The 72,089-nt window shown below is 39.8% G+C and overlaps 1 protein-coding gene and 1 pseudogene across 1 annotated transcript; one reads left to right on the top strand and one right to left on the bottom strand.

Annotated features, from left to right (window-relative positions):
* Positions 1-7,557: 7,557 nt before the first annotated feature.
* On the bottom strand, positions 7,558-9,419 carry LOC131910462 (probable G-protein coupled receptor 141). The gene has a single exon (XM_059262393.1). The coding sequence runs from the start codon at positions 9,411-9,413 to the stop codon at positions 8,496-8,498; it is 918 nt and encodes a 305-aa protein (XP_059118376.1). The 5' UTR covers positions 9,414-9,419; the 3' UTR covers positions 7,558-8,495.
* A 22,400-nt stretch (positions 9,420-31,819) lies between these two features.
* On the top strand, positions 31,820-61,695 carry LOC131911030 (26S proteasome non-ATPase regulatory subunit 14-like; annotated as a pseudogene).
* The last annotated feature ends 10,394 nt before the right edge of the window (positions 61,696-72,089 follow it).

Genomic DNA, 72,089 nt, shown 5'->3' with positions numbered 1-72,089 from the left:
GGACACTTACAAGGTTTGATTTATACTTTTAAATAATAAATGATCCTTTAAAGGAATTACAATGGTCAAAATAGACAGAAGGAGGCTGTCCTGTTAGCCCAATAGGCAGTAGCAGTGGACTTGGGGAGAATGATGACCTAAGGGTCATGCTTCAAAGGCAGAGTCAGTGTTGGCAAGTAGAATACCTGCAGGGGTAAAACAGAAGGGTTGTTGCCTCTTAGCTGCAGCTCCACTCCTGTTCTGTGGTAAGGCTACAACATTTCTCCCCTGCCAATAGGCATGGTACTAAACTCAGCGTCTCCACCGTAAGATGCTAATGAGACATGGGAGGAACAGTCTGCCTCACTACTGAAAAAGTCTCCTGTAATCATAAACACCACATCTGTGGGCATCTTCCCCTTCACCTCAGTGCATGGCTCCCTAGGATATCCAAAGCCTTGGGTAGATTTCTAGCATGGTCTCAGACCCACTTTATCCTGTGGAACATGCTGCCATGACACCTTTCCTTAGGGTTTTCTACAGAACTCCATCAACACATCAGCACTGAGGAAGAACACTTTTCCTTATCCAGTGGGTGTTGCAGAGACCTTCTGCTACATTCTTTCAATCAAGGTCTGAATTTTAATCCATGGTGGTGATGGTGGTGGTGGTGGTGGTGGTGGTGGTGGTGGTGGTGGTGGTGGTGCAGGTGGAAGTGGTGGTGGAGGTGGTGATGGCAGTGGTGGGAGTGGTAGGTCTTAGACAGATTGGTTTCCTTTTACATTCTCTGGCATACACTTGAAAACATGGCCATATTTTCTATGTACTGTATTCTTTAGTATTCTACTTCTCAGTAGCTAAGTTCTTTAGTACTCTAGTCTTCTACAATTCCTAATGACATTATATTCAGTTTTCCCTTGTGAAGTACATGTAGTCTCCATTTCCTGATTGGACCTTGATGAATACAAAGAACATTAAGAATAGTTTCTTGACATTTGGTCTGAGCAAATCAGTAAAATGTAGTGCCAATTTCTGCGATGAGCAAGGCCAGAGGAGGGGAGAAATCAAGTTTTCTACTCTGGTTACTAGACTGAAACTTCCTATGATTATAAGTGATGGTTTCAAGTTGGCTGTTCTGTGTGGCTAGAATTCAGGATAGAGGACAAGGCGAGAAGTATAACTTGGAGAAATCAGTATATGGTTAACATTTATAGCCATTAGTTGTGCGATGTCTCTTCTGGAAATGGCAGGAAAATCACTGAGGACTGAGCCCTGTGTCACTCTAAACTTTAAAGACAGAGTAGAAATTAAAATTAAATGCCTCAGTTGGGAGGAGAAAAAGGGACTTAAGAACAAGAGCTTCTAAGAACTAAAGGAAGTAGTTGAGTGAAAGAGACCATTCATTTTATCATCGCTTTATTTGAAGATGAAGACTCCTAGTTAACTACCAAATTAGTAAACTGATGTCATCAAAAACATTGACAATTTGGCCGGGCAGTGGTGGCGCATGCCTTTAATCCCAGCACTTGAGAGGAAGAGGCAGGCAGATCTCTGTGAGTTCGAGGCCAGTCTGGACTGCACAGTGAGTTCCAGGAAAGGGGCAAAGCTATACAGAGAAACCCTGTCTCGAAAAACCAAAAAAAAAAAAAACAACAACAAAACATTGACAAATCCTATCGTGGAGTAGGGTGTCCAAATAACTGTGGTACTGGACTAAAGAACTGATGGGTGGTGAGGAGCTGGACACAGGAGGCACACAGCATTTTTGAAACTTTTGTTACACAATGCTTATGGAGGAAGCAAAGCAGTGAGCCAACACTAAGTGTAGGGAGTAGCTGCATGCCACGAATTACTCCAGCATCTTTTATGTGCATGTTGAAGTTCAAAAATGCGGGGTGGTGGTGGTAAAATACTACTCCAGGAAACTGAGAAGATGCACTGGGAATGATAAAAAAACAATGGAGCTGCTACTATAACATTTGTAATTGGGTGGTTTCATATTTTAAAGCATTTTTACTTTAAAAGAATGAATGATCTACATTGATCTTTTGGAGCTGTGTCTTACATTTAAGAATACAAAAAGATTATATTCCTTAAAAGAATCATAGTAGAGCGATCCAACTGCATCATACACCATGCCTGTTTGATGATTTTCATTTAACTTAATTAATCTGAAACAAATGTGTGAAAGCTGCATTTCCAGCTTTCTTGCTCCTTGCCAAGCTGGAAGTTATTCAGGCCAGGCCCTTCTGTGACCCCACCCACAGCACAGTTCAAGTCAAGCACATTTTCACCCTGTCAGGCCTTTTAAAGAACATTCAAACATTGCGTGCCAGCTGGAACAAGCCACGCTTTGACGGGCATCATATTTTTAATCTTTTAATATTGACAAGAGGCAGGCTTTATTTTTAAAAATGAAACACATCGCAAGTCAATTATTCCAAAGCAGTTCAGCATATGCTCTATTTTTTAATGTTTACAATGATATTCAATCTCAAATACCATTGGCAGGTTTTCTGAAGCCATATGACAGCTGGGATAATGTTGCCAACAGCAACAGCAGACACAGGCTCTTTTTATCTCCACTGAATCCTAAGATTGGGTAAAGGGTATCAGGCCAAAGACTTCTTTTCTAACTAACTGACTGATGTTGTCAACACAATTATCTGTCTATGGTTCTTTCCACAACCACCATCTCACAGGTCACATAAATATAATCTCATAATTATTATTTATTATATTTCTACAATGCTGTGATAGAAATACAGTGAATTATACAAATATATTATACAAAATGACATTCAATGTATTTCACCTTAAGAAAGAGTCACTTCATGGTTATTCTATTTCTCAGTTTCCTCAATAGATAAACGAAACTCTCACTATGGACAAGCACCTCTCATCTGCAGATCCATATGCTACTTAAAAGTTCATTATCATTGGGTAGGGGAAGCTTGTATACAAGGACCAAACAGCTTCCCAACCCCAGAGTTATACTAGATGCACAGAGCTGTCCACTGAACACAACACTATTAATAACCTTAAACAAGAGGCCACAGGCCTGGGAGACTTTTCTACAGTCCTGGCTGCTGACACCGATGATTGTCAGTCCAGCTTCCTGCCTTGATAAGAATTTGCTAAGAAGGCATGGCGAAGCATGCCAATGGGGACAGAAAGCAGTTAGTATTGAATCATGGGAACTACCCGAATGGTAAAGGAAAGCACTGTGAAAAGAGTTCTCTATGACAGAAGGAAGTAGTGGACAAGATCAGTAAGTTTTGAACTACTCATAAAGTTCCAGTTACATGTGTCTTGTAGAATAGGAGGTTAAAGTCAAAGTTATGTCAGTAGTTTATGATAAAATTTGAGATGGTGAGAGTGGCAATGTTATGAAACTAAACATGTAATAAAAATTCCTGAAAGGTAAGATTTGGTGATGGTTCCAAAAGGGAGGGGAAGATAATTCAGAAGATGTATCCGGCTCTTTTCTCGTTCTTACTGATACAGACAAGGAAACACCAGCGTGGTTAGGAGTGGGAAGGTGCAGAAGACAAGCATGAAAGGTGGAATACTAAGGATATGGCCCTCCTGCTGCAGGCATTGTGGAAGAACTGTCGCCCAGATTTGGTGCTTAGTGTGTCGGACTTTAAAAGAAATGGTGGGTTTGTTAGCACTTGGCCTCCGGCAAAGTTGGCTGCTGAGGAAGTAGAGTTGGCCTTATGCTGAAGAAGACCCTGGTGTTGAAGAAGCAGTGTTTCCGAGGTGATTTCTGCTGAGGTCGAGAGAAAAGTGTCCCAAAAATATCTTCATTAGCATATGAACATACACAACAATTTACCTGTTTGCAGAGCTTATAACTATTTTTCATCAAAATCCGACAGGTATTGATTTCCCCACCTTCCACTCCAACCCTTCATTTTCTGGCCCATACACTATGAAAGAACATAGTTAATATTCCTTTGTCGTGTCTATACTCTGTCTCCATGTGTTCAGTTCTCGCATGTGAAAGTTCCTGTTATGTATATCAAAATTCCTAATTATTAACAATTAAGCCTGAAAACCATATAACTTCTAATTGACTTGCACCTGTTTTCAATGGAAGGCCCATTGCCAAGAAGAATGCTCTTTGTGATTTTGGGAAAGAGATGGACAGATCAGGGGATATGGTAGACAATCAGATTGTCATTAAACATGTGTTTTATGTACAGACATCATATTTGGACATCATTCAAGGCTTTCTGGACTTTCCTGAACTTGAGACTCTGTAGGCCTGCAAAAGATGGGCAGACCTGAAGAAGCGCTTCTAGGAGGCAGATATAGACTTTGGTGTTTATTTTTGACATTTGAAACAATGTTCTTCTGAGAATAAAAGAGACAATCTTGACTACTCTAGAATTTAAGCAACTCTTTTCTTCATCCAGGGATGAGATTATTCTTCTCTAAAATGACTGTCAAATGGGCAATGGTCACATCTTTGTACCAACACCATGCCTTCTGTAAGAACTATGGTTCAGATTAAAAGAGAGGAAGAGCAAGTGAGGGATAGAAGGAAGGAGGTAGGGAGGAAGGGAGGGAAGAGAAGTCATTCATTGCTAATAACATGAAATACTAAGATATACTTAAAAAACATCATTCCCCAACACCATCTAGCTGTGTTTGAAGCATCTTCCATGTGTGTTCCTCTGGCTACCCTCCCCATCAGCATTTCCCATGAAGCTTCATGTTTTCCAAAAACCACTGAACAAGGTTCCTCTAAACCCTTATGCCCTTAGTTTGGGGTTCTCCAAACAGCGTCTCATTTTCTCTACTCAGATTCCCCTGCTGTCTGATACATGTAATCCCCTTGCAGGGTGAGCTTTCTTGGCATTATCAAAACCATCACTGTGGCCTTTTACCATGAAACTCCCCTCACCAGCTATTTCCAGGATGTCCAATGAGCCTTTATCACAAGGAGGGGTTCTTTGTTCAATAGTGCCAGGGGGTGGGACAGGCTTGTTCTAGGCCTTGTCCCGCATCTTGTTAGAGGTAAATAAGCAAAAAATTTTCCAATCTAAGATGACAGCACCACAAATGTTCCTCTCACTAACTTAGACCCCAAAGCTGATGAGGGTTTCCTGACACTTACCTTCAGAAAAATGGACATCATGGCACAGGATACAGATTTAATGGCAGTTTCTTGGAGGGGAATCCTGGAAGGCAAATGTATTTTCTAAACCTCTTGATTCACTCTGCACAGAACTCATTCCATTTCAAATAAACAGAGTGGCTTTCTCTCTAATTCAATGACCCTTTTACAAGAAAGTTAAGTAAAGAACAACTGTTGACCAGGATGCCAGAAGCAATCTTTCTATGTCTACCTGTATCTCAACCACTGTCTTATCTTTGGGTCTAGAATCTATTGGACATTGCTACTAAGCCAATCTGAAAGTGATGATAGAGAAATGCCTTTTATTTAGCAACAAAGGAAACACAAACATGTCCTTGTCATTTTCCTAAAAATCACGTTTGACAGACAGAAGAAAGGATCAAGGATTTTATCAACTCAGGGGAGTATTCCCAAGACATCAGCATATTTTTCCATGATCCTAATGTCCACACAGACAGAACCACCTTTACAACTGATCCTGTGCATCATAGATCACATGGATCTTAGAGAACAACCTTGCTTTGTATCACAATATTAAATAACACTTTCCCATTCTCAAATGGAGTTTGAAGATAATGAATTTCATAACTTTCCTGTACTATATATAATAAATATAAGAAAAACTACATTTTTAGTTGTGTACTAACAAGAGAGACAAAATGAGGCAATATGATATTGACATCTCTATATTATTCCCACCTTAATACAACTGCTAAAATGATCATTTATGGCAATATTGTGTTGTATTTTAACATCATAAATGGTCTTGCTTGTTAATCATGTGACTTTTTAAAAAATAATAAACAACTCTTAGTAAGGTTCTGAGGGAACCAGAATAAAATCTTTCCTTAATGTCCATGAAAATTGTGTTTTCAAAAAAATTGGGTCAAAATATTATATGCTATGAAAACTGAATAAAACCCATTGGCTCCAATAATTACTTACATATATTCCACTTCCTACATGTCTGGGAGATTATTCAAATACACAGCAAGACAATATGACTCTTTTTAATGCAAGGCCAAATGTCTAGTTCCTGATCTCATCACCAGATCCTACTAGTATTCCTTATAATGGTGACATCCAAGGTGGCCTTTGAGACTAATGTCAGTTCCCATTTACTTGTAGCATCCATTTTTATACCAACTAAATTAAAAGACCAGGCAACTTGAAAACTTTCCATTTATTCTGTGAAACCTTATCAATAAGGTATTATAAATTACAGAATGCTGCATTTCTATATTCTAGATAACACTTCCATATATAGACCCATAGAAATATATGGGCCACTTATTATAATATTGAAAAATGCATAACTGCTTTGCATCAGTATATCTAAAGTCTGGAAGATATAATCCAGTCTATAAAAGTATGATGCGGAGTCTACACTTATAGTAGCCATAAGAAGAAAGCCCTCCTGAAACTTTCTCAAGTAAAGCTTATTTTAAATATTTCATCTATCTTTATTTTCTTATACATTTTGTGGGTATTACAAATTTTCTTAAAATGTTTATGAATCTAGCCCGGCGGTGGTGGCGCACGCCTTTAATCCCAGCACTCGGGAGGCAGAGCCAGGCGGATCTCTGTGAGTTCGAGGCCAGCCTGGACTACCAAGTGAGTCCCAGGAAAGGCGCACAGCTACACAGAGAAACCCTGTCTCGAAAAACAAAACAACAACAACAAAAAAAGTTTATGAATCTTAGCAATGGTCATACAAACTTTATGAGTCAAAGTGAGGAAAAAACTTAGAAAATAAATGGGAACAGAAAACAAGTGGTAAATGAAAGAAATGTTTTTTTAAAAAAGAGATGGGAATGGAGAGCTGAAATTTTAAAGAGGAAAAGTTAGAAAGAGTCAAATTTTCAGTGTGTTGCTACATGTTTTTCTCCAGAATTAGTTGCTATGCCTTGGTAATTCCACTGAAACTTGAGTCTCACAGGGCACATCTTGTCCCTCAGAGGAACTTGGGATCCTCGCAACAGCAGCAACTAACAAAAGCCTTTTAGCTGTAAGGATGTCCCTTCCGGGAAGAAAAGCCCTGGTGACTCACCTGTCCTTCTACTCACACCACTAATGACTTCAGGTTGTCTGGAGGCTTAAATATGGATATGGCTCAGTTCCCTGAAAACTGTCAAGATCATGAAACTAAGAGAGACAGAATAAGAGGAAAAGGCAAAAAGAAAACAAAGCCAATTAAGTACAAACCATAAACCCGTAAGTGAACTCAATCATGAATTCTTGAAATAAAAGTTTAATGCAGTTTAATATGCCATATGTCACAAGTTATGAACCAAATTGCAAAATGTTACTAAGAATTTGGCAAAGATATCCATATGGTTTAATATTTTAAAGGATGGAATGGTATTACCTTCCAGCATATTTATTCATTCATTTTCAAACATTTTCTAAGATTCTCTTAATGCAACCTAATCTCATGTATTCTAAATTAAGGACTATTCCATATTTTCCCCAGAAGTTCTTTTTGCTCAAAAATACAGGTTTTGTTTTAAAAACATATGATTTTTAAGAATGGAGTGCAACTTAATTACTACAGTATAACTTCTTATCTTCAAATGGGGAAAATGCATTAATTGTGGACCAAGACATAAAAATTCTTTCAAAAACAGGAAAGGAAAAAAGGTTAATTATCCTGTATTGCCATTCATTTCTCTGTGAGCAGGACACTGTCCAGGAGAATTCTATAAGTTAGACTTTCACCATTACTTCGGCGTCTTAATAAGGTTACGGAGAATTTCCAGAGAGTGATTGATGAGAGTTCATTACTCACGTCCTTAAACACAACCTTCAGAAGGGCAAGGCTAGAAAGCTTGTTAAAGCAGAAGTCCCGCTGCTCCCTCCAAAGTTAGGATGATACAGAAAAGTTTCTTACTCCTCCACTTGCCTGGCTCTTTTGCCAGGCTGCTTATGTTGGTTGTGGCAATTTGTCTGGTACAACAAGTGGACTCGATCTCTTTGGAGCTGTTTGATAACCAGGATTAGCCTTTGGAAGGAGAAGTGGACTGAAAATAACTCTTCACCTAACTGCAACCCAAAGCCTGGCAGGGAAAAGCGTGTCTCAAACCCAGGAAGTCACCATGCCCTGATAGAACTTCAGCATCCAGCAGACCTGTGTTTTCCAGATGGAGCAAGCAACCACTATGTTCGAAAATAACGCAATTGCAATTCCACGTAGGTTCACTACAACTGGTCTTTGCATGGACATTTTTTACAGGAAGCACTTGGATACTTTTTATTCCTTTTCTTTGTCTGGGCCAAGGCAAGGTTTTGATCAAGCAATGCAAAGCCATTCTTTCCTCCCTTGCTTATTCCCATTCCCAACAGGAAGAAATGATTGCTGTAGTAGTCTTGGCTAATAGCATAAAAGGCAATTCCATAGGTCAATAATCTTTTGCTTAACCCAATGGCTTCCTCCAAGGACGAAGAGCAACAAGTCATAGCAGCTGATGGCTGTTGTGCTTAAGAAGATTTCATTGTAAAATGCAACTTTGTTTTTACAGTTCTTGGAGTGTGCCACTACGTACAAGTAATAAATCCTGAAGAACTGGTAGGGAAGAAAACAAATAAGGATTATGCCTATAAAGAACAGATTTTTCAGCTGAGCCCAGAACTCCTGGTGGGACAGTAAGGAGTGTCGAAGCTTCCGAACCATGGACAATGTAATGAAGACTTGGAAACCCAAGAGAATCATCGCAATGGTTATGACAATAATGACTATCATATAGTTGACAACTTGTACATAATCACGGGCAAGTTCTTTATGGAATCTGAAGCAGTGTTGGTCATTGTATTCTTCATTATTTCCATACTGAGAAACCACCAGGGGCACCACAATGACAATCACCAAAAGCCACATAGCAGTACTGGCAGCAACTGCATGCAGTTTTCTATAGAATTCTACTTTGTCTCTGCGCTTGAAGAAGATGAGGTACCTGATGACCAGTATCACCACGTAGAAGAAGAAGGTGAGGTACATGTGTATATGCAGCATGGCACTCACAAATTTGCAGAAGGGTAATCCAAATGTCCAAGTCCCCTTGATGAGGTATGCCAAGCGGAAAGGCACAGTCAGCAGGAATAACCCATGGACCACCACCAGGTTAATGACTGCCATGGTGGTCACTGAACGTGAGTTCATTTTCACCAGCAAGAACAGGATGGAGATGAGCCCTGCCAGCCCTCCAATGAGCACTATGAAGTAAAGTGAGGTTAAATGGTGTGCCAGTATAGGATCACAAGAGGAATTCTCAGAGGTATTAAATTTGTCCATTCTTCAAACATTGCCTGCAAAAGCAAAAAAACAAAAAAACAAAAACCACTAATGTATCTGGACAAAATTCCAGACCTTTATTCACAACTCCTCCAAAACCCTGAGAAGGTGGCTCTGTAGTTTATCTGTCTTCATAGCATTACACTTTATATGCTTTAAGAATGAAGATAATACTGTCTGCATATTTGTAGTCTCTATGCCTAAAAATCCAAGCCATTTAATTAGTCTGTTTGATAATTATTATAACACAGTACCACAGACTGAGTTTAGAAAAGAGGTTCATTTTGGCACACAGTTCTGACAGCTCAAGGTTAGGGGGCCACATTTGATGATGTCCTTCTTTCTGGCAGAGTTGTAGGGAGGTAACAGAACCCAGGGACTGTGAATGTGTCTTTTCTAATCTCTCTCCTCTTGTCACAAAGACATCAGGATTTAGTCATGAGGATTCTACTCCCAGAGACACAATTGGAATGCTGAGTGGCTAGTGAAGCAATGCAAAATATTTTTAACATGGTTCCATTTCTCTAAGTCCTTTCAAGTAATCAGTCAATGACCCAAGGATATTCATACTTAACTCTTTGAGAATGCTGACTAATTTAACTGAAGCTCAGGGAAGTCAAAGCAATAGAGAGCTGTACAAACACCTATCTGCTTTTCTCACGATAGTTTTAACATCATTCTCTATGAGAGCTTGGATAAGTTCTTCCCCTGAAATATGACATGCCTCCCAAGTCTCTCATCTTGTATCTTCAAATGCCTTGCAAATTTAAAAAGACCCACTCTTACTACTTGTTTGGACTCCTGAAAAACCCTCTTTATGAGTACCTAGTCCTCTCTAATCAATTCTCCAAATTCTTATTTTTATCATTTATGTTGTGTTATGTGTATGAGAGTTTTGCCTGCATCTATGTATGTGTACCACATGAGTGCTTGGAAGCCAGAAGAGGATGTCAGATCCCCAGCAACTGGAGTCCCAGATGGTGATGGGAATTGAACCCAGGTCCTATGGAAGTGCAGTCAGTGTTCTTTTTAACTGCTAAGCCCTTTCTCCAGCTCTCCATATTCTTCATTCATTATCAGTAAGAATTTGTAAATCTTTGGATTTTACTACACAAGTCATATCCAATTTCCTATTTAAATCTTTCAGTGGCTTCTCATCTAAAAAAATAAACAATATCCTTAAATCCAGCATGAAATTCTCAAAGAATCAATAAAAATATAATTTTAAAAATTCAGAATGTCGTGGATTACAGTGCTTGAATTTTGCTGGTTAAAAGGAAGAAAGAAGGGGCTGGAGAGATGGCTCAGCGGTTAAGAGCACTGGCTGTTCTTCCAGAGGTCCTGAGTTCAATTCCCAGCAACCACATGGTGGCTCACAACCATCTGTAATGAGATCTGGTGCCCTCTTCTGGCCTGCAAGCATGCATGTAGACAGAACACTGTATACATAATAAATAAATAAAATCTTTAAAAAAAAAAAAAAAAAGGAAGAAAGAAAAGATTACTCAAGCCTTGCCTTCTGACTTGAACAGTGGCATAATAATGATAACATCTAAGGTATTTGTTTACTGACATTAGGAAAACTAGAACTGAGCAGGAACAGTAATGAAATCATTCGCTGGGAACCTGACATTTATAACACATTTGCAATTATTCTTAATGCTTTCCTGAACACCTCTTCAAACAATGTATTCTCACCCAACTTATAAACCAATTATTAGACTAGATGATATACACAATGTTGATGAATCTCAAAAGATTTGTATAAATCATGTATATTCTCAGTAAGGTGACAGTGCTTCTAAAGGTACAAGAAAAGGTTAATGAAGTGTAAAAAATAGTATTCTATGTATCAAGCAGAGATATGTGTACCGTGACTAACCAGACACACAGATAAACTAAATTTTCAGAGGAACAGGGAAGAAAATTAGGGGGGAAAAAAACCTCTAAAAATATTTTCTAAAGAAATAATAATTTATAAAAAGTTGAGAAACCATAGCAATACAAGATGCCATAAAAGCTGTGTATTGTATGATTTCTTTTTCTAGAAAATTCAAAACTAATGTGAGAGAAAATCGATACATGTAGCCTAACTTGTAAGGGAAGAGGTGAAGTGGGCTTTAAAGAGGTATATAGAATGCTGGGGTGATAGATGAATCACTGAACTATACACCTCAAATGACCAATGCCCGTGTATTTCCTTCACCCCCATTAAAACATAATGACATTCTAACCCACAGAGACCCTCTGTTTTTGTGAGCACAGAAAACACCTTCAGTGAGCTATGGCCCATTTAACCATATTTTCCAGGAAGCTCTGAAAAGTGTACTGTTATATTATGTAATCTCAGGACTTGCCTTCACTTTTTCTCTGTAAAAGGATGGTTCTACAGAGTAGAAATGATTTTGTTTTCATCTGAGTCAAGCGTAGACGCGCTGCCAACACTTCTGTTCACCATTGCCTTCTGCTATTAGCCTACTAAGACTGGTCCTGAAAGAAAAGAGTAAAGTCAATATTGTGTCTCTTGAATCAATCTCTTTACATACTTCCATGATCTCTGCCTTTCAAATGTCAGAAGCATGTGTTAAACAATCCCTGTGTGCCAGGAATACATTACAACGAGTTATTTACTCTCACAGTAGGCTCACAGCTGCATAATATGTTGCTACATGGAATTTAAGGTGATAAAACAGCCTTTAGGCCCTCTCTGTCTCTCCATAAGTAGGAGGGGATGGCATAAACCAAGAGCCTATAGAGTGGTTTACTCTGGACACAATCATTCTTTCTTGCTTCCTTCACTGTTATAGCCATTCTGAAGCTATAGTTCCTGAATGTGACTGCTACTGGAGGCAAGAGTTGGCCAATGATGACTATCGGTGTGCAAAAGCATTAGTTCATCTGGTAATGTGGCAGGGGCATGCTCATGCCATTAAAGGCAAGATCAGCACCCTTGGAGGAATGGATCCAAGATACAAAAAATATTGAATCTCATGATCATGATGATGCTTGAATAGGAGAGGTGATTTCCAGAGGTTTGAAGAAAAATAGTACTGTCAAATGTTTCAATTTCAGCAAACAAAGTCACCTAAGAAGGGACTGTAAACAGAGTGTTTCTAGAAATAATGTTTTTTCAAGGAATAATCCCAACAGAATGTCTCTCCCTTCTGGATTATGCAGAAGGTGTGGTAAAGGCAGACATTAGACTAATGAATGTAGATCAACAAGGATCAGACAAGATAATCCCTAGCATTTGCTGTAGGGAAATGCCCACAGGGGCCTCTCACAGGCTTCCATGTCAAATTCCATTCAGTCTTTTCCTGTAATCATGGAGGAAACTCCTTCCCAGAGCAATTAAAAAACCTAATGCCTATTGTAAAAACCCATACTGTTCTCTGCTATACAAGAGAACAAAAAATTTGGGAGAAACCATAAATCAAAACTGATAAAGATTGGATTTGGAAACTCCCCAGAGTTAGAGCTGGGGAAGAGTTTTGGTTTTGTCTTTAGAATGAGGGCATCCAGCTAAGCAATCTGAAGAACCCTAGACAAATGAGACATCTGAAGAAAAAGGACAAATCATCCAGAAAAAAATGTTGCATGAAAAAGATTTTCTGCAGTGAACCATGACCATGCTTAACAGCAACTTTGAGGTCTCCAAAAAGATGATGAGACCCCACAACGATGATTTCATTAGGACAATGATAACGCCACCAAACTGACAAACACCACCCAAAGATCAGTTTTGGACTGCAAATTGCTCAGGACAATATTGAGATGGCTAGCTGAGATGATACAGCCTCACAGACTACTCCAGTTAGGACTTGACCATAATCCTAAATTTTCTTTGTGTCCCCATCAGACTACCAGTGCCTCCAACCAGCAGGAAGTAATGTAGAACACTATGCCTACATTCCCAAAAAATGGATTATGGATGTTTGTCTTTGTTTAGTGGTTGGTAAAAAATTGTTATTTCTCATAGTCAATCTCTTTCTAAAAGAAGAAAGGAGGATATGATACAGAAATGTATTATATAGAAATGATAGGATTAAAACGTAGATTATTGAATCTACTCTTAAAAAATGATAGGATAAAAAAGTAGATTATTAAATCTACTCTGAAAGGAAAAAAAGAGGATATAGAATCTACTCAGAAAAGAAAAAAGGAAAATATAGATATGATAAGATAAAAAGGTAGATTATTGAATCTACTTTTAAAAAGCAACTACTAGTTTTAAATATTTTACATTGGATTGGATTTTTGTATATTGTATACAAATTTTGTATATTGATACAAAGTTGCGATTAATTTTGTTAAAACATACTATATATACATTTCTATTCTTGTTCAAGGTATTGTACCTATATAGTCCATTTAACAATGTAATGCAAAATGCTAGTCCTTGAAAGTTATTATTACCAACTAATTAGGATATAAAGAAACGCAAGTTAGTGGTTAGTCATTACAATCACACTTGTAAGTCGTATTAGGTATGTTTGCAAGGTCAAACGGATATATTTTAGATAAACAGGTCATCTTCAAACACTTCAGAGATCTACAGAATGTGGCATTTAAGATGTTTTAATAACATAGATTTTTTTTTTTTATGACAATGAGACATGTCTGCTCCTGGTAGCACCAGTCTACTTCAGAAAAGATGATGGGCATAGAAGAAACTCCACATAGAGTTTACTTTCTTTGTGGCAAGTTGGCCACTGGGCAAGAAAGTACTCTTATATCAACTGCTGACAGCGTGCTGTCCAAATGGGACAAGCAGGGCACAAAATAAAGGATGGCCGAACTTTGCCAAGACAAAGTAGGACAGTCCTTCAGAAAATCCTGCTTCACAGATAAGTCTGTCAGATATGCTAGGGCTATAGGCCGAAGATGGATGCCCCCAATGTTACAGAGGAAACTTGGGTGACTGTATAGGAAGCCAGATGTTTCTGTCATTTCTCACATTTTTTGGAAGTCACTTGTTTGCACTTCCTGTTTACTCAGTAAATATTGTTTCCTTCTCAAGTCTCTGAGGGAGTTGAAGACTAGATAGTTACAGTTTTCCTTGTTAACAAATTCAGAAAAGAAACTTGCTAAAGAGGTGTAAAGTGTATAAGTTTAAAAGACATCAAAAGATAAGTTTTGGTTGGTAATACAAGTTAGGATAGAAAGTGAATTAGGTACACTTTGGACTCACCAAAATAGGATAAATAATGTCGTATTTTCTCTGAATTTGTCAAATGTTTATGGACTGGACATTGTTAATGTAATTCTTGACTATATATATTGTACATACTTATACTTATTGCATATAGTTTTTCTTATATTATTTATAACCTTCTTTTATTATTTTAGAAAAAAGAGGAAATGTGGGTGATATATTGTGTACCCTAATAAAATTTGCCTGAAGATCAGAAGACAGAACAAGCCACTAGATTAAACATAGATACCAGGTAATGGTGGCACATACCTTTAATCTCAATACTTGGGAGTCACATGCCTTTAATCCCAGTATTTGGGAAGCACACACGCCATTAATCCCAACACTAGGAAGGAGGTGATGGCGGGACGGAGAAAGGTCCATGAGGTGTGAGGGGACAGGAACCAGAGCTTTTTGGCTGAAGCTCTTTTGACTACAGGACTTTTCGGCTAGAGAGCTTTTTCAGCTGAGGACTCAGAGGCTTTCAAACAGAGGATTTGTGGAGTTGCTGAGGTGAGACATAGCTGTGGCTTGCTCCTCTGTCTCTTTGTCTTTCAGCATTTACCCCAATATCTGGTTCTAGGTTTTTTTTTTTTTTATTAAAAGACCATTTAGCAGTTTGTGCAACAGAAAAGCCATATGGAAACCTACTACTGGAGAAGCTTATCAATATGTGTTTATATATGAAAAAATTTAAAATGAGTCACCATATAATGGGGGAGACAATTACTCCAATTAGACATTTTATACCACCAAGTAAAACTTCCAGTGACAGGAGTGGATTATATCTTGTTGAGTTATTGGTCAAAAGGCTCCCATAGACTCACTCACCCACTCCCAAATATCACAGGACTATTGATTACTCTCCACAACCTGCTGGTAAGATACTATTGCTGAAGACACACTTACTTACATCATTGAACATAGAAAAAGCAAACTGGTTCCCAACTAAAAGATTCACCCCTACCGACTAGTGTTCACAGTGCTAGAAGGTACTTGGCACACACTGAAGGAGAGAAGTCATCATTAGCATTACCCAGCTTCCAACCTTGTGAGCTACAGCATTAACTGCCTGCAAAGATCTGCTAGCGCAATAGTGTCAGAAAAGTTATGGGAGTAACCTATCACTTTTTAAAATGGGATTTAGGACCCACTTCATGATAGGGAACCCATAATGGGCATTGCTAGTGTCCAAACACCTGAGACTAGATAGGTCATGGGCCCTAAGGAAAAACCTGCTACTGTTATTCTGTTGAAGGAACATAGCAATAAAATGATTTCTAATGGCATATTGCTATACCCATAGACCAGTGTGTATCACTCAACTCTCATCATAGAAACGTCTTCTTGGTGGTGCACGCCTTTAATCCCAGCACTCGGGAGGCAGAGCCAGGCGGATCTCTGTGAGTTCGAGGCCATCCTGGACTACCAAGTGAGTCCCAGGAAAGGCGCAAAGCTACACAGAGAAACCCTGTCTCGAAAAACCAAAAAAAAAAAAAGAAACGTCTTCTTGCAGTAGATAGTAATTAACACAGAGACCCACAACTGCCAAATGTGCAGAGAGTAAGAGACTTTGGAACACTCAATCCTAAGTGGCATGTCTTCATCAAATCCCTCCCCTCAAGGGTCCGGGATCTATGAAGAAGAGGAGGCAGAAAGACTATAAGAGCCATAGGTGGTGGATGATGCCAAGGGAACAGAACTTTCCAGACATAGCAGGGCTGATACATACGTGAACTTACAGAGATAGTGACAGCATGCATAAGATCTGCACAAATTCAAACAACACCAAAACCCCAGCACAGAGAAGGGGAAATGTGCACAAAGTCCCACCCCTAATCAAGAAGCTATTTGTCATTGAAACCTGCTGGAAGGGGGGAAGTCGGTTTTCTCCAGTGGAGTGACACTTGGTGTAACAATCACACTCCAGGGTAGGAAAGATGCTCAAGAGTAGTTGGCCAACAAAAAATGGACTCCATGTTTTCTGTATGATTTTGTTTTGTTTGGGTAGTTTTTACCTTTTTAGTGTTCTTGTTTGTTTTGATTTGGATTTTTTTAAAGAGAGAGAGATAGAGTGAGAAATAAAATAAAGTTAGGTAGATAAGGAGGTAAAAAAAGTTTAGGGAGTGAAAAGAACATGATGAAAATATATGAAAAACAATTTTTAGCTGGGCAGTGGTGGCACACACCTTTAATCCCAGCACTCGAGAGGCAGAGGCAGGTGGATCTCTGTGAGTTCGAGGCCAGCCTGGGCTACAGAGTGAGTTCCAGGAAAGGCACAAAGCTACACAGAGAAACCCTGTCTCAGAAAAAAAAGAAAAACAAAATTTAAAGCCAATAACCGCAAAAAAAATCAAAACCAATATAGCATTATCATACACTTAAAATTTATATTTTAAAACATTACATTAAACTATTAATAATTCTAACCATCAAAACAAAAACTAAATAAGTAAAAATATCCATACCACAGCTAATAACTTCCTTCATTTACAGAGCTTTGGAGTTAAATCATGATTAGTGGAATGGGTAAACAAAGAAAGCCAGTGCTTCCTAACATTTTGTAATAATCATGAGAATACTTCTAGCTTATGTTCGTGCATTCCAAACAGTCAAGAAAAACAGAGATCTGCCAATATGCATTTAGTCACCAAAGACTAAGGATGTCAGGATTTTATTCTGCTATGTATCTAAGATTGCATCCATTAAGTACAAACAATAAAAATAGGAAATCCTGACAGAACAGAAGTGATGTATGTTTAATGATGTGACCGGTTTAAACAGCACTCCCGGCTAGAGCCTAATCCGTGGAGTTCCCTGGTTTGGGGGACCTTGGTCTTTCACTTCCCTACTGTGTTGTCTGCTCATGAATCATCTAGGTTAAAAGCAATTGGCATAGTGTTTATGGATAGCACAGCCTGCAGATCTGCAGTAGTGGAGGATGCCCAGCTTTCAAATACCCAAGCATGGTCTTCCTAACTGTTATGTAATAGGATGATAAATTTTGGTCATGAAATAGGCTTCAGGTTCTATGATGATCTTTTCTAAAAGAAATAGCTCAAGTTTAAAATTTCCTCCTTCAAAGAGAGAATTCTGGGGACTATCAATAACCACATGACAGTAATAAGCCTCACTCTCTTCAGATTTTCTTTTGTGGCACGAGCTAGCTCACCAAAGGTAGTGAGGGAAAGGGCCCACAGCCAAAATTATTCATTGCTGACAGTCGTTACATGAAAATAGGTATTGGGCTCGTAGGGAACATTACAGTTAAAACAGTGAAGTCAAGAACAGTGGAGATGAGAGATGAAAGAGCTTGAAGCTGAAGATGAAACAATGGATATGAGCAGACAAAGGGAAGGATGTGGAGATAAGGGTCTGGAGACTGGACCAGTGTCAGCAGGCTGGCTGGCTCCTCAGAGTTCTCCTTCCTTAGAGAGCACTTGTTAAGGCCCCCCTGCCCTTCTACATACCCTTGCTTCTGTTGTAGCTAAGTGAAACAGACTCATCTGTAAAATTGGTTTCTAAACAGCCTCCACCTGTTTGAGGAAAAGAGCTTCCCAAACTACTCCACAGACTAGGAGTTAAAAATCAGGTCATGAAGAACAACTCCGGCTCCATCTTGGTAGCTTTGATAAGAGTCACTCCCATAGTGAAGCTGTAGGGTGATCACAGAAATGTGACAAACACAGCATAGGACAGTTTACAGCCAGCAAAACAGCTGCAAGTTTGATGACTCGTGGGGAACAACTAACTCATAGACAGTCAAGGTTACCAGTTAACAAACAGAGGCTTAGAAATTGATGAAGGGGGGCATCACGCACCCCTAGTTGGGTGAAAACTATGAATAGAGCATGATCACCAGCCACATGTGCCAAGGCTACATGCATAGAGTGTATGTGTCCTTCTCTGGCTCAGCCCATGATAGCTCAGAACACCAAACAGTCTCAACAGAAGACACATCTGCCTTTGTCCTGTTTCTACCAGAAAGCCTCTAGAGAGCCAGAGACCAACCAGCTCAACTGCTCTTCCTCTCTTGGGAGCTCCTCCTTCTCTCCAGAGTGTCTCTTCATTTTCCTTGCTTTCTCACTTGTCTTCGACTTCCCTTAATAAAGCTCACTTCCCCTTTGCTTACTTACTCCCATGGGAGCTGAATTTTTTCAGCTTTGTTGCAAAGAGACAAGAAGCCACTGCTGCAGCTTGAAATTGGGTGACTGTTGAGTTTCCGGCACCATAAGTGCCTGGGTCACGCAAACCTGTGCTGAGAATCATCCAAACTTCTGAAAAACTGCATCACTCTAATGCCAGGAACAGGGTTTCCTTATGGTCTTCTGGGCAGGGCAGCTCTCACATCAGTTTGGCCTCAGCCAAACTCTGGCTCCATTCATCTCATAGAAAGAACCAAATTCTCCATGCATATTATGTCCCCTGCAATACTACTGTAAGTGTTTCCTCCACAGCTTTATATCTATCTGCTCAGTTTCTTTATCCATTGCTTGTTACATCTTTATGTTTCTCCTGGTTTTCATCTAAGGTAAGTTTCCTTCTACTGGAAAACTCCATTTAGTATTGTTTTTAGTAAAAGACTCTGAATTCTTAGTTTTTGTGTGTGGGTGCATCTGAAGATGTCTTCATTTCATCTTCATTTAAAGATATGTTTTCATGACATAACAGATTAAATAATGCTTTCTTCCCGTGTTTTAAAGATGTTGTATCATCACATTCCAGCTTTCCCCATTGGTACTTTGACCATCGATGAGGCTTTTGCATCTGCTAATATTGTACATCTTTTTTCTTAAGCTTTATACAAAGTAGATGATTTTCTTTGTGTTGGGCATAGTCTTGTGTCTGTGGGTTTTTCTCTGATTATCCTGCTTGAGATTCCTCTTTGCTTTGTAAATGTGCTGGTTGACATCCTTGGTTACCTTCGGGAAATTCTTACCGCTGACCCTAGAGACACTGTTTTGTTTCAATTCATTCTCTCCCCCTCAGAGTTCAATTATACTTATGCTAGACACTTTCATTGTTTCTCTTATCTCTACTTTCTCCATCTCTTCTTGCATCTGGGTGTTCTCAGTTGTTCTTGTTCACTTCTCTTAGAATTAGCTGCGTCATCAATTAAAATAACTGAGTTCATAGTGAAATACTTTCAGTTCTAGACTATGCTTATTTTGATTTATAAATTTTACTTTGCTTATGATACTTTTTCATAAATTATTTTGTCTTTATATTTTCTAAATCTTAAATATTTTAATCATTTTATTTTAAAAGCCTTGGTACTGCCACTTATGACTTATTTATATGTAATTTTCATGTTTTTCTATTATGCGATCATAGCATTTCTCAGATCTAGTAATTTAATATTAACATCTGGAATTTAATTTTTCCTGTGTAAAATTTCCAGATGATGCTCTTTTTCTTACAAGTAGGAATTACCTTTAACTCTGAAACAGATTATTTTGAATTATGGCTTGTCCTATATACCAATTTCCTCCAAATTGAAATATTGCAACCTAGAGGAAGAAGTAAATATCTGCAAATCTAAGAAAGATCCTGAAACTTACAAAATTCACAAGGCTTCCCTCCAAGGTCATATAGACAGTAAAGAGGAGATGAGGCTCTCTTGAGTTGCCTGAAAGTCTTACAGAGAGCTCTAGCACAGGAGCTTTGTGAGTTATTGCCAATGCTGTAGATTGTCAGTGACACCACTGCCTTTGAGACAGTCACCATCATTCATAACTTTTCCCCCATAGTTCTGCAAGTAGCTTCCTTAAACTCATTAGTTTACTAACCTAGATCTGTCATTGGTTCCCTATCTAGGGTGAGCAAAAAGTCTCTTCCTATCTCTCCAGGGAAAGTCACACAACAGTTTAGTCAGTCTTCGAAAGGCTTAATCTACCACTTCACTCCTCATTCATTTTCAACAAGAATCAAAAGTATTATCCTAGGTATCACTAGCTGATGAGCTAGACCAAGGGTTCTCAACCTGTGGGTCTTGACCCATTTGAGACATCACATGTCAGATATCAACATTATGATTCATAACAGTAGCAAAATTATAGTTATGAAGTAGTAATAAAATTACTTTAAGGTTGGGGGTCACAATAACATAAGGAACTGTATTAAAGGGTCGCAGCATTAGGAAGGCCGAGAACCACTGCTCTAGACTCACCTCAAGCCTTTTCTTAGAAAGCCATTTATATCTCTGCCATACTTTATAGAAATTTTCTTTTTTAGGACTGTGGTCTCTCACCCCAAGATCCATCCCATTACAGAAGAATTTTAATTGGTAGCCCTGAGTTAGAAAATGTCAGTATGGAACAGAAGTTCCTTAGCTTCCTTCTTCTAGTTCTCTCCTCAGGAGGCCCACCTACTTTACTCATTGCCTTGGATGCACACTCAGGCAAATAAATTCTGCATTTTATTTAACTTCCTAAGTTTGGTGCTGGGAATCAAACCCAAGGCCTTGTGCATGCTAGGTAAATAATCATCATTGGGCTGTGTTGCCAGTCCTGTGTTTTCTTTTATTCGGCTTTTTAGATCACTCTTGGTGACACTTCTGATCATCTGACAGCCATTCTATCCCATGATGATTCAGATGCCAATGCAGTTTGGGCTGTTTTGGTAGCACAGTTAAAGACTGTTTTAGAATTGGTGAGTTCTACTCAAGAGAAAAGTCCCTCCTTTTAAACATGCAGAGATTTAGTTTCCTGACTTTGTAAAAGTTCTACTATGAATTCCATTATGAATTGTAAATTATGGATGGTGTCACGCATTGTAAATTTGGAAGTGCATTATCGAATGCCTGCATAAGCAAATATACTCCTTAATGTTCTCCAGTCGCCCTCTGTGTCCTGGCTACAGCGGCCTTGTGTATGCCCAAACTCTTTTTCCACCTGGCAATTCCATCTCAACCCAGCTTTTGGCCAGTTTATGATTCCATTGCTACTGTGCTTCACTCATGGGTAAACAGAATATTGTGGTAGACTCCCAGATGGTCTCACTCAAGCTACAGCTCCTCCATTCTGCCATGGGGCTCTCAGCTAAACTGACCCTTGCCCTAAGCTATTCCTGTTGTGTCTTAGTGTGCCTGCTGGGGGCGCACTCTCACTTACATCATGCCCAGCCCCCAGTCTTTGATGAACTATGTAAGGCTATGAGAAAACAGAAGCTAAAGCCGCTGTCTAGTGTGTGGTTTAAAAAAAAAGAAAGAAAAAGAAAACTTTCTTCCTCTTTACCTCTTTCTTTGAGGCACGTATTCTTTTACTGTTCTCTTAAAGACTGTTCTCTTAAAGACGACTCCATCCAATATAATGAGCACCTACCTCCAAATTGGCTACCAGCCCTTGAAAGCCAAGCAATTATCAGAGCAGGGCCTAGGGAAGATGATGAATTGATAAAGGCTTTTGAGAGCACGGGTATTAAGGGAGATCAGATAGACGTTAGAGCCCATTTTCTTCAGGGTGGAAATAAAAAAGAGCCCGTGTGTGTGTGTGTGTGTGTGTGTGTGTGTGTGTGTGTGTGTGTGAAGTCTTCCTATACACAGAATATAGAGTAACTATAACTGTAGGGATGCATGCTGTGACTTTTAAATTAAATGACCTAAAAGTTTTCTCTCTTTTTTTTTTCCTCAGAAAGGTGATTCATTAGCCCATGTGGAGGAGTACCTTACAACCATGGCTGTGTGTGTCCAGTGCCATATCGGCAGAGTCCAAGAGGGACAGAGTCACCTATGTGGGGGAAATGTCATTGTTATATATTCACAACAGACCATTTCCTGATCTACGAGAAATGACGGCATGTTGGACCAAACAACTTTTATCAACTATCACATTCAAGAATTGTACATTCCAGATTGAAGCAGAAACATTGAAATCTGTGACAATTTTTATCTGGAGTTTGATGGTAGCAGTGGGGAAAACCACCTTGCGGGCCTCATTACTTTACACAGTGGTTTCTCTAGATAAGAGATAATAGCATCAGCAGCTCCGCCACAGTGAATGCATCTGTTTGAATCTAGACTTACTAAACACTTACTCCTCTACTCCATTTGCCTGTTAGACGTGGGGACCCATGAAGAATGGGGGATGAGATCTAGGCCACAGATACTTTGAACAGGGAACAAAAACAAACAAACAAACAAACAAAAAACCAGCAGGCACCCAGGATAGAATGCTTGGAATATAGTAGTTAATGTTAGTTAAAAACATCACCTCACAGAAGCTATTTGCCAACATGGGAGCTGATCCCTGCTGATCTACAGGAAGGTAAGGGATGTCATTTCTACTTCTCTGGAGATAGGTCAGTAAAATAAAAGCAGCCGTGGAAACTGTCCAACAACATGAACAACAGCCATTGGAGTCCTTCTATCTCACCCATGTCTTTCCATCAGGCTTCCTCTTGCCCAGAACTCTACCCCACTGAAATGTTCTGGTGCATCCTTAGGGTCATTTCTTTGGAAGCCCTTGCTTGTAATGGTACATGTTCTCAGATGCTTCTCAGAATGATTTACATATGTCTGATAGTCAGTCCTTCCTTATTTCATTAATTCTTAACTTAACTCTACATTTTGGTTGTTTGTGTCCTTGTTTTTAACTTAAATTACTTTCAACATTGGCTTAATGTTCTAACAGTGGGCATGAGTTGTTCACTGAATGGGTAAAATAATGCTGAAGAATTTGGTGATCTTATTGAACCTTTCTTTAATGAACTCATGATTTACTCTAGACCAGTAACTGATGTTAGGATCACAGAAGCAATCTGTGGCCCCTGAGAAAGCTGTTCCAAGGAATAGTCTCCTCTCTGTCTGGGCAGTGACTTTGTGTCCTGACAAGGGACCCCTTCTCTGTCTCTGATTGACCCTGAAGGACCAGCATGAAGCCTTGTGTCAAACTCCAATCCCCTGCTCTCTCTTGCTTTCCTACTTGAAAACTCTTCTTTGATCTCTTTTAGTGGACAAAATGAAGTCAGAGTGCCCACCCTGTTCTGTCATTTATGTCCTGCGCAATCCAGTTTCAATTTAGTTTCAATCATATCAATTCCCATGGCCTACTTTGTGATGATATATTGAGTACCCTAATAAACTTTGCCTGAAGATCAGAGAACAGAACAAGCCACCAGATTAAACATAGATGTCAGGCAGTGGTGGCACACACCTTTAACCCTAGCACTCGGGAGGCAGAGATACATCTAGATCTCTGTTGAGTTCAAAGCCCATGACTACATGGTTACTACATGAGATTGACTCAGTCTAGGAGAGAATCAGAGCCAGACAGTGGTGGTACATGCTTTTAATCCCAGTACCTGGGAAGCACACATGCCTTTAATGGCTGGGCAGAGAAAGGTATATAAGGCACAAGGAGACAGGAACTAAAGGCTTTTTCAGGCTGAGGAGTCCTAGAGGTAAGATGTGGCTTGTTCCTTTGTCTCTCTGGTCTTTCAGCACTCACCCCAAATCAGTTCTCTGATTCCCAGGTAAGCTTTACTGGGGTACATAATATATCTCCACAATCAGGCTCTGGGTTTTTTATTAGTAAGACCTTTTAACATTCATATTGTATCACTTCTTTATCTACTCCCAGGCTTACCAATCCAAGAATATTCTCTTTCATTCCTCCAGGTTGTTTCTTCTACCTATGCACTCCAAGTGCACAGCTTGTCAACCAGACCAAAGTCCAAATTGCATCATAAATTATTCCAGTTCTCCCCTTACACACTTTCTCCAGCCTCCTGTTAGGAATGGAGGACGTATATACTTATTAGCGTGATATACTAGACCAGAACCCACTGGCTTTTGTAAGCCTAAGCCAGCCCCCCAACTCCCCAATCCAACCAGAGCATGGGAATTCTCCTGGGCTGCTTCCATGACTTCCTGAACTTCCGTCTATGTAGGTTTGCCTGAAGCTCAGCTGCTGGCAACTTCCCTGTATCTCGCCAGTTCCCTCCCCCATGCTTTGCCACAGCTTCTCTTGGACTGTGTGGTCATTGCCCATTTCACCAGACCACCTCAAAATAAGAAGTGAGATCTGGAAGTGGTTTCTATGACTGTCTTTTCAAGAATACATGATAGTGAGTAACCCACAGAATAGGAGCTCTAGAAAAGTTGTAGAATCTAACAAAGTAATGCTATTTGATCCCCCATTCTCATGGGTGTATAGCCTTTTTTCCAGGACATCTTTCCACGTACAGACGGATTAGGAACTATTGATCTACATTGATACTTCTCACCTTACTTGTTAAAGAATGTCATTTCAAGTGTTTACTGTGTATTAGGCAATACGGATTCTGTAATAAAGCACATCTCTACATACAAATTTTCTTCTTTGTGGTAGGAGAGGAAAGGAAAGATAGAATGCCTATGTATATGAAATGCCTATATGTATATGAAAATATGTTATAGTAATTTAAAAAGAAGATTTGTAAGTTGAAAATAAATGGTGAATGTATCAAGTGGAAGAGGAGGGCGTAGAAAGATTGTAAGAGCTAGAAGATCAAAGAGTTTTTGTCTCCTAGTAACTTCAGAAGCTACACCCATAAAGTCTCATCAACATGACTGCCCAAAAATGAGCTGAATAAGGATGACACCAGTGAACATGCCAGTGGACAGGGAAAGGCCTCAACCTTACACAAAGAATAGGCAACTGAGAAAAGATGGAAATGAGAGAGATGTATGCACTGAGCAGGTTATATTTATGAGTATATGTGAATATACATATATATACATATATGCATGAAATAACAATTAGTTGGGGGCATGAATCAAAGGAGAGCAGGGGGAGGTAGATGAGGACTTGAACAAAAAAGGGAGGGGCAAAATTATGTAATTATAATCCATATATTATATTAAAGGAATAAAAAAAATGCTTAACACAGATCTGTAATGGGTGCTGGATTTTGAAGGAAATTTTGAAGTTCCGGTTGTGCAGAGGTGGAAATAAAACCCTCCAGGTAATGAGGAGGCTCTGAGCAAAGTCTTGGATGCACCTGTGGGGGATTACCAGTCGCTTGATAAGCCTGGGACATCAGAAACTTGAAGAGAGCACAGGTGTCAGTTAAGGAGTCTTACCAAATGCTCAGTGTGAGGCTCTGTGATTATTTTCCTGGTTTAGCCTGAAATTATGACAGATGCAGAGAATTTTAGAATAACAAATGACTGTTTTCACCTTTAAAGCTTTTTTTTTTTTTTGTAACAGAATGAAAATTAGACAAAAGCCAGGCTACAAGTTCATATCACTGAATGAATATTCTGTTGGTCAAGTTTAAATAATGTAAGGTTTGGAGAGGTCAGCACCACCTGGGAGAATTTGCCCCAGTACTGAACAAAAGCAGAGAGTGGTTGGAGAGGAGGGTGTGTGCTTTGAGTACTTCCATTGCAAATAGCGACAATGCTGTGCCAAATACACACATATGCACTAATGTAAAAGTGAATGCGTACTCTTAGGGCAAAGGAAAGGACAGTCAGGAAGCAGGAGGGAATGAAAGGGATAAGTGGGAAGTACATTAGCAAGTACATACTATACAGGTAAGAACATGTTATAATGAAATCCATCATTTTACAATTATGCTAATAATTATAAATATGCTAACAATAAAAACTAAATCCCTCCAATTCATCTTCAAATTAATCCAAAAACTGTAGCATACGCATATTTATAAAATGTGGAAAACTGATCTAGTAATATACAATAGAAGAATCTGGGCAAAGCAAATATTGGAGTTCTTTATCTCATTTTCATATGATTTCTGTAAATGGTCAGTAAAGAATTACTTATAATTTTTTAACTAGGCAAGATCACTGTGGGGTAGGCACATTTCTCACCATTTACACTGTTATGACTGGCAAGCCACATCACCTTTCACCTGGGTTTTGCCAACAAACTCACGAGTTCTTTCTTCTCCGCTGCCTCTCCTGTAGTGTGTCTCAGCTCAGCAACCAGGGTAATATGCAAGGGGGAAGTCAGATCACTTCTCCAGTTCTTCAGCAGCCTCTCCCCTTACTCAGAATCACACCACAACTAAGACGTGTTCCACATAGCCGGGGGGGAGTCCTTCCAACTAGCTATGCCTTTAATCTCACCTACGCTTTCCTCCCTCATTAATATATGCCAACTGAACATGACTGCTGACATGCCCCTGCCTCAGGGCCCTTGTACATAAATAAAGACCTTTCTTCGGGACTGATCTCCCAATAGCTGCTGAGCCTGCTTGATTCTTTCATGCTCAGGTCCTTATGCAGAGATTTCTTTCCTACTTTCCTGTTTGAAATGGTGATGTCATCCACACTCTCTCCTTTTCACTATTAGTCTCCAGGGCATGTGTTAGTGCTATACATGCTTATTTGCCTGGTCATCCTACAGCTTTCTGTTTGTGTGGAGGTTGGTAATTTGCTTGTTTGCCTATTTGCCCTATTGCTCACTGCCCAGAAGACAAAAAGATCAGCTTTGTTCCCATTTTTAACCTCTAGAATTTACATGGGGGCTTTGTGAGTATTTATCTTCTTGATAAATAAATGCTTAATGAATAAAACTGGGCATCCTATACATTCTAGGGATGCACAAAACCACCACGGAATCAATAAAAGATGCTGCATATGTGGCTTACAAACCATGAGTAGGAAAAATAATCAAGGCAGAAAGGACAAAAGCAAACAGAAAACCAGCAAACAAACATCATTTAAAAAAAAGTAGCTAAGTATGGTGACATGCCCATAATCCCAGCACTTGGGAAACAGACCCTGTAGCTGTTTGGAATCATCCTGGCTACATCATGAGATTCTATTTCAAAACACAACCAAAAAATTAACAAGCTGAATATCCTAATCGGTATAAGTGCTATGTAATTTTTTTCTGTTTTTTTTTTTAAGAGAAATTATTCCTAGAACTGTGTAATATAGAAAAAAACCTGAACTTTAAAAGAGTAAATTGTATACTTGGTGAATCTTCTCATAAAGCCACTACAAAAAAGAAAAAAAATAGGGGTCCAGAACGCCAGGAGAACACAGCCCACACAATCAACAGTCAACTAGACAGGGCTCATAGGGGTTCCTAGAGACTGAAGTGGCAATCACAGAGCCCGCGTAAGTCTGATTAGGTCCTCTGCATATATGTTATGGTTGTTAGCTTAGTGTTCTTGTGGGACTCCCAGCAGTGGTAATGGGGTTGTCTCTGACCCTGTTGCCTGCTCTTGGGACCCTTTTCCTCCTACTGGATTGTCTCTCATAGTCCTTATAGGAGGGTTTGTCTTACTGTAACATGCCATGCTGTGTTCTGTAGATACCACTTAGAGGCCTGCTCTTTTCTGAAGGGAAATAAGGAGAAGTAGATCTGGAGGAGGGGAACTGAGAGGAGTGGAAGGAAAGGAAGCTGCGGTCGGGATATATTGTGTGAGAGAAGAATTTAAAAAAAAAAAAAAAAAAAGGGGGGAGATTGTGCCTAACTTGAGCCATGCTTAACATAGAAAGGCCTAGGGTCCACCTCCGCGTGGAGTCCCCAAAGCAGACTCACACAGAGATGCAGTGGAGCTGGTTGGTGACTGCTGGTGAGGCAGACCAGGGATGACTCATAGCTGCTCCCACTGAAGCTCTCAGTGGCTGTGATGTCAATATCAGAGAGCCCTGATTACTTATCCCAGTCCTTTTGGGTCTCATCTCTTACTTTCTTTGCTCCTGGTTCCTCACTGGTTCTCCTCTCCTGTTGTGTCTTTGCAACTCCAAGGATTCAGCCAGCCCCGCGCAGCTGTTTTCTGTGTAGTGCTTCTCATTCCATCTTCTCTTCTCCCCTGTCTTTCTCTACTCAGCCTTGCCCTACTGCAGCTCTGGGGCATGAGGAACACAGGTACTATAGACCAGGGGACAAAGAGCACAGAACCACGGTGTTTTGCGAAACTGGAGATGCTTGTGTTGAAAGAAACTATTAAACTGCGGAAGGCTCTGAGACCCACAAAGGACCCGCAGAAGAGAGCTGGCCACTCATGGGCTAATCTCAGATCTCTGTTCCAGAGGCAGAATCCCCACGGTGGTGGGAGTGGCCGGCCTTAAGCCCACTCAACCTCGAGTTACAAGCATGGGTGGTTCCGGAGCCACAGAAGGCACAGAAAGGGCTTCTGAGAAAGAGTCCTGCCCTTTTGTCCAGCCCAAGAATCACATCCAGATTCCAATATTTGTTGGAAAGAAATGAGACTGGTCACTTTAATCTCTCTTGAAAAATCAGCAGCCATCTATCGAAAATGTACCAAGGAAACGCTGGAATGACAGATAGCACATAAAGAAAACCTTAACCTACCTAAAAAACAAACAAAAACCCTAACGCTATTTAAAAATACCAGGAGCAGATGAACCACAGCAACAAGAGATCAAGCTAGAAAAATCCATTTGAGGAAATCACACACAGGAGTAGCATCTATAAAAACCCCATTTCCCACACACTGTTTTTATATTTTCATTCTCTGGTGGTCATTTTACTCTGCATCCTGAAGATAATCACCTGGCTCTTCAAAAATCAATGGCTATAAAAAAGAAATCTCCTCTTGAACAGCTTCCAGTGAAATGAGACCTGGAGCCTCCATAACCAAAAAAGAATCCAGTGCAAAAACACAAACAAACACGTACAACAACAACAACAGAAAGATGTGAAAAGGGAATGGACTTGGTGGAGGCTGGAAGGGCTGGACTGGATGGAAGAGGGATGTAAATGATGGTAGAGAGACAAAGGTAACCAGGATTGATGACATACATGTATGAAATTATCAAACAATGAATTAATTTAAAAATTTCCATTGCAGCTACAGAAAGCAATTCTGGTTCGAACTATTACCTCTGTCTCTTGAGGGGTTAAATGTGCTACTTTTTTTTTAACCAGTGTGAAGACACCTTCTGGCTACCTAGAAGGGAAGTGAAAGTGAGGCAAAGCTCCAGAGTTTGAAAGCCACGGGCTTTGTGTTTGCACAGGGCGGGAGCCACACTGGCGTCGCCTGCTTCTCCACAATAAGGAACAAGAGCCCACTTCTTCCCATTCCCTGGGAGAGCTCTGCACAGAGATTCAGGTCTCACGATTGAGATGCTTTGTGAATTCTGATCCTCACAGGTGCTCCCTTTCGCTTCAAAGAAATCTCCTATTGTGATTCCCTCTCAAAAAATCAGCCTGTGAAGTGGTGTGCCCAGAATCCCTGAGTGGACAGAGCTGCCTCGCCTTCTTGGCACCCTTACTGCTGAGTCTTTGAACCCTACAAACAGAGGAACAAAATGTCAGACAAACATGCCTATGTAAACAGTTAAGGGAGATGAGGCCAGACCCACATGACTTGACCCAGTCATCCTCCCTTCTCTATGCTTTTATTTTCCAAAGTTTCAATCTACAGTCTATTAAAGTTAAAAAAAATGATAAATGGAAAATTCAAAAAGGAAAAAAAAACCATGACTTTAATTGCCTGCCATTCTGTGTGGCGCAATCTCTTGTTACCTTCTCCTTCCCTCCTCAGACATGATTCATCCCTTTATTCAGTGTCCATGCCACGACACTACTCTCCCCGTACTCACTGAGAGGTCGCTAGTAATCAGATCCACTGTTGCAGTGTCTTGCTGTTTTTGTTCTCATAGCCTTTATTTTAACTTAGTAACAGCCACAAAGCACTAGCTGACAACCACAATAAGCCAAAGAGAAGATGTAATGTGTTCCCTTGATTAAAAAGATTACAATTATTGACCTAAAGATAGAAAAGATATTGTAGAAAGTTGCTAAAAAAGAAAAAAAAATCACTGGTGAGAAAACATTTTGCATCTAAAACTGTGAATAAGGAAAAAGTATGCTAATTTTGCTCCCATATTCCAAATGCAGAAGTTGTAGCCCCAGAGCATGATAAATGCCAGGCTTAGAAGAAGAGCTGTGAAGCCAGAGCATCTGGCACTGCCTGCAGATTCAGCCATGCAGTGGGGTCTTCAAGGATGAGATGGGCTGGTGCAGTCAGCAATGCTGGTAACTTGAAGCACCAAGACATCATAAAGCAAGAACCAGAAATCAGTAAAGAAGCCTGCTTCCCTGTGCTCATTGCATGTGCCTTGTTCTAAACCCGGTTTCCCTACAGCATCACAGTAGACTTTCTTCCATTCTCCACCACTGCATAATGTGTGTTACTATCTACCTGCTTGTCTGCTCGGATGTCAATTTTACTTCACTGTCAGAACTTCATTTCCTTTTCTTTTCTCAATGTTTCTGCCTTTTTATCTTATTGTGAGAAAAGCAACTAAAAGAAACAGGATAACTTCACTCAGCCGAAGTCTTAAATGTTTCAGCACATTTCTCAGTATCTTTTATGCGCCTCTGTCAGTTATGACCTACTGTACTTCAGTTTTTAAGCCATGATTTTCAACAGCAATGTATCAAAGGTGCTGAGCCTTGAAGTATCCACTTTCAAATGATGGGACAGCATCTCACAGGGTAGCTGCCTGCAGAGTTGTTGAGCCAAGTGCTCAAGGGTGTCACATTTCTAACAGTCATCATAAATAATGATGACAAATGTTTTGTGAATTAAGTTTTGTTCATATTTGACATCATTTCTAGGTGATGTATAGGAAGGGAGTTAGCTATATGATGGGGAAATATTTATGAATATGGATTTATAGTACCAAACTGATTCACTTTGAAACATGCCAAATATTACTTAAGGTCAACAGTTTATTCTTACTTTTCTAATGTAAGCCTTTCCTGGTGAGTCAACTTTAAGTTACTTTACATCCAGATATCTTCAGTAAGCTAACAATCTTTACTTGCTGCTCTTATGGGCATATTTCTGAAATACACAAAATGAAGCTGTGAGAGAAATGTTATCACCCTATGAGCCATACACAAACCTGCAGTACTCTGTGAGCTAATCCTCCTGTAGGAGAGAGCTCCCCAGGGGTTCTGCAAGGCCCTTTCTCTCCCCCTTCCTACCCAAGCAGAGCCCTGGAAAAGTCACTGGTTTCCATCTTGATAACAAATATAATCTGCCAAGTAGTTCAGCTGCCACCCCAGCCTCAAAGCCAGAGAGTGTCAACAGTAGCAAGAGACAGCAGAAATGTAGCACCTCTTGGAATATGTGAACACGTCGGTTTTCCTGGATGGCTCAAACAGATTAAGATGGAATTTTAGCTTTGCTTTACAGTACTCATTCTATGTTGTGCCAATAAAGCTTGTGTTTTAAAATAAAACAAGACATCTGGAGACTATTTATTAAGGGAACAATGGCATTTCGTTTGGAGAATGAATTAACATCTATGGTTGGAAAGTGCCATAATTCCAAAGTGAACTTGATCTGCCAGGTAAGCCAGAAGACCAGGGCCTTCCTCAAATCAGTGACCCACAAAATATGTCATGTCTGTGAACCACACCCACATTCTACCTTTAGTCCCAGGTGCTTCTGGGTCCTTCTTTCTCACTAATAGTGAGCATGTTTGCTATGATTGCTGATATGTAGGGTTCCAGGCTGTGAGTCCCTCCCCAATCCTGGCACTAGATGAATATTTTATATACATTACTTATAATACTCCCAAAGATTCTAGGTCACTCATATACTAGAATTTGTCACCCAAATGTTGGAAGAAGAGATACAAGGTCATGGAAACTAGCAGGTCTCCCTCATTCCCTTAGCTAACTAGCAACACTGCTTTCGGTCTCAGCACCATATCACGGGGACAGCATCACAGGCGTCCACTGCACCACCATGCTCTCCTGAACTGAAAACTCTAGAGAACCAGTCCCTGGCTTCCCACAGCACTGCTTACATCTCTGTGACAAGTTATTAGGATACTTGAGGGCAATTCATTTGCATACTAGCAGAAGACCTAGAGAAATCATTTAAATGGGCTCACTCAATGTTCTCTAAGATCAATAAATGCTGGGAAAAAATTCATCAGGTTGCAATGCCAGGGAAACACATGCATTCAAAACTTAATTACCAAAATCAATTTGTCCCTGAAAGATTCCTGAGCTCTTCTAAAATTTCTTTTAATTCTTTTGAACCCCATGTCTTCCTTATACCTTTGAAATGGAAAATCATGCTGAGAATTTCTTAGGGAGGGGCCTGTTCACATTTTCTTCTCCAGATGACTGTGCCCAAGACAGCATATTCCTAGCCATCAAGGAGCCCCTGGGTTGGCATCTGTAAGTGCTTTCTGTCTGGTGTCCGGCAATCCTCAGAAGCATGGACTGTCTTCTGAAAGTGTCAGACTTGAGTCACACCATACCTTCCTCTGACTACTTTCTACCTAGATCCAGGTTCACCTCCTACCTCCTTCTGCCACCCAAGCCTCCCTGAAGCCCACCCAACTCCCTTCACTCCACACTCCCTTCTCATGCCACACAGCTCTAGCAGTAGTTAGACCTACCTCACTGAACAATGACCCCCGCAGGAGCAGCCTGCCCTAAGATACTTGTTCTAGCCTGGCTCTGCTGCTCTTTAGAGTTGTGACTTCTGTGCCTCTTGCTGCACCCTATCCTTCCCTCATCTTTGACTTAGACCTAAACCAGCTTCTACAAAATTTGAACTCTACCTTCCACTCTTATTCCCTAGCCTTTTCTTTCCAAAAGTTTATTTCTTGTCTCATTCCACATGTGACAGAAAAACTTCCCACAAATGTCTCTTGAAAAAGGGAAGTTGGGTGGTGTCTTAGTTTCTGTTTCTATTGCTGTGAAGAGACACCATGACCACAGCAACTCTTATAAAAGAAAACATTTAATTGGAGTGGCTTACAGTTTAGAGGTTTAGTCCATTATCGTCATGGCAGGAAGCATGGTGGTGTGCGCAGGCTGACATGGTGCTGGAGAAGGAGCTAAAGGTTCTATATCTTGAGCCACAGGCAACAGAAAGTTGTTTACCACACTGAGCATAGCTAGAGCAAAGGAGACCTCAAAGCCTACCCCCACAGTGACCTACTTCCTCCAACAGGGCCACACCTACTCCAACAAAGCCACACCTCCTAATAGTGGCACTCCAGTTGGGGACCATTCTCTTTTAAACCATCACAGGTGGCAAACTAACTCCATGTCCCATCTAATCTTCAGGTCCTTTATCAGGTTTGCTTCCAACTACCCTGTGGTGCACACTCTCAACACGGCTGAGATGACCTCTGAATTCTCTAAGATTTGACATTTAGTCCCTTCTTTGAACACTGACTCATGATTCACAGATGCTGTAGTAAAGGATGATTGTTGATAGTTTGAAGAAGGAAACCTAGCTTCTGGGAAATTTTTGGCCATCTCTACAAGAAGCTGAAACCTATTTTGCTATTGTGAAACAGGGTGAGATGTCTGTTAGAGAAGTGAGAATGGTTAGAAGAAAAGTACTGACTATCAGTGCACTGTGAAGAAAGACAAGACACAGCCATCCAAAGCTCAACTGAGATTTTCCTTGGAAAATTTATGTACAGAAAATGCATAGCTAAGTGAAAGACTTGTATGACCAAAAAAAATGTCAATGACTTGAAGAAAGAAATTGAAGAAGATATCAGAAGATGGAAAGATCTCCCATGCTCACAGGTTAGTAGGATTAATGTAGTAAAACTGGCCATCGTACCAAAACCAATCTAAAGATCCAATGCTGTGGAATGTCTTTTTGTATGCTGTGAATATGTGTTGCTCCCATTGGCTAATAAATGAAGCTGCATTGGCCTATGGCAGGGTAGGATGGAGCCGAGTGAGAGAATCCAAGAGAAATAGTGAGAGAAGAAAGGAGAGTTGGGGGGGAGGGGAGACACTAAACCTCCATCCAAGGAGCAACATGTAATGGGATACAGGTAAAGCCATGGAATACATGGTGATACATAGATTAATAGTTATGGATTGAGTTAAGTTATAAGAGCTAGCTAGCAAGAAGCCTGAGCCATAGACCATATAATTTGCAACTAATATTAAGCCTCTGAGTGATTATTTTATAATTGGCTGCAGGACCTCTGGGCTGGGTGGGACCAGAGAAACTTATGGCTATAATTCATTGCAATCCGAATCAGAATTCCAACACAATTCTTTTCAGATATTGAAAGGACAATTTTCAACTTCATATAGAAAAGCAAACAACCTATGACAGCTAACACAATCCTGAACAATAATAGAACATCCAAAGGTATCACCATTCCTGATTTCAAGCTGTACTACAGAGCTATAGTAATAAAAATCACATGGTATTGGCATAAAAACAAACATGTTGATCAATGGAATTGAACTGAAAACCCTGACATAAATCCACAGACCTATGGATACCTATTTTTTTTAATAAAAAAGCCAGAATTGCACAATGGAAAAAAGAAAGCACCTTCAACAAATGGTGCTGGTCCAACTGGCTCTCAGTATGTAGAAGAATGCAAATCGATCCATATCTATCACCCTGCAGAAAACTCAAGTGCAAGTGGATCAAAGACCTCAATATAAAACCAAACACACTGAATATGGCAGAAGAGAAAAAAATAGCCTAAATGCATTGGTACAGGGGACAACTTCCTGAACAGAACACCAATAGCACAGGCCCTAAGACCAACAATTAATAAACGGAATCAATAAATCTCATGAAACTGAAAAGCTTCTCTTGGTATCCTTTTCCTCCTACTGGGTTACCTTACTCAGCCTTGGAGAGGAGTGGTGAGCAGGGGGTGCTGGGAAGCGTGGAGAGAGAGGAGACTGTGGTCAGGATATATTGTATGAGAAAAATAAATAAAAATTAAACAAGGAAGAAGGAAAATGCATTGCTGGATTAGCAGCTAACAAGATGTCTAATCCTGAGATTTTACATGTTGACAGAGACCTAGGTTTTACACTTCTGTTTTGTTCCAGTTCTTAGTCCACACTGGTTGCCTCCTTAAACTCAATACAACTATTCTGTGATTGCACCAGTTGCCAAGCAACCAATAACCCCTGTCCTACTTCTGATTCTGGGACACCTGAACTACCTAGATCTCTGCGGACATTTCAGAAAAACAAACTAACTATATTTTGTATCACAGTCTTTTCAGATTACAGAAGAAAATCAAGATCTGTCACTGAAACATGTACATAACAAGAAATCTATTCTTTATACCTCTGAGCAGCCCCTCCCAACAAACTGGCAGAGAGTTGGTCCCTGAATTTGTTTTAAATAGGCTGCTTAGTAACCAGTTCTACCATCAGCCAATGAAACTTTTAAATACATTTTTCGTTAAACTGTCTTATCTTGAGTTGCTGTTCACCTTCTTCCTATCACTGACCATGTTTAACTGTAAATGTTTTTGTTTCACATATTGATGGACCATTTTCCTTACTAGATCAGAATCTCCATGATTGCAGCCATCATGACCCTTTACCTCACATGAAGCTGGGTACCCAGAAAATATTACGTAGTATATTTTTTGTTCTCCTTCACTTCTTCTATGCTTCTAAATGATGGAAACTTTCCATATAACTTATTTACTTCAGCCCAGAGATGGAGAAATGCTTTGCCAGATGTTGAGACCAGAGTATCCATTTCCTACTCTATGTGTTATAAATTCTCTTTCCGAACAATATGAAACTTGTATTTAATTTAAAATGTACCTGTTTACCTAAGAGATGTGTAAAGATTACTGCGCTGGTTAGTATTGTCAACCTGACAAGATCTAGAGTCACCTAGGAGACAAGTCCTCTGGATGTGTCTGAGGAGACTGTCTAGATGAAACAATTGAGATGGGAAGACCCACCTTGACTTTGGATGGCACCGTGCCATGGTTTGGGGTTCCACATGAAATTAGAAAAGCATCTCCTTTTTGTCTTCTCCCCTTCTTACCTCTGTCAGGTAGTTTGTCTCACTCAGTCCCAGTTAAAGTAATTAATTGCATTGTAATAAGAACTTGAGGTAAAATGCAGCCAAATTCCTCAAGCAGTTCAGTGAAGTAGACAGATGACATGGGGGAGTGGGGATAGAAGAAGACTGTGTCATTAAAGCATAGGTGGGAAAATAAGCCGAATGGGGAGAGAGCAATACAACAGAGACTGTACTTAAATAGAACTGAGGGGCAGACAGAGGAGTGAGAAAAAGAAGGTGGAGGGAAGAAGTGTCAGGCCGTGGAACAGAATTACCCACAAAGGACAAGTGCCAGCCCTGAAATTGTTGCTAATGGCCAGGTGTTCTTCTCTGTTATCTTCTGAAAGGCATCGGGCAGCAAATTCACAATCTCTGTAGACTTTGACAAGCTAGCTCTAGTTTTTCAGAGTTGTCCGCAATGGCCCGAACTGCCAGTAAGAAGTATATTCAGTTCTCTTTTTAGTTCAGTTTTGGGCTATGTACTTTGGAATAAAAGAAAAGAGATTTCTCTTCAGTGCATTTGACATCAGCTTCTCCTTCTCTCAATGCCTCATCTATATCTTCTAGTCTTCAACCCTTCTATTACATGTATCAGAAATTAGGTGCATTTGAACCTTAATTCAAATACTCATAAAGAACAAGGCTATCTGACATCAGATGTGTCCTTGGTTTGGAGATAGCCCCTTTTTTTATAATAACTGTGTTGGAAAATTGAAACTCCCTGGCTAGGAAGCTTCTTCTGTATCTTATGGGGAACCTTATATAGAGCTGATCCCTACTCAGTGCTTACAGTACCCTTGGGGCCCCACAGCAGGATATAAATCAGTTGTTTTCAACCTGCGGGTCATGACCCCCAGAGACCATTGGAAAACACAGATTAAACATTACAATTTGTATCATTACAATTACAATTCATTACAGTTCTGAAGCAGCATCAAATATAATTTTATGATTGAGGACACCACAACATGAAGAACTGTATTAAAGGGTCGCAGCATTAGGAAGATTGAGAACCATTAGTGCAAATGAAAATCCTCTGCTCCGGAAGTGGAGACAAAGCATTTGAATTGAAAACTTAGTTGAACATGCAGCCAGGCTCTGTCTTCTATTAGAACAAAACAGAAATATGTGTATACATCAAAACTTTCCTTTAAATAGAAATTTCTAAGAAGAAACAACATAAACTAAAGATACTTTGCAATCCACTGGCTCCGTGAGCAAACAGGGATGATGCACCAAAGAATAAAGAAGTTACCACTTTCAGTCAATAATAAATGATACTCTTGTCCACACATTTTTTAGCATCTCTCTAGGGAGAAATGAACCTGAATGAAATGGAGAAATGGGGATGATTTTTGCCTTCAGAGGCCTATATCTTCTACCAAAGCCCTGAGAGTTACTTAGTCATCTAATCTCTCTATTCCTCTTGTTGCCTAACAAGGTTTATTCTTTTCTGTGTCCCATATGTCTAAACAATTTATCACCCAGAGCTGAAAACATTCCTAACTAGCTCTCCATGCTCAGTGTCTTTGGATCTCATCCAGGAATGCTCCATTATTCCTCCCAGTCAGTAACTATCCTAGCTAACAACATCACCACATTTATACTACCACATCATTTCAAGTTTTGACTAGAGCTACTACCAGCTCTCTCCACAATATAGATACCCAGGGCAGGGAATGCAATTCTACTCTGTTGCCATCACAGTTCTTAGCAAATCTGCTGTCTAGTTGTTTTACTGGAGGAATGACAGTGTGAACAGTCATCTTATATCTATCGCTGAACTTCATTCCTGCCTCCTCAAATCCTGTTTCCATTTCAAGATGCATGTCATTTGAAGAAAATGACTCTATGTCTCAGCTCCCTGGGTGGGTTATGAATATGTTCTAAGCTAAGCTCAACAGTGTGTCTTCACTCCCACCTCATCCTTAATCATCAGCTCATCATGGACGTACAACCTAAAATGAGAAATCAGAATGAATTTCATGGCTCTTTCTCAGAATGTTGGACAATGGCAAGCTCTCCTGTTTTAAATAGTGCAATGTGTTTGTTCAAGGTCAAGTAATGCTGCAGTCATACTACTGCCTCAGCAAAGTTCAATACATGAGGCTAACCCTCACCTCAGGATGCTAACGTCTCCTGGTATCTACTATAACAACTGTTTTTTAATGTGAAATAAAACAGAATGGAAAATCCCTACTAAGATTTGAACCTGTCAAACTCTGGTTACAACAAAGAAGAAAGTTAAACCAGACTTCTGCCCGGATTACATCAGTGAAATTGCTGAGATGTCTCCATCTGTAATGAGGTACATGGCATCAAAGAACCAGCTCAGCTGGGCAACATCCTCAAACCAACACTTGTCCTTTCTTTTTCCACATCTAGAAGCCTTTGTCTTTAAAAGAAAATCTTCTAGTAATGCATTTTTTAATTCAGAATAAATACCTTCCAGCTCTAATGAGGATAAAATGAACACAAATGAGGACTCCCTGGGTACTCGGAAATGCCTAACACTTATACAGATTACTGGGAAGCCATTGCAAAAAATGTAAAAGCTTACATCCTGTTTTTGCACCCCAAAGCAACACAGCATGGTGTAATGGGACTTGCTACACAAGGGGGAGATCAAAACAGCATACAGCAAAAGAAGTTTGATTTCTTGGGCCATGTATTTAAAATAAAAAGTGGTCCTTGACAAATTAGCATAATATAAACTCTTTTCTTCAAGGTTACTTTAATAAACATAAGTTAAATTGAATGCTGGTAGGATTATTATCCAATTTGGTTTTTCTTTTTTTAAACTTGTGTAGGGTGTGGGAAGATGGCTCAGCAATTAAAGTGCTTGTCATACAAGCTTGAGGTCCCGAGTTCAAATCCTCAGAAAACTGCACAAATGGCAGGTAGGGATAGTAGCCCACCTGTAATTCCAACTTTAGAAGACAGAGACAGAAACCCCCAGAACAAGCTGGCTAGCTTATCAACAAGTTCTGGCTTTGAATGAGGACTCTGCCTCAGTGAATAAGGTGGACTGTGGATGATTCCCGATATCAACCTTTGGCCTCCACGTGCATGAAAACAAGTGGGGGGAAAAACAAAAACTGTTGTCTTAGTGGCAACTAGTTACTGAGAAAACCAAGTAATTTAAAATTCCTATTCTAAATAATCTAACACTCTGGAACCTAGGACATATACTATGGGGGTACATAGTAATTCTCCTCTACTGGTTTATTTTTATGTTGTCAGACTGTGAAAAATACCCACGCTTGTTATTTACAAATTTTGAAGCCTTAGAGGAAAATGCAGTCCTTTGGAGTCCAAGTTAATTGACTAGTTCCATCAGTAAAATTGTGGAGCATCACACTACCAATTACCATGATTACATTGTTCAGTTGTGTCTCAGTGCTAATTACCATCTACCACAAGAAGCAGCTTCTCTGCTGAGGGCTAAGCAATGCACGGCTCTATAGGTATAGAAATATGCAGTTAGGATTAATGTATTGCTATGTTAATTTAGCAGAATAATTGCAGTAGGTTTTCCCTTAGTGTCCATGAGTTATATAGTCTCAGGTTCTTGGCCTCATTAACAGTATCAGGTTTGGGGACTACCTCAAATGATGGGTCTCAAATCCAATATAAAAAAGTGATTAGTACTCTAATATTTGTGCCACCGCTGCACCAATTACCACGATGAAATACCACCATTTAAGTGATATAGTAGGAAAATACAACGAGCCTATGCCCCAACCTTGCTACCTAATGACCTTTTAAGTCTCTTTACTTCAAACTGTCAGGCCTTTCAGCTTTCTGGAGAATAATGAAATAAGCCTTGCCATGCCCATGATTTCCCAAGACAGTAAAGCATGGGATTTCACTCACATTTGCCACCAAACTATCAGCATAAAATCCACTCTATTTGGTATCTCAGAAAATCTAAAAGCCAAAGTGTGTGTGTAGGGTGTGTGTAGACTTTGCAAAAGGAGCGCCCCAGTCATATTTAAATTCTGATGCTATCAGTTCCTCTCCCAGTACAATTTAATACAAAAATTATACTACCAATATCACAAGATTGCTGTGAATCGTGCAATAGACAATATAGAGATGTAGGAATTCTGTTTAAAACTTTGCAAAGGGAGGTTCTTAATAACTACGAGCTAAAATAACTGATCAACATTTTGAAGAGTGAAATGGAGGCTCTTTAGAAGCCATGTGGAAGACAACATGCATTTCAAGTGATTACACAATTACTGATACAAAGTCTAATAGGTTTACTTGGCTAATAAAGTTTAATGCAGACAAGCACATCGCTGGAGCCGAGAGAAACAGAGAGAATTAGAAAAATTTTGATAACAAATGAAGAAAAGAAATCTGAACAAGACCAAATAAATATGAACACATCGACTAAAAGTAATTTCTCAGTTATCCACGCAAAACTTTTACAAATTAACCCAATGGTATCTGAATTTTCTTATATGTAACAACACTGAACTTAATTGATAACTATCATGCATATTTGTGTATTTGTGTTAAGAACACCATTTGCCCAATTCTTTACCCTGCCTTGTATATACAACCCCATCACCATCACAATGTGGCCCCATGGCTCCTCCCACTGCAGGAATGGGATGGATTTGTGGCTTTTTTACTTTGTAAAATGACTTGCCTTGTTGAATAAATGAATTTAGAAGAAAGTATGCCAGTTCCAAACGTTGCCTCAGAAGTGGATGTTTATGAACTTTCTCCCATGTCTCCATCATTACCAGAAAAAAAAAAAAAACAAAAAAAAAAACAAAAAAACCATGCTTCCCTAAGTCTTGGTCACAAGAAGAAGAAAGACAAAATGCAATAGATCTAATCCTTCTAAGACAGTACACAATCAGCAAGCACCAGTCATGGGAGCAGGCTCTACTGAGGTCTCAAAGCCACCCCATAGTGTCAGACCTAGTGGCGAAACTCAGCCAATGCATGCGTATCTGAAGACAAATCATAGCTCTTTAAGACGAGCTGAGTCTCCTAATGGCATAGGATGTAGCAGTCTCTGTTCAGTAACCTAATGCAATACAATGTTATTAACAGTTTTCTAATTTATTGTCTTCATCTGCTTGTATGAAAGAAAGAGAGGGCTTGAGAGATGGCGCCGCTGTTAAAAGTCTAAGCTCACAACCAAAAATATAAAAGGAAGGGGAAACATTCTGCCATCTTTCAAACATAAGGTTTACTTTAAAACAGTGTGAGTTGTAACCTCACATACTGATAATATCTCTTAGACATGGACACAGGTGAGATGGGTAGTAAATTTCAATCTAGTTTCAGTGGACAATATTAAAACAAAGGCAATATTAAATACACACAGGTGGTCATCATGTTTTTTCTGTGCTTTCCCCAGGTACACACCTCCAGAGTCCCTTAACCACTGACCCTTAATCCGTGAGTCTTTCTTTTCTGCAAATGCATATTCAACCTATGAGGGCAAGCCCAGGAGATATAGAGGTATGGGGGATCACTGCAAGAAAATAATCCTTCCTTATTTACTTGTGTCTAAAAGTCCAGTCATGTCTCAGTCCCCGAGTCATGCTCCATATGTTTTTTTCCCTTGGGACTTGTCTAGGGCAGAGTTTTGTCTCCCTAAACAGATGACAGGGAGCTATGCAGAAGATGCTTCTCCGGGGAATGTTACAAAGCTTCTAGAAACTTCAAAGCCTACTCATGGTTCTTAGACTGAAATTTCTCAATTGCTTCTGATATATTTCTACAATACAGAAAGGGCTGGTCATCTCAGTCCTCTGGCACTCTGCTTTCTCCTAATCAGATTTCAGGGCCACTATTCCAGGAAATCAGTGTCGTCTTTTCTATGCAGCGAATAACGTGTGGCCCTGAGAGCTCTGCTTTGTCAGATCACTTCCTGTTTGAGAATGTCTGAGTCAATCCAGTAGGATATATTCATGGCCAGTAGGAACAGAAGAGGGAGACACATGGGATATCACAGAGATATTGGCTAAAGCCAGGAGAGTCACGAAGCTGACTAAAGTCAAGAATCAAAGTTTAAAATTGGCATTAGACAAGTAGAAATTTGTCCTTTTGAATGGACTTTCTAAGAGGAGTTACCCCCCAAAAAGACTGAATCTGTGATTTTAAAAAAATTGAAGACTCCTAAATAGATTCCTAAAGGCATTTGCTTTAGGTAGGTAAGCCCTGAATCAAACCACAGATCTTGGCTTCAGCTTCTGTTCCCAGGTTACTCAAAAGGGTCCAGCAGTATTTCAGAAAGAGCAGAGGATGCTCGCTGTGCCTGCTCATTAGGTAACATGCAGACTACTGCCTCTGAGTCAGGGCATTGACACTAACAGTGTGACTACAACATCACCCTGAATACAGTAACAAGTCCTTCAGAAGAGTGCTGGGCATATTAAAATCTGAGGAACACGGACTTAGGTCACCTGGAGCCCCTCACATCTTTGCCTGGGCATATCTGCCTACAAGTAAAGTGGTAAACTCGGGTGATCCCAACAGCCACTTCTGACTCCGTTTTTGTTTCTTTGTTTGTTTTTTCTGTAAATTTGCACTAAATAATATAATCTCTTTGCTTGCAGATCTTTCTCTAATTCATGGTGTCTCAGGAATAAAGGAAGACTTATGGAGCCAGACCAAGTAGTGAGCCACCTCTACTATCCCCCTAAAAACTCTAGAATACAATATTAATTACAATAATGGCACTGAGTATTGGACTAAGACATGGAGTTCTAATATCCATCCAGAGGGAGAAACACATTATACCATTATGTAAGTAAATAGCAATTAAAATGGTATAAGTGAAATGAAAACATCTTCTATTGCTCACTTCCTAGTTCTGTCCAGCAATAACATTCATCACAGTAATAATAAGTGTCCTTGGCACCAAGATGGGATGACATATTTCAGCAGCATGTCACAATGGAAGAAATAATAGCTACCTAAAGCAAGGTGTGGAAATGGCTAAGAGAGGAAAGCCTTTACCAAGAGTGAGAATAGGAATTCAGACCCCAGAAACATGTAAAGGCCAGATAAGTACGTCAGTCCTCCTGCTATCCTAAGCATGGAGATTAAGCTGCTAACCAGACTAGAATATGAGAGTTCCTGTCTCAGTGAGAGACCCGATCTCAATAGATGAAGTGGAGAGTGATTGACGAAGGCACACAGTATAAACCTCAGGCTTTTACATGCACATGTGTACCTGTACCCACACACAGACAAATACACACTCAAACTCACATACACCACACACATACGCATACACCCAGTGGCCTGCTGGGGAAAACAGAGTTAGAATTATACCTTAAAAATATTATATGCAAGCAACAAATCAACTACTATAATACATAGATCTTATGTGGATCCTCATTTAGGAAACAAATGTGCGGGAGTGGAATGAGATGACTGAAAAATTCTGAACAGATGCTACTTGATTTTTAAACAATTATTTTATGCATATAATCTAGTTTGAAATTTCATTATACATATGATGAAATTTATATACCTATATATGTGTGTATCATGTATATATGTGTACACGTACACACACACAAATATATATATACGTATATATATATATACGTGTGTGTATATATATATATATATATATATATATATATATATATATATATATATATATGAGTAAAATGATAATGTCTGTCTTCCTGGGGTTTTCTTCACAATGATGTGTTTGTGAGGGCTGGAGAGGAGACAGGGTAAATCAAACCTGAGTGTCTTTGAAATTCATCAGTGCAGTTGAGTACAGCCGGATAATAGTTGCATAGTATTCCTAGTCTGTGGCTTCAGATTTCCCATAATCATATCTTTTTAGAAAGAAAACCAGTTTATTTTGCACGCCACAGAGGAACAGTGAGTACAGCATGACAGAAGCACCTCACAACAGCACTTTCCAATTAGTGTTCTGAACACAGAAAATAAGGGCAGAAAACATGTCAAGACAAAATACAGAAGTCCAAACTAATGAAATAATAAAGACAAATAGATACACTTCTATTTTCTTTTCTGAAGCATGAAGAGTAAAATAGGACTTCAGTGAATGCCACCAAGAGAAATATTACATGGGGGCTGCCACTAGGCCACCAAGCATGTTAGTTTCTCTGCTTGGATCCTTCTTGTGTTACAATCTGCAAAGCAGGCTTGGGGGACAGAGGCCCCATGCCATGAAACAAATGTGAGAGGATGCTTAGTGCCTGCACGGGGGCACCCAGTAGCCATTTACTGACTGCTCCCTCAATTAAAAATACTCTAAGTGGCCCGGCGGTGGTGGTGCTGCACACCTTTAATTCCAGCACTTGGGAGGCAGAGCCAGGCGGATCTCTGTGAGTTCGAGGCCAGCCTGGTCTACAGAATGAGATCCAGGACAGGCACCAAAACTACACAGAGAAACCCTGTCTCAGAAAAAAAAAATCATCTAAGTGGAGGAGAGAAGGAAATTCACAAGCAACAGACATATTTAAGGCTCCTTGACTTCATGCCCTTGTATTCAATGCTAGGAACACCTCCCTATTAAGTACTTAGTTTGGCACATTTAGAAAGACATGGATTTGTATGATCTTTGCACTCAGATTATCTAGTTCAGACAGCTCTTTATGTTTTTGATGAATTGTACTGACAAGGTTAATTCACCTTGCCATCAGTAACTTTCAAATGAGTGAAAATAAAAGTGCTAACTGTCTTTCACCTAAGCATCAGTGAATTAAGATATTGTGATAGTTGGCAATAATAAAAATATACAACACACGACAGAACTGAAATTGGTACTATGTTTCTAGAAATCCACTGGATGACAGATATCAAGTACATTAATGCTCATTTGGAATAAGAGTACTTCTCCAGAAGTAATGAAAAGCAAAACCAGTACACAGGGGGGAAATGTGTATACTATATCCAAGAACACATGTAAATACTATGTAAATCTTGTTTCACCTATATGGGCTACTGTTTCCTTTAAATGATGCTACAAAGAATATAAGTAGAATTTAAGATGCCCTTGAGAAACAAGGAAGACAAGTGTTTTCAGGCTCCTAATAAAAAGTTCTCAACCACACACTTGCCCTGAATTTCTTCATTAATGGCAATAACTGATGCTATTAACACAATAACATTCTTGGGTGTAGAATGGAATTTGTATCTATATGTAGTTTTTCTTGGATCTGCTTAAGCATAGTTTAATAATTTCTCCATCTTAAGGAGATGTCAAAGATAAATTAAATGCTAAGACCCTATTGCTGAAGGAACCATGTCCCCTGTGTGAATGGTTGAGAGAAATCAAGTTAGAACTGAGCTGGAGGCTTCCTCCCTGCCTGCAAGCTTTCATAGTCTTTGAATGTGTTATGCAGGCTACTAGAGGAGAAAAGACATCAATGATCTTACCCATTCATGAATCCTACAATCTTTGAGACCAACCTTCTAGGCAAGAGTCACCCATTTATGCAGCAGCAGCACTATTGCTGTTGAGGTAACCAACTCCTCTCTGATTGGATTTGAGATCATCTCTACAGAAGGGAACCCATAGGTGCTACTATACACATCATCAACACTCCATGGTGGAAGATATCCTAGGCCCCAGCAAGAAACTAAATACTGTTGCTCAGCTAAACTGACACAGTGCCAAGCTGCCTTCTAAATATTTATGCTAATATCCATACACAAATACTACTTTCTCACTTAATCAAAGAAGCCTCTCAAGCAGAAGTTGGTGCATGCTAAGACTCATAGCGGTTAAAAAAGCTGAGAACAAGTAACAGATGAGTGTCCAGCCCCAAACAAGACATTTGTACTCTCCACTCTAAAGCTTATGCAGAACAAGGGGAGAAAAGAATTTCAGAGCCAGAAGATAATGTGAAAGGCTGGGAAATGTCATCTTCTGGGGAAGACACGGCTATTACAGTCACAAACTCGTAGCAATTGTAGATGCCTACACTGGGTCTGTACACGAATGGCCCATCACCAGTAAGGCATGGATATCGGGGGCCTCAGGAGCTCAACTCCTCACTGCTGAACTGTTTGCTACTAATAGATTGAGATGGTGAGAATCTTTCATTGTCTTCAGCTGTATTTCCACTAATGACTTCATCAGAATCCAATGGATAGTTCCAACCTAAATGTTACCCAGGGGGCTCTGGTTAAATCAAATGGGTCATAAAACAAAAGACTTCGGTTCCAGGAAAGGGAGTGGTAGGGATGAGGAGAGGTTGATAGAGGTAGGAGCAGGATAAAAGGACATGGTGGAAGAGTCATCAGGATATATTATATACAAGTGTGAAATTATCAATAACAAAATTAACCAATAGAAAGAAAAGAAAAATAAGAGTTATTATTGTGACACATTTGAGTAAGTTCCTCAAGCAAGACCTTTAGGCTTTTACATCTTCTTGTTGCATTACCATTCTGGTCATTTCCAATGCTTAATGAAGGGATAGATGCAGTGTGTATGGCGTTAGTGCCCTACAGATGCCCCTGCTCCCTCCCGACATGTGGTAATCTGAATCAATCTGCCTTTTCCCAGGAGTACCCCAGGATGTTTCTGCTTGCAGCTGGAGAGCATAGGTCTAACCCACAGCACAATGCTCATTTCTCAAGTGTTACAGGATCATTTGGGCTTGGTTGCTCCCTGAAGATGGCATCTCACTCTGCTGCCTCCTTGCTAGCGCTAGCAAAAGCATGGGGGAAGAAACGCCTATTCAAAGTGTGAAATTAAGTTAAAAAATGGCTCTCTACTTAACTAAAACAGAGGCTTCTCTGGGCCAGTTTTTTCTCCAAAAACATTTCAGGGAGAACGTTTTTGGTTTTTTGCTTGTTTCTTTTGTTTTGTTTTCTTTTTTTTATATTATTACGAAAAGTTTTTCATTCATTTTACACACCAATCAAAGATCCTCCTCTTCCCTCCTCCCGCCCCCCCCCCCAGCAGTCCCCCTCAACCCACCCCCTACTCCCTCTCACAAGAAAGCAAGGCCTCCCATGGGGAGGTACATTTAGTAGAGGCTGGTCCAAGCCCTTCCCCCTGCCTCAAGGCTGCATGAGATGTCTCATCATAGGTAGTGGGCTCTGAAAAGCCCCCTCATGCCCCAGGGATGGATTCTGATCTTACCGCCAGGGTGCCCCCTGAGTAAATCAAGCTACACAATTATCTCACCATGCAGAGGGCCTAGTCCAGTCCCATGCAGGCTCCACAGCCATTGATCCAACTTTCATGAGTTCCCACTAGTTTGGTTTGGTCGTCTCTGCAGGTTTCCCCATCATGATCTTGATGCACTTGCTCGTAGAATCCCTCTTCTCTCTCTTTGAATGGATTCCTGAAGCTCTGCCTGGTGTTTGGCTGTGGATCTCTGCATCTGCTTCTATCAGTCACTGGAGAAAAGCTCTGTGATGACAGTTAGGGTATTCACTGATCTGATCACTGGGGCAAGCCAGTTCAGTTCAGGCACCCTCTCCACTATTTCTAGTAGTCCAAGCTGGGGTCATCCTTGGGGATTTCTGGCAACTTCCCTAGCACCAGGTTTCCCTCTATCCCCATGATATCTCCCTCTATCATGGTATCTCTCTCATTGCTTTCCCACTCCATCCCTGTTCCAGCTGGACCATTCCATTCCCTCATGTTCTCATCCCCTATCCCCACCCTCCATTGCCCACCCCTCATCCCCAGTTTACTCATGAAGATCTCATCTATTTCCCCTTCCCAGGGTGATTCACGCATCCTTCTTTGGGTCTTCCTTCTTGGCTAGCTTCTCTGGAGTTGTGTGTTGTTGTCTGGTTATCCTTTGCTTTACTTCTAGTATCCACTTATGAATGGGTACATACCATGTTTGTCCTTCTGACTCTGGGTTACCTCACTCAGGATGATATTCTCTAGTTCCATCCATTTGCTTGCAAATTTCATGATGTCATTTTTTTCTCTGCTGAGTAGTAGTCTGTTGTGTATATGTACCACATTTTCTTAATCCATTCTTCAGTTGAAGGGCATCTAGATTGTTTCCATGTTCTAGCTATTACAAATAATCTCACTATGAACATAGTTGAGCATGTGTCCCTGTGGTATGATTAAGAATTCTTTGGGTATATGCTCAAGAGTGGTATAGCTGGGTCTTGAGGAAGATTGATTTCCAATTTTCTGAGAAACCACCACACTGATTTCCAAAGTGGCTGTACAAGTTTGCACTCCCACCAACAGTGGAGGAGTGTTCCCCTTGTTCCACATCCTCTCCAACATAAGCTGTCTGCAGTGCTTTTGATCTTATCCATTCTGACAGGTATAAGATGGTATATCAGAGTCATTTTGATTTGCATCAAAGTCATTTTGATTTGACTAAGGATGCTGAGCAATTCCTTAAATGTCTTTTGACCATTTGAAATTCTTCCTTTGAGAATTCTCTGTTTAGATCTATAGCCCATTTTTAATTGGATTGTTCGTTATTTTGATATCTAGTTTCTTGAGTTCTTTTGTTTTGTTTTCAATGCCTGTAGCACTAGAGACTAGATTTGGGACTCACCTTGGCAACTAAATTAGTTTTTCACCTGGTTTCCACATCTGTTCTCATTATGCTTCAGTTCAAGCTCTTATAAAATTAGACTTCTAAATCTGCTTGTCTGCCATGGTAGTCCCAATGCACTAATATCTGCAGTCAAAGCACTGTAGAGGTCACCTATTAGCTTAGAGGCCATGCATACTCCGACATTCTCTTCAGTTTGGAAGATTTCTCTAGTTACTAGAAGACTCCAGGGCCAGAAAACTCACTTTGTTTTCAGGGGCAGTCTGTGGCATTGTTAGACAAAAAGTAATTGATTTCTGTGCAGCAAGCTCACTGTGGTTACAGATCTGGTCTCAGGAGCTTTCTAATTATAGTATGTTTTTCCTTTCCAAACACTATTTTCTTATCAACTGAGTTCTCTCTTCTCACTTTGCTCCCAACCTCTGTCTTGCTTTGAACTCTGCCATCCTTCATTACTGAGGAACTTAAGTTTTTAACATGGTGTGTGACTACTATAGACTTGGCTCTGAAGTTTTGCTGCCTTTATTTACTAGCTGAACTATCTTGAGAAACTGACATGAGTGTCTAGATATAGCATACCCTGAATTATTATATAGGTGATCATAATGCTTCTTCCATCTTAAAATTGTTCCATGATGTATTTTATAAATACATGTAGGGAATCTAACTAAAACATACTTTGGGATCAGACATTTGATAAATGTTTGTTCCTAGAGGGAATGAAAAGGAAGGTTTTATACCACCTCCTCATGTGTCTAGCCTATTTGGATAACTCAGCTTGTCAATAATCTTCATAAACTATAATGTCAAAACTAGACACATAGAAAAGTTATACTTAAGAAAACCAGAATACAGTTGGATGCTTACCAGTTGATCTGGATATCTATTTGACGTCACTAAGCCTATAGTTTCTTCATCTATAAAATCAAATGAAAGTATCTACCTTGTAATGTAGTAAATATATGCAAGTCCTAGATCTCAGCATCAAATTTACAAATGTTTGAATTATCTTGGCAAGCAATAAACATTTACTATTCTGATACAAGAGGTCTAAGAGGTTTGGGTGCAGCTGGCAGCCTTGAAGGCAGTGTTTTTCCCATAGGCTCCTGTCAGAGGTTATTCTGTTCCTGAGAGCTGCCAGTCAGGTCTGAGCACAGTCCACCTGTATCCACCAAGAGACTCCTTAACAGGAGGAAGTAAAAGGAAGAAGAGGAGAAATGAATTAGGGGGACATGGGAGAGAAAGAAAAGAGGAGGGGTAAGTGAAAAAGGAGTGGGGAGTGGGTAGGTGGGTGGGTGGGTGTTTTTGAAAGCAAGGAGCAGTTGGACACTTAGGAATCCGTGTCTTATATTCCTTTGTCCATGTACAGCCTCATAGTCTATACTCAGTCATTATGATCTATGTGAAAAAATACACACACCGTAAGATCCACTTGTTCCTTATAAGGGCTATGGTATAACAAATGGAAACTTTGGCATCAGACACATTTTCCCTTTGATTAAGGTCACATTTTCACCTCTCCACTTGAGTACCACTTTGTCAGAACCTCTGGCAAGTGTTGCCTGTAAGTCATTGGACCAAAATCTTCAGGTTCTTATTTGCCACTGATATGAAAAAAGTTTGCACATTACTAGGAAGATTAAAGGAACTTTTGGAGGAAAGGGAACCTTCCTGTGCTGCTGCAGCCTCTGAATCCCCTTGCTGGCCCCCTCCCAATATGTAACACCATGAGCATGTCCAGTTTTCGGGAGCATTTGGTTCACCTAAGAATTTTTTAACTTCCAATGTGGGTCTCTTCTCTGTCAAACTCTTCTTTCACACAGTCACCTCAAGTGTTTTATAAAATCAAATAATCCGTTCCTTTATATTCAATATATTTTCCTAATACATTGAGGAGAAGTCAGAACAAGCAATTGCCTATGTAAGAGCTCTAAATTTAGGGATAGTCAGAATCCACCTGGTATATTAAACTCACCAGAACTTTCTACTGAGATAATAGAAATGCCGTAAATGGAGAATGCATTCTGTAGGTGTGCTCATGCTGCAACTCAATTATCTTGTGAGTGATGTGAGCTTTACAGGTTTATCTGATGGTCAAAGCAAAGTTTTCTTTTTCTTTTTTTTATTATTTTACAATATAATTTAATTCTACATATCAGCCACGGATTCCCTTGTTCTCCTCCCTCCTGTCCCCCTCCCCTTCCCCCCAGCCAACCCCTCATTCCCACCTCCTCGAGGGCAAAGACTCCCCCGAGGACTGAGATCAACCTGGTAGATTCAGTCCAGGCAGGTCCAGTCCCCTCCTCCCAGGCCGAGCCAAATGTCCCTGCATAGGCCCCAGGTTTCAAACAGCCAACTCATGCACTGAGCACAGGACCCGGTCCCACTGCCTGGATGCCTCCCAAACAGATCAAGTCAATCTATTCAGAGGGCCTGATCCAGTTGGGGGCCCCTCAGCCATTGGTTCATAGTTCATGTGTTTCCATTCGTTTGGCTATTTGTCCCTGTGCTTTATCCAACCTTGGCCTCAACTATTCTCGCTCATATAAACCCTCCTCTTTCTTGCCAATTGGACTCCCGGAGCTCCACCCGGGGCCTAGCCGTGGATCTCTAGCCAGTTCCCTCAGTCATTGGATGGGGTTTCTAGCACGACAATTAGGGTGTTTGGCCATCCCATCACCAGAGTAGGTCAGTTCGGGCTGTCTCTCGACCATTGCCAGCAGTCTGTTGTGGGGGCATCTTTGTGGATTTCTCTGGGCCTCTCTAGCACTTTGCTTCTTCCTATTCTCATGTGGTCTTCATTTACCATGGTCTCCCATTCCTTGTTCTCCCTCTCTGTTCTTGATCCAGCTGGGATCTCCCGTTCCCCTAAGCTCTCTTTCCCTTGACCCTTGCCCTTCATTACCCCCACTCATGTCCAGGCTGTTCATGGAGATCAAAGCAAAGTTTTGAACACAATCTTCCACTGGTATTTTCAGGAGATTGAAATCAGGACTCTGTGAATACATAAAAATCTGAAGCTGTTTGTTTTCTGTATAAAATACAACTGTTTGTATATGACCTACTTATTTGACTCACATTTACCTGTGATTGCTAAGGAAACTCCCCTTCAAGGTAGGCATCCATTTTGGTACCCATTAGCCCTTTGTCTCTGACTCCAGTCCCTGGAAGATAAGTTCCCAGTAACTCTGACTCAGTGACCTCACCCAGAAATGTACAGCCATGCCTACCTACTGGTTGTGACATGACCAATTGCTTTTTCTGCTTCTATCACTTCCTCACATTGATACCCAAAGACTATTTTGAGTCACCATAACTACTTGGCAGAACAGACCAGTTTTTGTTTCCTTGTGTAGATATTGAAAGTCTTCTTGTGGTTTTCACCTTTAAAAAACCCTTCCGCAGCCCCCTCCTTCATGACATGCCTGAGATTTGGCTTTAAGACTGTCGTCCTGTTAGCAGCTAACCAATAAATCTTCTAATTATAATTTGAGTGAATCTATGGTCTTTTCCCAGGGGCCACAAACTCTGTAACATGCCCATATAATTTTCTCATGACTTTCTACAAGTGCTTTGGAAATAGTTGCAACAGTGTATGGAACAATGACAAGGAACTGTAAACGCATGTTCAGCACAAAGGGGTGTTTCTGAATACTTTCAGTTTTCACTGACTGGTTGAGCTGAGGGCTGTAGAACCGGTAGATTGCATGGCTAGCTGTGTCCATGAGAAAGTACTTTGAGGGTTATCCTGTCCCTAAGTTCTGCTGTGTTTCTGTGTGACTGGGAAAGTCTCAAAGTGCCAAGTAGTAATCAATCACTCATTCTATTCAGAGTCTTGACACCATGCTCCAACTTTAACATTTCTAAGTTGTTTGTGTAAGGTATGAAAATGAAAGTTCTTGGTCTTTTTGGAGAAGTACTTAAGTAACAGTAAGGTTATGTTCGACTATATACATATTTTTTTGTGTAAAAAGTATCGGCATTGACAGCAAGCTTGTCAGTGATAATATAATGATGACCCAGGCATGGACCTTACAGAACAGCAAAGATGGCCCTTTGCTGACAGTACAAAATGTCTTAAACCACCAAGTATCATTTTTTTAAAGATTTGTTTTTATTTATGTATCTGAGTGCTCTATCTGCATGGTCTCTGCATGCCAGAGGAGGGCATTGGATCCCATTATAGATGGTTGTGAGCCACCATGTGGTTGCTGGGAATTGAACTCAGGACCTCTGGAAGGGCAGCCAGTGCTCTTAACCACTGAACCATCTCTCCAGCCCCACCAACTATCATTTTTTAAAAAACGTTCCCCCTCTGTTTTGAAAGTACAGTGCTGGAATTGAACCCAGTGGCATGTACACACTAGGGAAGCACTCTCACACTAGCTACACTGATGTGGGATAATGCCCTTGTACACTGGTTTAATAAAACGCTCATTGGCAAGTATCAGGAAGGAAGTATAGGCGGGGTGAGCAGACTAAAAGAATGCTGGGAAGAGAAAGAGCAGAGTCAGGAGTCGCCAGGCAGACACAGAGGAGGCAAGATGGCAAGGCAGAACTTAGAAAAGGTACCACACCACATTGCTAAACATAGATAAGAATTGTGGATTAATACAAGTGTAAGAGCTAGTCAGTAATAAGCCTGTGTGGGACTGCGGGCCGGGTGGGACCAGAGAGCAACTTCCAGCTACACTACACAATGCTCTTTAAAAATTTCTTCAAAACTCATGGATGAACACAAAAGAAACAGAACTCTTCCATGTGAAAGGGAAAAAACTCCAGAAATGTAGGCTGGTAAGGCTAACAGGCCAGTGTACACAGAACGCAGCAAACAAAATCAGGGTCCAAGCTGACTTAGGAAAGGAAGAAGCCTGGAGAACATCCCTCTCTGGTGGAAGACACAGAACACCTGCTTGCCTCTGTTCTTGTTTTCAGGGGAGGGAAAATAAATTCTCTTTAAACAATTCCACCTGAAAGCTCACAATTCAGAGGAAAGAGTGCATTATCAAGACAATCTAAAAAAACAAAACAAAAAACAAAAAAAAAAAAAAACACGATGAAAGCTTAGTTTGATCTGGCTGAGGAGCCCTGAGTGTCTGACTGAAGGCACTTGAGAGATAAATTCCAAACCTAATGGAATATATGAAGCAAAAAAAAAAAAAAGTTTAAATTTAAAGCAAATTTAAGAAGCTTGATCTTGTAAAAATCATTTGCTTAGGCTTCTTAAAAAAACCAAAAAGTTATGTTTTTAAAGTTTACTTTTGAAAATAAAAAATGTCGTGATAAACCAAGAACCAAGAGCGAAATATTAAACACAGAGAGTAAAAACCACTAGTGATTATATGCAATAAAGATGAAAATTCTTCAGAATGCAGCACAGAAACATTGGAACAAACACACAGCACATACTGTAGCATGTTTTAGCCTCTTTTAAGTCATGAGGATGGCCATAAAAGTCACTGAAGCATCTGCAGTTTTAGAACTAAGGACATTAAGGCACAGAAAGGCTAAGGAACTCACCCAAATTCCCACAGCTACTAAGAAAGAGATACAGCCATGATTCCAGCCCAAAGGACTGGGCTTCAGCTCTGTTTCCTAGCAACTGCCCTGTGTTCCTGTCAAGAAAATGGAAATCGCTAAGGAAGAGTCCCATGGAGGTTAAATTTGTCCCAGAATAAGCAATAGTGAGAGTAGAACCCGATAGCTTTTTTAGAGAAATGAGAGCTGAAAATTCTCCAGAACTGAAGAAAAACATCATTCATCCAATTTGTAAAGGTTAAAAATTCTTCAGTAGAATTTCAAAAAAGAAATAATATCCAGACACAGAATAGTGAACCCCAGAATGGGAAAGAAAAGGAGAAGCTGACCACAAAGACAGCCTGTTAGAGAAGACAAATCGATAAAATGAAAACCTTTCACAAAGGCAAGAGACTTCTTGACACAATGATGAAAGCCAGGTGATGGGCAGGCTATTTTCCTAGTAGCAAGGGAAGATGACCACCAGCTACAAGGTGTACCTAGTAGGATTGTCATTGAGGAATGTAAGCAAAATAATGTCTTTTTATGCAAACAACAATTTAAAGAGAATAGTCTTGTACCTTCACTAAAGAAAAACATGGAGGACATATTTAAGAAAGAAGGAAAATTATATAAAAAAGAAAATCTAAGCTATAAAGCCCAAATGTTAAACTGTATATATATGAATAAATCTAAACCAGCTTTCTAGAAATTATTACTAAAAATCAAGAAGAAAATAATTAAAATCTATAACTTAACAAATAAGAACCAAAGAAATAGGGAGATTGGTGTGTACATATTATCATTCATCCAGAAGAAGCCTTAAGCCACCTGTGAAAACTACTATCTTGGAAAAGGTAAGGTCTTTGAAGAGGAAAACTGACTTTCCCAGATAGGTCAAGGGAGGTTTCATAAAAGGTTTCAGGAAAATGTAAAAAGGAAATAGACATTTGACTATCAAACATGAGCACACACCTTCCTACAGGGTACTTGCACCCTCTTCTTTAGCCCCATGTCAATATTACAGCAGATTATCACCTCCCTGAACTCTCAACTTACAGATAATATACTAGTGAGACTGTGTACATTTAGGGAACATGCAGGAATGGGTATCCATCCTAAAGTAGTGTGTACATTATAAGACCAGGAGGTTGTGTAATCGGTTGACATCATTGTGCAGTACTCCACTGTGAATCACAAAGCTCTGTATATTCCACAGTTAAAGAACAGGGTATTCCAACAGAAACTTCTTTGGACTGAGAACATGGGCATAGCATGAGAACATGGGCATTAGTAGAGCAGAGTGAACATCTCCCCAGAGTGTGCACTTAAGCTGCAGGTGAGAATGACGTGATGGGGTGGGATGGTCTTGTATCTGAGACATTGTAATGCCTTATACAAAGGAGCCCATAAGCAAGGAGCTGGTGTATTCAGGATCTAGTAGTAAAGAGATTGAACATTTATTGAGTACTTACTATGTCCCACATCAAGCTATGCCTTAATCCTCCCCCAAAGTCTCATAATTCTCTCATTTACACAGAGTGCCAAGGCCCAGTTGACTTTTCCTGCCAGAGCTTCCAGCTGACCACTGCTGCCTTGTTCAACTCTGCTTTGGGCATTTCTTGAGCTACTGGTGAATTCATATTCATTTAAATGTTTTCCAAGCATTATGTCAGCTCAGACCAGAGACAGAGATAAGGCAAAAGGGCTATGGGAATCAGTACAAAGGTTCCTCGAAGAACTGAAAACAGATTTACATGATTCATCTATACTACTGAGAATACGCCTAAATGACTCTGTAATCTACTATAGAGATACTTGCTCATAAATGGTCATTGCTACTCTGTTCACAATAGTCAGGAAATGGAAACAGCCTAGATGTGTATAAACTGATGAACATATGATGAAAATATGCTATTTTAACACAATGGAATATTACTCAGCTATTAAGAAAATTAAAATTATAAAATTTTCAGGCAAATGGGTGGAGACAAAAACAGTCATCCAGAGTGAGGTAACACAGACCCAGAAAGACAAATATGACATGTTTCCTCTCCTTTATAGATGTTAGCTTTGAACGTTCAGATATGTGTGTTTCATTCAGAATATCTATAGAGGTCAGTAAATTACTAAGAGCCCATGGAGAGTGTAGGAGGCGCAGAGGTCTTTTGTGGACACAGACATGCACTAGGGCACTGGTTCTCACCCTTCCTAATGCTGTGACCCTTTAATACATTTCCTTATGTTATGGTGACCCCAACCATAAAATTATTTTTATTGCTACATCATAACTGTAATTTTACTACTATTATGAGTCATAATGTAAAAATCTTTGTTTTCTGACAGTCTTAGGTGACCCCTGTGAAAGGGTCATTCAGCCCCTGAAGGGGTCACAACCCACACACAGGCTGAGAACAACTGCACTAGGGGAACCTGGAACGTTAAGCACACAGGACTGTTCCTTCAGGGGAAGGAACACAAAACCTGATTTTCATCCAGAAGCCTGAAGCAGATGTGTGTTTCTAGTCTGGTGGCCTTTGTACAATCTGTGTGGCTGAAGATCCTTCTCCAGACCCATGCTGCAGACTTGTTTTTCTCAGTCTATGCAACCTGTTTTTATGAAAGGCGTCACGTGTACTTTACAAAGAGTTCAGTGTAGTCACATCATATAATTTTGTTCCTCAAGTAGATTTAGGCACACTATTGTACATGTGTGACTGAGTTAATCATCACAAGAACAGTTTTCACCAGACTGTGCTGTATTTAAATAAGCATAAAATAAGCCAATCAAGGTCAGACTCCCAAAGTTTGAAACAACACTGGCTGCTGAGTCATGCACCAAACTGCTTTCTTGCCTCCACGGTCCATCTCTCTGCTGCCAGCGAACGTCACATAGACCCCTGCAGGGGAAGGGCTTTCAAAGGAGAGAAAATAGAATGCACTGGTATAAAGGGTTAAAAAGTAATTATGGAACAGGAAGGAATAAAATGGGTTGAGAGAAGAGAGGTCAGGGTAGGAGAGGGAAGATGAGAGAGAAATAACACTAAAGGCTTTTCAAAAAAGTCATATGGAAACCTACTACTGTAGGAGCTTCCTAAAATATATCTATACACGTACTGCCCACTGATACGGTAGCGGCACAAGCATTATGGGAGTAACCAACCACTCTCTTATTTATTTAAGTCGCATTCCACAAGATAAAACCCATATCTACCACAATTGTCAGACCAAGAACATGATTACAAGCAAGGAGTGTCTTCTGATACAACATTGTAGCTGCACCCAGGAACTCACTGCTGTAGTAGCAGCATCCACAAGACCTGAGCAAGCCTAAGCCAGACAAATCCCAGCATAAAGAGAGGAGTTGGACATGATTCCACCAAAAGCCAAGGAGGTATTAGCAATATTTAGCTGAGAGAGGAAAGTACAGGGGAAAAAAATACTAAGAAAACTGATAAATTGACCATGCACCAGTGGAAGTATTTAAGCAACACAAATTGACCTGTATGAAGGGAAGGGGGCATTGGGTAGTAAGGGAAGGATTTTGGATATAGGAAAATTTGGGAAAGAGAGAGTGAAAATGTCAAATAACTAAAAATCAGAAAGAAATAAAAAAAAAAAAACCTACTCTAGAAAATCAGCTACAAGCTAGGCACCCGCCCAGTCATTTGGCTAATGAAGGTTTTTCCATACTCGTTGTATTTATTCTAACCAATATTATGCTAACAAATATTAGTCTGGCAAGGATTGTATAACCACTTTGTTTTTCTATAAATGTCTCTGCCAAGGGCAAAGATTTTAATGGGCCTGTTTCTGATCTCTGCCCACAAATAAAATTTGACACTAAACTTTCCATTTCTCTTGATTGGAACATTCTGGAAGAGAGAAAGTTCAGTACCTTCAGGGAAGCAGGCTAGAAAACAGTGGTAGGTGATATATGAGATTTCATGGCGCAGTTCCCCCAGACTACAGTCCTATACATCCTAACCATAGGTGAAGGAAGGATACATAGCTCGTTTATTTTTTTATGTGACACTTGGAAGTGAAAAAAATTTCATTATATAAAACAACAAATATTACATAGACATTCATACAAATGCCCTAGTTATATCAAGTTCATAGAAATCGAATATAGAATAGAAATAATAGAAGACTTGGAGGGAAATGGAATCAGAGAAACTTTAATATGTACAGTTTTACTTGGGGAAGATAAAAAAAAATCTTCTGGAAATGGGGAATGTCATTATGGTGTTGGCCCAATAAAATGAATATAATAAGGAGCTGAACTATGCTAAAATGTGTAGAGTAGTAAATTTGTGTACATTGCCATAACTGTAATTTTAAAAGCAAAAGAAAAGAGATTTGTCCTGCACAGACCCTCTCCTCAGTGAGGAAAGGATGGTCCTGCTCACACACCAGTGGCGTATAGAAAGTAGCAGCCACTTGTACCATTGGAGCTGACTCAGACCTAGAGAGGCCACAGTCCTGTTCAATGGCTCTTCTTGCCAGAGATGGCCTGTTTTTAACATCTTCTGTTCTGTGCCACATAACTCAGAGGTCACAGGGAGAGAGAGCTCCAGTTTGTGGAAGTGAAAGCAGAGGAGGTATTTCCAACGAGGAAGAGTGAAGGCAGTGGAATCACGTGGAGGGAGGCAACATTCAGGGGTGCAGCAGAGTGAATCTCTTTAAGGAGATTCAGAAATGTGTCTTCAGTACACTTGCTGACAGAAGAGCAAGGGATGGTGTTTACCAAGGGTAGTGTTCACACTGACAGCACAAATCTATCACTAAGTAAATAGCCACCTCTGATTTCTCCCCTGGAGTGGAGAAGCAGCAGCAGGAGATAGATGAGATGTATCATTTCACATGAGAAGGTGTCAGAAATAGTACCAGAAGTACAGGACATTGCTGCCTTTTGTTATTACTTTCTGAAAAAGATATGAGACAAAATCTCACTATGTCTCCTAAATTTTTTTCATTTAAAATTTAAAGGAGTTTCTAACCTGAAATATTTCCCAATTTTTCTGTTTAAAGCTATCTCAAATTATTTATTATACTGCTATTTAATATGTAAACTGTATCTCTATACATTAAGTGAAGTATTTTTAATAAATATATAAATAAAATTTTAATTTCCTCTGGGAGGCAAGTAAATAACAATCTAGCTACTATGTATTGATTGTCTTTTTATTTTTAATGAGATTATTCTTGAAGCAAGAAGGATCATATGTCCCTAGTCCCTGCCCTGCTCCATCCAGCTGTGGGAAAGCCCTGACCAGCAGGCACCATCAGATGGGCAGATGACAGAACTCAGCCTGAGCATCTTTGTCAAGGAGCAGAGTGGCACCCCAGTTCTTTCCCATCTGACTTTTGGGCTGTGCAAAGACCCTGCTGCTTATGTACAATGTTTCACAGGTGCGACTTCCTAGCCATTCCCTGAAAGGCAGAAATCAATTAACAAAACTTCACTCCCCAACCCAGCCCAGAAATTACAGCACCAGCAACTTTGCAAGATCTCTCTCTCTCTCTCTCTCTCTCTCTCTCTCTCTCTCTCTCTCTCTCTCTCTCTCTCTCTCTCTCCTGTGTGAGCCAACGGCAACAAATGTCACTCTTTTTAAAAAGTGACCATAAACTGCAGGAAATGTGATCTTTAGGCAACCGCATATTTCAAAATCACAGTTACATCCAAATCTGAAAAGAGAAGCAGCTTTTGAACTCTGCAGCTGCTTCTTTTTGAGCACTGGAGTTCTGGGCCTTTGGTGTTTGTGTGACAAGTTCTCAGCCATGATGTCTTTACCTTCTTGCTCACTCACTTAGGTATTTTAAGGGTGTTGCTTGCTTATTGAGCACCAGATACTGTTCTAGAACACAAAGATGGGAGAAGTAAGTCTCTATTGCTAAACGATATGTTCTATGAAAGTGATTGGCCACAAAAAGCTTGATTGTGGTTGTCTTGAATAGTAACATTGGCATCCAAAATTAAATAAGACAGGAAGAAAATTATGAAGGTAATTTAGCATATCATATGAACTAACTTTTCAGATACTTTAAAACGTAGTATTTTAGGAATATGTGCAGATGGGTGACTCTTTCGGGTAGACTCAGGCTGACTCGTGGTATATTCTCTATGCAGATCCTTGTTGAATGTGAGCTGCTGTCCTGAAAGATGTGTTGTTGAAAAGCCAGGAGATAAAGAAAAAATCTACTAAGGAAAAATTACACCTGCCCTAATTATCAGGAGTCTAAGTTATTTTTTAAAAAATTTAAATTCAACAAATTGAAGCTCAACAATATAAGGGTTATAGTTGCAAGTAAATACGTGGAGAGACTCCTTAGATGTGGAGGAAGTATGCCTGCACTGAGCCAGAGCCGCCCGCCAAGGACATAGCTGATCAATACCCACACTGGGCCAGGGTCATCCACAGAGCCTCCTGCCATGGTCACAGCAGAACAAGTTTGTATATCTTCCTTGACATTGCTAAAGACATTACAACATGGCCGTGCTAGGGTTCCAATGGAAGTTATGGGTCTAACTCCTCAGGAATTTGCTGATGATTACACCATCGGAGTGACTGATGTGTTGGCTCTGCCACAGTCAGGAACAGTGTCAGTGGCGAAGCTATTGATCCAGTGGTCCAAACCAAAATGTCAGATATGCTAAAACAAACAGGGATTCAGAGATGGTTGTTAGTTGGTATACAGTCACCCTGGCTTTGGTTGTTGGCTCTTGGTGTGGGTTTCAACACTCAGCAGAGCTCTGACACTTCTAGAAAGAGCTGTGGCAGGTTGTGGATCCCAGAGTTAAAAGGCAAAGTTGTTATCAATGCCTTCAGGTTGACTGGTTCTAACATGACAATGGCCTTAAAACATGAACCAAGACAACTTTAAATGTGAGTCAATGAAACAAACTATCTATCCAGGCATTAATAATTCAATTAATTCATAAACAGAAACCATTACTCTATTACTGTTCATTTTCAGTAAAAATGAGCCGAAACAAAAGGTATTAAATTTGCCTAAGAAGAGTTGGGTGGAATGTTTGACTCCTCAGAATTACAGTGAACATTGTAAACAAAGTAAGTCAGTGCCAAAAGAGATGTTAGAATTAACCAAGAATTACAATAAGGCTGTAGAAGAAAATATGACACCCCGATGACTGGTAATAAGGAATGTTAGCAAGCAGGATCCCAAACACTATGTGGAAGATAATGTGGATGTACTTATGATTTCAAATATTGTCTAGTGTTTTACAGCAATGTTGCATACTGTTGCATTTAAATAAAGCAACACAGAAAGCTGTCAGCAATACATTTTGGTGTCTATTCTTCCATTGTTCCTAAAGTTCACAGTCAAAGGAACTCTAAAGGTGTATTTGGTGAAGTATAAGACATGTGTATCATTTCAGCACTGTGACACCTCTGGTCTCAGTTACACAGTTACTCCTGTTTCTTTAGTCAGGATTTTGAAGATTCCAAAACTGTGTTAAGAATACATCAAAGAGAATGAATTTTTCTAAGATCCCATTTGGGGAAAAAAAAAGTAAATTTTGACTATTGATTAAAAAATAAAATACATTTACAATAAAAAATAAGTATTTGAGCAATTTTGTATTTTTTTCTCAAGCCTCCTTGAAGGATCTCATTAATTTGAACAGATTATAGTGTTCTTTAATATATTTGGACCTGTTCTTTCAATGACAACATGCAGTGTTTCTTATGGTGCCAACACAATGGCTCACACACAGTAGATACCAAAAGACATTGCGGAAGCCCACTGACTTTTACATTGGGAGAGCACTTTCATGAATTTCGTCACCTGAGCTGGAATTTCAGCTACTGTGGAAATCAATGAGATCTGTATATCTTTCTTTCCCATTAAAATACAGTTTTGCATATACTCAAACTTTTGTAGTTTGTAATTTGTAATTCAGGAGATTGGTAGATCACCCTAAAGACAATCAGATGCTAAAATGAATAACTCTAGTAACCTCTTACTTTATTATTGTGAAAAATGACAGCCTAGAATGGGGGACATGGGGGCAAACAATGTCCCCTAAACCAAATGCACCTCACTTCTCACTTTTTCATATGCTGTGAACTAAGAACAATTGTTGTGTTTTTGATGGTGCATTTTAAATGGTTGTGTAAATACATGTTGACTTCAACTTTACCTCTCAGCTTTCAGAGCCTAAAATAGTTACTATCCAGCCTTTGCAGAAGAGTTTATCAAACTTCTAGCCTAGAAGGCTTAGATAATATTTATCTAACTGAACAGAATTTAACAAACAGAATTGCCATCACCTGATTGACAACCCCTGGTCTTCCCATTCCTCCTATAGATTAAAGTACCGACTTAGGAACTGATTGAGAAAACAGAATGAGGAGTTGTAAAACTGAAGAAGTAATTTCTCAGTTACATTCTGCAGTTGTGAGGAAACTGAAGCCCAGTGGAGTTAGTGACTTGACATAACACATTTACACAAGAGGCCAGGCTGGCTTCTAGAATTTGGATTGTATGTTAGTGACTTACTTTTAAATTGTACCTTATTTCTTTCCACATACTAGGAACATACCATTAGTTGCAGATAGGAGATAACAGCATAAAAGGACTTTCTCAATAAAATTAATTGAACAAGTGTTCTTGAGTTTTATTTATGATTTTAAATATTCAAAAATTCTGTCATTTGTCTTAAAATTGGAATTACAATGATTGCAACATGCTCTTAGGGTTCAGTTCAGTGGCCAAGTGCTTGCCTGGCCTCAGCAGGCTCTGGGTTAGACTCGAGAAATGCAAAAGTAAACAACAATAGAAGGACTTAACATCACTCTTATCTCCCAGATTATTTTGAAGAGACATCTTTATAAATTCCTCAGTATGTGGCTGCTATCATAATTTCTTTGTACTGATTAGGGTTACCAGAATGGTTTCAAATGATATATGATGATATTGCTAATAATAGTAGTAAAGGGTTTTGACATTAAAAAACCACATCATTTTAAAGATAAGTGTCTGAAAAGTGGATATAAATCTAACACCAAGTCTTCTATGATGCTGGAAACAGAATTCATTTCTGTTTTTCTTTGGAGGAAAATTCTGAAGTAATTAAATAATATTTAAAATCTAATACAAACAAGTCTTCATCTTCAGAAGCAAGTGCCTCACACAGGAAGGAGAAGGCAATTCTTTTTATAATGGAGGGTTGTGCTCAAAAGGACGTGCTTTCTTTTCATAGCATCTGCTTCTGAAGATTCCAAATTAGATCCAGACAACATCAGGAGGCCTCTTTCTACCACTGCCATTTCAAGAAACCCTACCCCAAGGCTTTGCCACTCACCTTGAAAAGCCAGGTCTCCAGTCTGAGTGTAGAGTCCAGGCACAGGTCTGAGCTCCACAGAGGGCTCTTCTCTAGCAGCACGGCTCTTTTCACATGTCCACTCTCTTTGTGCACAAGGGCCCTGAACTGCTCACCGAGCAAAAGGAAGCTAAAGGGTTCTGAGTTCCTCAGGGTTTCAACAGACCTCAAAACCTCAAAGTCATTTCAAGTACACTAGCACAAAAAAAAAAAAAAAGAAAAAGAAAAAGAAAGCTCTTAAGGATGAACGGTCTAACACACGAATAACAGAAAGGCTAACTATCAAGAAATATTTATTAAGGGTTATTGATTACTCTGACTTAAATATTTCTCACCCAGCTTTGTAGAAAATAAGAGGTAAAGATGATGCTGTCAGAAATAGAAACAGAAGATAAACTGTGCATTGTATTTAGGGTGAAGTGTGTGTGTGTGTGTGTGTGTGTGTGTGTGTGTCTGTCTGTCTGTCTGTCTGTCTGTCTGTCTCTGTGTGTGTCTGTGTGTCTGTCTATGTATGTGTGTGTGTATGTGTGTGTCTGTGTGTGTGTGTCTCTCTCTCTTTGTGTGTGTGTGTGTGTGTGTGTGTGTGTGTGTGGTGTGTAGTATTTCCTACACAGATAAACCAGGGCTCCTTCTCTTCTAACTTTGGTGATTAACTCTTGCCTTGATATCTTTTTTAATATACAGCAGTGACCAAAATAAGATACTGTAATCATGTCACAAAATTGATAGAAAGACTATTTAAAATCTAACTACATTCTAGCAATGGATGAAGAGGACATGTGTGCACAAAGTCACTTTTCTATCCATCAATTTATTGTTGTTGTTCATTTGAGACACAGAGAAATAGGAAGGGGAAAGAGTGGGTGTGCTAGTGTGTGTGTGTGGAAGTCAGAGGACAACTTTGGGGAGCTGATTATCTTCTTCCACTTGGGTTCAAGGACTGAAATCATGTCACAGGCCTATAACATAAACACTGAACCACCTCTGTCCCAGATTCACTCTAAATTCAACAAAATCTCAAAAAAAAATCTATACACATAGTCATAAAGATATATGGTTCTGAAAGAAAAGTAAGTTCTTTGAATCATGCTAATGTATATACTTCATGTCATTACTATGGATTACTATTTTTAAGTTTGAATTATTTTTATTTAAATTATATAATTTTTATTAGATTTTATTACATAAAATAATTTTTAATTTAAATATATTTTGGTCATATTCTTCCTACTTCAAGTCCTTCTAGATCCTCTCCCCCGCCCTACCCACTCAACTTTAAGTTCTTTCTCAAAAACAAACAAAAACCCAAATTAATGATAAAATTTCCCAAACCAAAAAAAAAAAAAAAAAAAAGAAACAAAAAACACCAAACTATAACCAAATCAAAGCACAAACATACACAAAAGAGAACGAAAAGGAAAAGAAGGAAACAGTGGAGTACAACACTGTGTTGGTCAACTACTCCTGAACCCGAGGCCTGTCCTGGAGTGGTTGATATGTCCCATGTCACTCTATTGGAGAAGACTAATTTTCTGTCTGTCAGAAGGCGTAAGTCACAGTTTAATCTTTATGTCTTTACCCTAGTGGCTAGGTGTTCATTCATTCATTCATTTTTTAAGTATAACAAAAGAAAATACAATACAATAAAACAAAACTATCACATCAAAGTGTTGGACGAGTCAGACCAACAGAAGGAAAAGAAGCCAAGAGAATGCACAAGAATCAGAAACCCACTTATTTTCACATTCAGGAATCCCACAAAAACACTAAACTGGGAGCCATAATATATATGCCGAGGACCTAGTACAGACCTGTGCAGGCCCTTGCATGCTGCCTCAGTCTCTGTGAGTTCATATGAGTTTTGTTCATGTCGTCATAGAGGGCCTTGTTTTCTTGGTGTCCTCCATCTCCTCCAGCTCTTACATTTTTTTCTACCTCCTCTTCTGTAGGGTTCCCTGAGTTCTGGGGGGGGGGGGGGAACTTGATGGAGACATCCCATTTAGAGGTGAGTGTTCCAAGGACTCTCACTTTCTGAGTAGTGTCTGACTGTGGGTCTCTATATTTGTTCTCATATGCTACAGGAGGAAGCTCCTCTGATGGAGGCTACACAAGGCACTCATCTATGACTATAGCAGAATATCATTAGAGGCCATTTTATCAAATTGTTTTAGACTGATAGTACTTGGTTTTACCATAGGTCCCTAGTCTCAGGTTCTTGGTTATCCAAGAAGTATCAGATATGGATTCCATCTCACAGAGTGGTCCTTAAGTCAAATTTTAACATTATCATGACCTTGTAAATCACATAATAGTCTATAGACCCATGAGTTATAAGTTGTTTTAATCAACATCTTAAACAAACCTGCATTTTAAGCGGTATTTAGACATATCTGTATTTTTAAAAGACATTATGAGGCATCAAGTTGGTACTATCCTTGAGTTCTCTTTACTTAGACATAAATGGATCGTTTCTGGTGGTTTCTGGTCTCCTTTACAATGCTGGAGTGTTAATATTTTGAGCCAGCTTCAAGCAGTGCGTTTGTCATTCTGGTGTTCACATAATACAAGTATTCTGATTTGTAATTTGAAGAGAAGGACTTTACATCAGGAAAGTCTTGAATTTTGGCAGATAAACACTGTCTCTGTCACATGAGTAAAAATTAAAACAATTCGTGTAGAGGGATTTCCATTTTTAGCACTCAGAGTCAGTAGATTAAGGGAAGGAGCTATGAGGGGTGGGGTCTTGAGCAAGTTATCTAGACACTAAGAATTTAAGTAAATTTGAGTAAAACCTGCAGGACAGGGCACAAACAGGTACCTGATGCCCAAACATGCTTCTCCCCTCAGGGAAGGGCTGACTTCCAGCTTAGCATTGAGGATCAGAAAGAGCAAAAAGAGAGCAGAGACACTAGGCAGAAAGGACACCAGCTTAGGGACAATACAAGAGTTCAGAGGAGTTAGCCCCTTACCATGTGAAATTCTGAAAGTGCTACACTCAGAGAAGACATGAACTAGAAATGGTTATTACCCTATTTGTAAATCCCAACTTGAAAGTTACTGATCAAGTTAGATAATAAATCACTGGAAAGATTAGGGACTTGGCACTAATCAACACAGCTACACTTGTCCATCATGAAAAATCTGCTCTCTGAATGATGACATCATCCAGATTAGTCATTTCTCAGTCCTCTGTAAAGTTAACGAAGACGGCTGATGCACAGGAGCTTTAGGGAGAGCACTGTGCTTGGGCAGAAGAGTCAGCACCTGTGGTGACTGCTAACATCCCTTCCCACTGGCTCTTTGCTTTGGTTTCATTGGCTTTGATTGTTTTATTTGTCTCAGAAAAACCCTCCAAAGAAAACAATAATGAACATATTTAAACTAGTGTAGACCATAAAGTACATCTGCAAAGTGAGTACACTTTGTTCACTGAAATCTAATTCTAATGTTAAATTCTTAGGCCTGGAGGCATTGCTGTCTAAAGTTTTTAAACATGTAATATATGACAAGGCATGATTGTGAACTTCACCTGTGCAGGAACGTACTACCTGTCACCACATGTAATGGCCAGTCTCTCCAATATTAATGTGCATGTGTCTCTCCAGCAAAATATCTTTTTTTTTGCCTTGTTCAGAAACACTGCTTTAGGAGGCTCTCCTCTGCTCTGCTCTCTTCTTACTTGTTACAACTAATATGTTCATGCTCCTCTGTGTGTGTGTGTGTGTGTGTGCGCGCGCGTGCATGTGCATGTGTGTGTGTGTTCTGAGGATCAACCGCAGGGCCTCTATCACTGAGTTACACCCCAGACCTCTTCCCTCTACTACTTCCTTCTTATTTTTATTGACCGCCCACTCACCAAATGGGTGAGCCCATTTTGCTGTTACAAAAGCACGAAAATAAACAGAAAATAGAAACAAATGCCCAGAGAGGTCTGGAAGTGATTAGCTTAAAAATAACTGTAATTACTAGTTTGAATAAACAAAATGGGGGGATCTATACTGGACTTGAGTTCTAAAATGAATTGGAAATTTCTGAAAACTAAAAGCAATAAATAAAGCAACTAAAATTAAATACTCAATTTATGGGAAGTAGTAGAAGACCAGATATGGAAGAAAAGCCATAATGCAAGTCTATAGAAAGCAGCAGATTGAAGAACAATTGTAGGAAAAAGATTAGTTTTGTAAAAAAAAAAATCACACAAAGGACACAAAAGAAGAGTCCATTTTACCTGCAATTGGTAACTGAGAAAGAACTTGGAAGACGCAATGGGAATTGGGGGCAGGGGAAAGACTGAAAGAAGTGGAGGGAAGGGAAACTGTCGTCGGGATGTAATGTATGAGAGAACAAATAAACTTAAAAAACTGAAAGGCTTCCATTACTAAAATGTGACACTGGCTGAAGAACCAGGTGAATCCTAAACAGAGTGGGAAAAACAACAAAAACAATGCACAGATCAGAGTTATTGAGAGCCAAAAAAATTTTTTTTCAAATCTTAAAATAAATTTGAAGGTTGAAAACTATTTGTATGTCTGTAGAATGTGAGAATAAACACACATTTTTAAAAGTGTGTAGGTGCAGGGTGTGTGTATGTAGTGTGTGTGTATGTGTGGTGTGTGTGTGTGTGTATATATGTGTGTGTGGATGTGTGTATGTGTGTGGGGGTGTGTGTATGGGGTGTGTGTGTGTGTGTGTGTGTGTGTGTGTGTGTGTGTGTGTGTGTATGTGTAGACTAGAAGTCAGGCTCCAGCATTTTTCCTCATGATTCATCCACCTTGGTTTGTTTTGCAGAGGTAGAATTTCTCACAGAGGTCTGGGAATTTCCGTTTTGACTCAGCCGGCTGACCACACAGCCCACAGCATCCACCTGTCTTCAATTCCCTAGGACTGTAGTTGTGAATATATGTTAACACGCCAGCTTTTCACATGGGTGCTGGGAATCAAACTCCATCCCTCATGCTTGTAAGCAAAACACTCTACTGACTGAACTGTGTCCCTACACCCCCCAAAACACTTCCAAATGAACGACAATGAACAATGAAATGTCCGTTTGTTTGCTTTTTAACAAATAGCAGTAAGATCCTGAGAAAATGGAATTGTATCACTCAAATTATGGATGAGAATAGCTGCCAACTTAGAGTACTCAATCCACTGGAAATATTTACTCCCTACTAAACTAGTCATATGAATCAAAATGATAATAACGTGTATCCTACTGACAGGCAATAAGGGAAATAACAAACAATGATAAGAAAAACAAGCAGTTTGGGATAAGCAAGGGGGATCTAAGACGGGAGCCAGGATATGTGGAGCTGAAGCATTAAGAGAAAGTAAACACAGACTAAACCTTAAAATATTGAAAATGTAAGGTAATAATTGAAACAATTACTAGCAGTGTTTCAAATGTAGGCAGTATCAAAACACCTAGTTCTACCAGGAAAAGGCCTAGGGAGAAGAAAATTGAACTAAATGTTCTCAAATGTATACATCTTTATGGGGCAGGTGAAGTACTAATTTATATTTAATCTGTTAAGAATGTTCACCGTATACACTGTATAAGAATGAACATCCTGGATGCTGACTGCATGCAGATAGAAATGAGTAGAACTGTTCAATGGTAAACAAAATGAGAGAAGTGAGATTATATGTGCAAACACTTGGGAATTTAATATTGTGTAAATGAAACCAGACACGAAAGAACTTCTTGTGTGGGGACATTTCTATAAAGTTTAATTACAGGCAAAATTGATGTACTGTATTGCAAGCCTAGCAGCCTGGCCAATGAGGACTAGTGGGAAGAATAAAGGGGACTCTGTTACGTCTGAATTGGTGGCTGCTTCACTTGGTCTCTGGGGATTTGTCACTTTTCTATTAATACATTCTACTTAAATAATGAAAGATTTTTTTAATGAGGCACAATAAAAATTCAGCATTTCAATAAGTGGTTATTTCACAGTCCCATTATTCCTAAGTAGTGGTCTGGCCAGAGTTCTCTTTCCTCCCTAAGGGCTTGAAACCAACTGTCTTTCTTTTCCAGATTTCTTGCATGCCAGGCTCATTTTCCAGAGCATGGTGTTGAAACATCCCCTTCCTCATTTTTAAATAGGCTGGGCTGATGATTTAGCTCCATTAAAGTAAGTGCAAAAACAATTATCTCCAAATCCATATTTAGAGCCAATTTGGAATTAATTTGCATATGGTATCTGTGGGCTTCCAATTCTCACCCATTAACTCAGTATGCAAAACAGACTCTGGCTAAACTCTGCTGCAGATCTTCAAAACCATGTCAATCACATAGGAGGACTGGTTCCAACACTGGGGCCATGCAGAAGTGAGTACGGTGAGATTACATCTGAGTGTTTGAAGAGCCAGGAAATTATCTGTGAAGTATAAAATCTCAGTGCTCCTAGATGCTGGGACCATCTTTTTATGTAAGCACTTAACCCATGTCTGTCTGCTGATCTTGCCATAACCCCGGCAATTGCCTCCAAGATGAAATGCAGCCTTCTACCAGATACTCTAATCACTAACTTAAAACCACAGAGAAAAGTTAGTCCTGCGTGACAGGCCTAAAAGTCCCAGTAGCATTGGTGTTGTAAGACCTGAATCCTCTCTTCTCCATGTGTGAAGCTGTAATTGTTTTAATTTCTTTTCTTTTCCATTTTAAATATAGTTTTTCATGTAATATATTTTAATCATATTCTTTCCCCTTCTCCAACTCCTCCCAGATCACCCTCACCTCCCTACTCACCCAACTTCATTTCCTTTCCCTCTTTGTTTTTCTCTTTCTGAGGAAGAGAGGAAGGAAGGAAGGAGGGAGGGAGGGAGGGAAGGAGGGAGGGAGGGAGGGAGGAAAAGAGGAAGATAGGAGGGAAGAGGATGAAGAAAATCAAACCAAACAAACAAAAAGCTCCATAAGACAAAAAAAAATACTAAAATCAAACAAAATGTCCACAAAACAGCATGAAGTCTGTTTTGTCTTGGCCAACTAGCTCCTGGGGTTGAGGCCTGTCCTGGAGTGTGGGTCATATATCCAGTGATACTCCTTTGTAGAAAACTGATTTTCCCTTTCCCAATAGATAGCAATTGCAAACAGCTTCTTGGCTAGGGGTGGAACTTTGGATACACTTCCTCTTCTCTGTGCTGGAATTTTATCTTAGCAGAATCTGTGTAGGTCTTTCACATGCTGTCACAGTCTCTGGATTTTATAGGAACATTAAAAGTCTGAAAAACAAAAACCGTTTTCTTGGAGTCACCCACCACCTCTGGTTCTTCCACTCTGCCTGCTACCTCTTCCACATAGATGCCTGACCCTTTGCTGAGGGATTGATAAAGACATGCCGTTCAAGGCTGAGTGCTCCAAAGCTTCTCACTCTCTACACACTAGCCAGTTGTGGGTCTTTGTATTAATTAGCACCCAGCTGGTGCAAAAAGAAGCTTCTCTATAATGAGGTTAAGTGATGTACTGATTTATGAGCATAGCAGTATATCATTAGTAATTGTTTATTGCTATATTCCTTAGCAGAATAATAGTAGGTTTCCCCCTACAATCCATTTTGTCGTGTTCTTGGCTACTTTAGCAGTCTCAGGTATGGGTTCCATCTCATGGAATGGGCCTTAAATCCAATTTTTAAAAGTGGTTGGTTACACCCATAACGTTTCTACCACTGTTGCACTAGTAGGTCTTGCAGGCAGGTCACTATTGTAGGCCTCAACATTGGTAGCAGGGTGATAGTGATGATTACTTTTCTCTTTGGTAGCATGAAGAGACCTCTAGCACCAGCTGGGGTGAAGCTTCTGTTTGGGATCCAGTTAGATTTCTCCATGTTTGATCGCATGAGGAAGTGGTATCTTCAGCAACAGGGCTTTCCTGTCAAGCTGTGGAGAGGAACCAATAGCCTTGGCAATAGCTTGTGGTGTTTAGGGGTCTAAGAAGCACCTTTGGCCAACAGCTTATCAAAATTTATCCCATTCTTGGCACTGAATGTTTTACTTGATAGCACAAGATATCAAGTTGGTGTATTGTCTTTCCCATTATATGGTGACTTCATTTTTAATTCATTTAAAATATGTATATATTTAGGAAGCTTCTACAGCGGCAGTTTTCCATATGGCTCTTCAAATAGCCTTTGGTGTTAGTTGTCCCTGCCTATATTCCTTCCTTTACCCTGCTCTCCCACCCTCTCACCATGTAATCATTCTCTTATAGTTTCCCCTTTGTCTCTTTATAACACTATATTTGATTTCCCTTATATATCTCAGTAGCATTGGTCTTGTCTGACCTGAATCTCCTTTTCCCGTGTGGAACTATGATCTCTAGAAACAGA

The sequence above is a fragment of the Peromyscus eremicus genome, chromosome 5 (genome assembly GCF_949786415.1).
Source record: "Peromyscus eremicus chromosome 5, PerEre_H2_v1, whole genome shotgun sequence".
NCBI classification, from domain to species: domain Eukaryota; kingdom Metazoa; phylum Chordata; class Mammalia; order Rodentia; family Cricetidae; genus Peromyscus; species Peromyscus eremicus.
This window is presented reverse-complemented; position numbering and strand designations above follow the sequence as displayed.

Excerpts from the sequence above, each read along its gene's own strand:
- LOC131910462 (XM_059262393.1), bottom strand. The coding sequence starts at position 9,413 with ATGGACAAATTTAATACCTCTGAGAATTCCTCTTGTGATCCTATACTG.